General features: G+C 42.0%; 1 protein-coding gene and 2 pseudogenes across 1 annotated transcript; 1 reads left to right on the top strand and 2 right to left on the bottom strand.

Moving 5' to 3' along the window:
* Positions 1–28,096: 28,096 nt before the first annotated feature.
* On the bottom strand, positions 28,097–29,253 carry LOC139835824 (uncharacterized; annotated as a pseudogene).
* Positions 29,254–29,654: 401 nt separating this feature from the next.
* Positions 29,655–45,496, bottom strand: LOC139835825 (uncharacterized; annotated as a pseudogene).
* On the top strand, positions 45,157–48,472 carry LOC127336572 (transcription factor bHLH94). The gene is made up of 3 exons (XM_051363399.2): positions 45,157–45,935; positions 46,386–46,901; positions 48,081–48,472. The coding sequence occupies exons 1-3, from the start codon at positions 45,570–45,572 to the stop codon at positions 48,216–48,218; spliced, it is 1,020 nt and encodes a 339-aa protein (XP_051219359.1). The 5' UTR covers positions 45,157–45,569; the 3' UTR covers positions 48,219–48,472.
* Positions 48,473–72,089: the final 23,617 nt, after the last annotated feature.

A 72,089-nucleotide genomic window follows, 5' to 3' on the forward strand; every position in this document is an offset into this window, starting at 1 on the left:
CTAAAGGCCTATCTCACAAGGTTAGTAGTTATTAAGTTACCGAATTCATTTGGTGAACATGTCTAGCTCTAAATTTCTACCACCGGTAGACTAACGGTTCAACTATTTAGTTTTTATTTATGCTATATCACGTAATATTTGAGTTTTATCGTTAATTGTGCCTCTTGTTTTCTTATCTATTTGACTTCCACAAGACTAAAATTTTAAATCCTTTTCAAGATTTTTAAGAACTATAACTACCGATGAAAGCATATATTCGACTATTTTTTTTGTTTCCGACCCGAGTTTGCCACATTTCAGATTCAAATCCACAGTCTTGTGTATCCGCAACATATCAATATGTGCTCCGATCTAAACAGAAATTTCTTTTATGGTATGAGCAAAATCGGATTCGATGCTTCACACCTCTATGCATGATGCATAGTGGTCATCCCTGAGATCTCTCCCTAGCGTTTTGGGCTGTTCCGTACGTGTCATTTAGCTTCATCATCATGCCGTTCACTGCACGTACGGTTGTATCCAAATAAGACACATTCTTATTAAGTGGTATAAATCGGTCTCGGTACTAGTTAGCTGGCTCTAGGCGCAAAAAATTAACACCTAAACCTTGCACCTAAAAGGTGACGAATAGGGGGGACCCTAGCTGGCGATCGTTCGCTCAAGGCCTGCTCAGCGATCACTTTCCGACAGCTTTTTTAGTTTAATCATGCGCCAGTTCGCTTTCTCTTTCTAGCAAAACAACAAATACTCACTAGTGGAAAACGGGGCTATAGGCCCGGTCCATTTGAGCCTTCAGTCCCGGTTTCCAAACCGGGACCAGTTAGGCGGGACTAAAGGGTCCCCCCTTTAGTCCCGGTTCAAAGTTACACCGGGCCTAAAGGCGGCGCCACGTGGTGCGGCCAGGGAGCTCGCGGTGGATGGCCTTTGGTTCCGGTTCGTGGTACGAACCGGGCTCAGTTCTGCACATGCAGAATTGCTATTTCTCTCGCGGCACGTGTTTAGGTCAGAAAGCGTTTCACGCGGCAGAGAAACAGGGCGTTTCTCTGTCGCGGTAGAGTTTCAGCAATGCATATATATCATTCAAGAAACCACAAAATATCGTCGTGAATATATATAGACATCGTCAACAGTACACGTAATGCATGCATATTTACAATATAAAGTCGGATCTCTTTACTAAATCTATTAGCTTCTACGAAGTTGCTCAACATATAGCTACGACCTTCGCATAGTGCTCTCCACCTGGGGTAATGACCTCGGTAAGAAAGAATCCCGCGATTTCCTCTTGAATTGCTCGTATTTGATCCTCCGTTATGAGAGTGTCCCGCAGGCGTATCATCTATATTTAAAAAGGAGATCAATATATATATATATATATATATATATATATATATATATATATATATATATGAATGGAAATCAATACAATAGATGGTACTAATTAAGATTAATTGTGAAAATTTGTTATCGTACACGAGTTTGGTGTATACGGGCATCCCCACCCTTGGGACAGGACATGTCACGAATGAAGGTGTAGACGTAGTATCCACATAAGTTATTCCCGGGTTCCTGCCTCATACACTTTACGAAAAAATAGTTCGATCAAACTAATAATCAAGCATCGTATTGAAAGTAAATATCATATATAGAGTTTCACGGACATAGCTATATATATAGTACTACTTACAGGGTAATCTTTAAATGTAAGCTCCGGTTTCCATTTACCCGGAACAGTATTGATGAACCGTTTCCAAGCCCTGCCCGGCAAAAAATAATAAGTAAACGAGTTATTGATTAGTTGATGATATCGTCGAATTAGAACAGATGAAGATGCCAATACGAAATTGATATTGAAATTACCTCTGGAGGATGGCAGCCATGTCCGCCCATTCCGCATGTTCTTTACGTTTCGAGTCCATGACATTTACGACTCCTTTGTGAAGATCAATGATTAGGAGAATAAAGTGGAATCTGCACAAGCATACCTCAATGATTACGAGAATAAAGTGGAAGCTGCACAAGCATAATTTATGTTATATATAACACTCACTTGAAGTTGTAGGGAAAGAATATATCCTCTTTGTTTGCTTGCTTCACTAAAAACATTACCATGTTGTCCTCTGTGTCCTTGGGGTACTCTCGAACCGTAACTTCATGAACTGTGTCTGGGTCAATGAACCCCAGCTCGAGGAGCTTGCCTCTTTTGCATTCGAGCTTCTTCATTCTGCATAATTAAATGTATAGCGTACACAAAGAATATAGTGAGGATAATTGTTAGTGCAAATGAATGAGCTGAGCTACAGACTTAATTACATAAATAAATCACTTACGTGCAAGAGTAACTGATGACAGCTTTATCGAGGGCGTCTTTATTGAATAACTGAAACAGTTCTTCTAACTCAAGGTTTATCTCCTCGTCCCCCCGGAAGTAATGCTCATCTCTAAGATACACCGTGAGGTAGCGATCACCTCTTCGACAAGCTTTCAGGTACCATTCATGCAACCTTCGCATCTGAGTCCCTAGACGCGCGAGCTCGCCAGGTTTGACGAGATCAGATCAGGTTATATATACAAAGAGTCACAGGCCAGGTGCTATGGCTGCAGCTCTGCTCTCCAAAAGGATTCATGCCATCTGTACTTAGACCAAACCTTAAGTTCCTTGCATCCTGTGCGAAGTTTGGGAACTCTCTATCGATTTTTCTCCATTGGGAGCCATCAGCAGGGTGCCTCAACATCACGTCTTTCTTACGGTCTTCTTTGTGCCATCGCAACAACCTAGCATGCTCTTTATTTCTGAACAAGCGTTTCAGCCGTGGTATTATAGGAGCATACCACATAACCTTGGCAGGAACCCTCTTCCTGGGGCGCTCGCCCTCAACATCACCAGGGTCATCTCGTCTGATCTTATACCGCAATGCAGTGCACACCGGACATGCATCCAAATTCTCGTACTCACCGCGGTAGAGGATGCAGTCATTAATGCATACATGTATCTTTTGCACATCTAATCCTAGAGGGCAGACAATCTTCTTCGCTTCGTATGTACTGGCGAGCAATTCGTTACCCCTTGGAAGCTTCCTTTTAATTATTGTCAGCAACTTTCCAAATCCTGAGTCAGTGACTGATACGTCTCCGACGTATCGATAATTTCTTATGTTCCATGCCACATTATTGATGATATCTACATGTTTTATGCATACTTTATGTCATATTTATGCGTTTTCCGGAACTAACCTATTGACGAGATGCCGAAGTGCCAGTTCATGTTTTCTGCTGTTTTTGGTTTCAGAAATCCTAGTAAGGAAATATTCTCGGAATTGGACGAAATCAACGCCCAGGGTCCTATTTTTGCACGAAGCTTCCAGAAGTCCGAAGGAGAGACGAAGTGGGGCCACGAGGTGGCCAGACACTAGGGCGGCGCGGCCTGGGCCTTGGCCGCGCCAGCCTGTTGTGTGGGGCCCTCGTGTGGCCCCCTGACCTGCCCTTCCGCCTACTTAAAGTCTCCGTCGCGAAAACCCTACCACGTTCGACGAAACCAGAGAAAACCTTCCAGAGCCACCGCCATCGCGAAGCCAAGATCTGGGGGACAGGAGTCTCTGTTCCGGCACGCCGCCGGGACGGGGAAGTGCCCCCGGAAGGCTTCTCCATCAACACCACCGCCATCTTCATCAACGCTGCTGTCTCCCATGAGGAGGGAGTAGTTCTCCATCGAGGCTCGGGGCTGTACCGGTAGCTATGTGGTTCATCTCTCTCCTATGTGCTTCAATACAATAATCTCATGAGCTGCCTTACATGATTGAGATTCATATGATGATGCTTGTAATCTAGATGTCATTATGCTAGTCAAGTGGATTTTACTTATGTGATCTCCGGAGACTCCTTGTCCCACGTGTGTAAAGGTGACAGTGTGTGCACCGTGTGGGTCTCTTAGGCTATATTTCACAGAATACTTATTCACTGTTATGAATGGCATAGTGAAGTGCTTATTTATATCCCTTTATGATTGCAATGTGTTTTGTATCACAATTTATCTGTGTGCTACTCTAGTGATGTTATTAAAGTAGTTTATTCCTCCTGCACGGTGTAATGGTGACAGTGTGTGCATCGTGTAGTACTTGGCGTAGTCTATGATTGTGATCTATTGTAGATTATGAAGTTAAATATTTCTATGATAGTATTGATTTGATCTATGCCTCCTTTCGTAGTGTGAAGGTGACAGGTGCATGCTATGTTAGTACTTGGTTTGGTTATGTTGATCTGTTATGCACTCTAAGGTTATTTAAATATGAACATTGAATATTGTGGAGCTTGTTAACTCCGGCATTGAGGGTTCGTGTAATCCTACACAGTTAGTGGTGTTCATCATCCAACAAGAGGGTGTAGAGTCTAGCATCTATTTATTTATTCTGTTATGTGATCAATGTTGAGAGTGTCCACTAGTGAAAGTATGATCCCTAGGCCTTGTTCCTAAATACTGCTATCGCTGCTTGTTTATCGTTTTTATCGCATCTTTACTTCCTGCAATATTACTACCATCAATCGCACGCCAGCAAGCACTTTTCTCGCGCCGCATTACGCTGCTCATATTCATTCATACCACTTGTATTTCACTATCTCTTCGCCGAACTAGTGCACCTATTAGGTGTGTTGGGGACACAAGAGACTTCTTGCTTTGTGGTTGCAGGGTTGCATGAGAGGGATATCTTTGACCTCTTCCTCCCTGAGTTCGATAAACCTTGGGTGATCCACTTAAGGGAAACTTGCTGCTGTTCTACAAACCTCTGCTCTTGGAGGCCCAACACTGTCTACAAGAATAGAAGCACCCGTAGATATCAAGCTATTTTCTGGCGCCGTTGCCGGGGAGGAAAGGTAAAAGGCACTCATACTCCGGTCCCAGGTAAAGTACTTTTCTGTTGCCATTGTGTGTGTGCTCGAAGCTATTTCTTTTAGATCCTGCAATTGCATCTTTTTGTTTCTTGTTTACACTAGTTTGGCATAATGGACAACAGTGAGCTTCTTATTCTATTTCCTGATTTAAGACATGGATGGTTTGATGCGAAAATTAAAAAACCCATGGAACATATTAGTATGAACACTTTGAATACCATTGTTGCTAATGATATAGAAAGTTCTAAGCTTGGGGAAGCTGGTTCTGATGAGCATGATCTTTTTAGTCCCCCAAGCATTGAGAAGAAAATTTACTTTGATGATACTTTGCCTCCTATTTATGATGATTATAATGATAGTAGTCTTTTAGTACCGCCTGTTATGGAGGATAAATTTGATTATGATTACAATATGCCTCCTATATTTGATGGTGAGAATAATAATGATAGCTACTTTGTTGAATTTGCTCCCACTACAACTAATAAAATTGATTCTGCTTATGTGGAGAGTAATGATTCTTTTATGCATGTGAATAAGAATGCTTTATGTGATACTTATATTGTTGAGTTTGTTCATGATGCCTCTGAAAGTTATTATGAGAGAGGGAAACATGGTTATATGCATCTTAATAATATTAAGTTTCCCCTCTTTATGTTGAGAATCTTGAAGTTACTCGTGTTTTATCCTCTTATGCTTGTCACTTTGTTCTTCATGAATTCATTTGTGTACAAGATTCCTTTTCATAGGAAGCATGTTAGGCTTAAATTTGTTTTGAATTTGCCTCTTGATGCTCTCTTTTGCTTCAAATACTATTTCTTGCGAGTGCATCATTAAAACTGCTGAGCCCATCTTAATGGCTATAAAGAAAGAACTTCTTGGGAGATAACCCATGTGTTTTTTTTACTACAGTACTTTGTTTTATATTTGAGTCTTGGAAGTTGTTACTACTGTAGCAACCTCTCCTTATCTTATTTTATTGCATTGTTGTGCCAAGTAAAGTCTTTGATAGTAAAGTCAATACTAGATTTGGATTACTGAGCAGAAACAGATTTCTGTCTGTCACGAATCTGGGCAGAATTCTCTATAGGTAACTCAGAAAAATCTGCCAATTTACGTGCGTGATCCTCAGATATGTACGCAACTTTCATTCAATTTGAGCATTTTCATCTGAGCAAGTCTGGTGCCACTTTAAAATTCGTCTTTACGGACTGTTCTGTTTTGACAGATTCTGCCTTTTATTTCGCATTGCCTCTTTTGCTATGTTTGATGGATTTCTTTGTTCCATTAACTTTCAGAATCTTTGTGCAATGTCCAGAAGTGTTAAGAATGATTGTGTCACCTCTGAACATGTGAATTTTTGATTATGCACTAACCCTCTAATGAGTTTGTTTCGAGTTTGGTGTGGAGGAAGTTTTCAAGGGTCAAGAGAGGAGGATGATATACTATGATCAAGAAGAGTGAAGAGTCTAAGCTTGGGGATGCCCCCGTGGTTCATCCCTGCATATTACAAGAAGACCCAAGCATCTAAGCTTGGGGATGCCCAAGGCATCCCCTTCTTCATCGACAACATTATCAGGTTCCTCCCTTGAAACTATATTTTTATTCGGTCACATCTTATGTACTTTACTTGGAGCGTCTGTTTGCTTTTGTTTTTGTTTATGTTTGAATAAGTTCATCCTTGTGTGGGAGAGAGACACGCTCCGCTGTTGCGTATGAACACATGTGTTCTTAGCTTTACTCTTAATGTTCATGGCGAAGGTTGAAACTGCTTTGTTAATTGTTATATGGTTGGAAACGGGAAATTCTACATGTAGTAATTGGTAAAATGTCTTGGATAATGTGATACTTGGCAATTGTTGTGCTCATTTTTAAGCTCTTGCATCATATACTTTGCACCTATTAATGAAGAAATACATAGAGCTTGCTAAAATTTGGTTTGCATATTTGGTCTCTCTAAAGTCTAGATAATTTCTAGTATTGAGTTTTGAACAACAAGGAAGACGGTGTAGAGTCTTATAATGTTTACAATATGTCTTTTATGTAAGTTTTGCTGCACCGGTTCATCCTTGTGTTTGTTTCAAATAACCTTGCTAGCCTAAACCTTGTATCGAGAGGGATTACTTCTCATGCATCCAAAATCCTTAAGCCAACCACTATGCCATTTGTGTCCATCATACCTACCTACTACATGGTATTTCTCCGCCATTCCAAAGTAAATTGCTTGAGTGCTACCTTTAAATTTACATCATTCGCCTTTGCCATATATAGCTCATGGGACAAAATAGCCTTAAAAACTATTGTGGTATTGAATATGTACTTATGCACTTTATCTCTTATTAAGTTGCTTGTTGTGCGATAACCATGTTCCTGGGGACGCCATCAACTACTCTTTGTTGAATATCATGTGAGTTGCTATGCATGTTCGTCTTGTCTGAAGTAAGGGCGGTTTTCACAATCAAATGGTTTGAGTATGCATACTGTTAGAGAAGAACATTGGGCCGCTAACTAAAGCCATGAATCATGGTGGAAGTTTCAGTTTGGACATAAAACCTCAATCTCTTATGAGAATATTATCTGTTGTTGAATGCTTAAGCATTAAAAGAGGAGTCCATTATCTGTTGTCTATGTTGTCCCGGTATGGGTGTCTAAGTTGAAGAATGATCAAAAGCGAGAAATCCAATGCGAACTTTCTCCTTAGACCCTTGTACAGGCGGCATAGAGGTACCCCTTTGTGACACTTGGTTGAAACATATGTTATGCAATGATGATCAGTGTTAACCCAAGCTAATTAGGACAAGGTGCGGGCACTACTAGTATACTATGCATGAGGCTTGCAACTTGTAAGATATAATTTACATGGTACATATGCTTTATTACTACCGTTGACAAAATTGTTTCATGTTTTCAAAATAAAAGCTCTAGCACAAATATAGCAATCGATGCTTTCCTCTTTGAAGGACCTTTCTTTTACTTTTATGTTGAGTCAGTTCACCTATCTCTCTCCACCTCAAGAAGCAAACACTTGTGTGAACTGTGCATTGATTCCTACATACTTGCATATTGCATTTGTTATATTACTCTATGTTGACAATTATCCATGAGATATACATTTTATAAGTTGAAAGCAACCGCTGAAACTTAATCTTCCTTTATGTTGCTTCAATACCCTTTACTTTGATTTATTGCTTTATGAGTTAACTCTTATGCAAGACTTATTGATGCTTGTCTTGAAGTACTATTCATGAAAAGTCTTTGCTTTATGATTCAGTTGTTTACTCATGTCATTACCATTGTTTTGATCGCTGCATTCATTACATATGCTTACAATAGTATGATCAAGGTTATGATGGCATGTCACTCCAGAAATTATCTTTGTTATCGTTTACCTGCTCGGGACGAGCAGGAACTAAGCTTGGGGATGCTGATACGTGATGGCGTGTATTTCACACGTTCGTTGGGCAACCCCAAGAGGAAGGTATGATGCGCACAGCAGCAAGTTTTCCCTCAGAAAGAAACCAAGGTTTATCGAACCAGGAGGAGCCAAGAAGCACGTTGAAGGTTGATGGCGGCGGGATGTAGTGCGGCGCAACACCAGAGATTCCGGCGCCAACGTGGAACCTGCACAACACAACCAAAGTACTTTGCCCCAACGAAACAGTGAGGTTGTCAATCTCACCGGCTTGCTGTAACAAAGGATTAACCGTATTGTGTGGAAGATGATTGTTTGCGTAAAACAAGAGAACAAAGATTGCAAGAGATTGTATTTCAAGAAAGAGAATTGGACCGGGGTCCACAGTTCACTAGAGGTGTCTCTCCCATAAGACGAACAGCATGTTGGGTGAACAAATTACAGTTGGGCAATTGACAAATAAAGAGAGCATGACCATGCACATACATATCATGATGAGTATAGTGAGATTTAATTGGGCATTACGACAAAGTACATAGACCGTCATCCAACTGCATCTATGCCTAAAAAGTCCACCTTCAGGTTATCATCCGAACCCCCTCCGGTATTAAGTTGCTAACAACAGACAATTGCATTAAGTATTGCGCGTAATGTAACTAGTGACTACATCCTTGAACATAGCACTAATGTTTTATCCCTAGTGGCAACAAAGACATCCATAACCTTAGTGGTTCTTGTCACTCCTCCAGCATTCACAGAGGCATGAACCCACTATCGAGCATAAATACTCCCTCTTGGAGTTACTAGCATCAACTTGGCCAGAGCATCTACTAATAACGGAGAGCATGCAAGATCATAAACAACACATAAGCATAGCTTTGATAATCAACATAACAAGTATTCTCTATTCATCGGATCCCAACAAACGCAACATATAGAATTACAGATAGATGATCTTGATCATGTTAGGCAGCTCACAAGATCCGACAATGATAGCACAATGGGGAGAAGACAACCATCTAGCTACTGCTATGGACCCATAGTCCAGGGGTAGACTACTCACACATCACACCGGAGGCGACCATGGCGGCGTAGAGTCCTCCGGGAGATGATTCCCCTCTCCGGCAGGGTGCCGGAGGCGATCTCCTGGATCCCCCGAGATGGGATCGGCGGCGGCGGCGTCTCTGGAAGGTTTTCCGTATCGTGGTTCTCGATCGGGGTTTTCGTCACGGAGACTTTTTATAGGCGAAAGGGCAGGTCAAGAGGCGGCACGGGGGCCCCACACCACAGGGCCGCGCGGCCAAGGGGGGGGGCCGCGCCGCCCTAGGGTGTGGCCCCTCCGTGGCCCCTCTTCGTCTCTCCTTCGGACTTCTGGAAGCTTCGTGAGAAAATAGGCCCCGGGGCTTTGATTTTGTCCAATTCCGAGAATATTTCCTTACTAGGATTTCTGAAACCAAAAACAGCAGAAAAACAAAGAATCGGCACTTCGGCATCTTGTTAATAGGTTAGTTCCGTAAAATGCACGAATATGACATAAAGTGTGCATAAAACATGTAGATAACATCAATAATGTGGCATGGAACATAAGAAATTATCGATACGTCAGAGACGTATCAGCATCCCCAAGCTTAGTTCTGCTCGTCCCGAGCAGGTAAAACGATAACACAGATAATTTTCTGGAGTGACATGCCATCATAATCTTGATCATACTATTTGTAAAGCATATGTAGTGAATGCAGCGATCAAAACAATGTATATGACATGAGTAAACAAGCGAATCATAAAGCAAAGACTTTTCATGAATAGCACTTCAAGACAAGCATCAATAAGTCTTGCATAAGAGTTAACTCATAAAGCAATACTTCAAAGTAAAGGTATTGAAGCAACACAAAAGAAGATTAAGTTTCAGCGGTTGCTTTCAACTTGTAACATGTATATCTCATGGATATTGTCAACATAGAGTAATATAATAAGTGCAATAAGCAAATATGTAGGAATCAATGCATAGTTCACACAAGTGTTTGCTTCTTGAGGTGGAGAGACATAGGTGAACTGACTCAACATTGAAAGTAAAAGAATGGTCCTCCATAGAGGAAAAGCATCGATTGCTATATTTGTGCTAGAGCTTTGATTTTGAAAACATGAAACAATTTTGTCAACGGTAGTAATAAAGCATATGTATCATGTAAATTATATCTTACAAGTTGCAAGCCTCATGCATAGTATACTAATAGTGCCCGCACCTTGTCCTAATTAGCTTGGACTACCGGATCATCACAATGCATTGTTTTTACCAAGTGTCACAAAGGGGTACCTCTATGCCGCCTGTACAAAGGTCTAAGGAGAAAGCTCGCATTGGATTTCTCGCTATTGATTATTCTTCAACTTAGACATCCATACCGGGACAACATAGACAACAGATAATGGACTCCTCTTTTATGCATAAGCATATAACAACAATTAATAATTTTCTCATTTGAGATTTGAGGATTGTTGTCCAAAACTGAAACTTCCACCATGGAGCATGGCTTTAGTTAGCGGCCCAATGTTCTTCTCTAACATATGCATGCTTAACCCTATGGTGGTAGATCTCTCTTACTTCAGACAAGACGAACATGCATAGCAACTCACATGATATTCAACAAAGAGTAGTTGATGGCGTCCCCAAGAAACATGGTTATCGCACAACAAGCAACTTAATAAGAGATAAAGTGCATAATTACATATTCAATACCACAATAGTTTAAAGCTATTTGTCCCATGAGCTATATATTGCAAAGGTGAATGATGGAATTTTAAAGGTAGCACTCAAGCAATTTACTTTGGAATGGCGGAAAATACCATGTAGTAGGTAGGTATGGTGGACACAAATGGCATAGTGGTTGGCTCAAGTATTTTGGATGCATGAGAAGTATTCCCTCTCGATACAAGGTTTAGGCTAGCAAGGCTTATTTGAAACAAACACAAGGATGAACAGGTGCAGCAAAACTCACATAAAAGACATATTGAAAACATTATAAGACTCTACACCGTCTTCCTTGTTGTTCAAACTCAATACTAGAAATTATCTAGACCTTAGAGAAACCAAATATGCAAACCAAATTTTAGCATGCTCTATGTATTTCTTCATTAATGGGTGCAAAGCATATGATGCAAGAGCTTAATCATGAGCACAACAATTGCCAAGTATCACATTACCCAAGACATTTATAGCAATTACTACATGTATCATTTTCCAATTCCAACCATATAACAATTTAACGAAGGAGAAACTTCGCCATGAATACTATGAGTAGAAACCAAGGACATACTTGTCCATATGCTACAGCGGAGCGTGTATCTCTCCCATAAAGTGAATGCTAGGATCCATTTTATTCAAACAAAACAAAAAACAAAAACAAACCGACGCTCCAAGAAAAAGCACATAAGATGTGATGGAATAAAAATATAGTTTCAGGGGAGGAACCTGATAATGTTGTCGATGAAGAAGGGGATGCCTTGGGCATCCCCAAGCTTAGACGCTTGAGTCTTCTTGATATATGCAGGGGTGAACCACCGGGTGCATCCCCAAGCTTAGAGCTTTCACTCTCCTTGATCATGTTGCATCATACTCCTCTCTTGATCCTTGAAAACTTCCTCCACACCAAACTCGAAACAACTCATTAGAGGGTTAGTGCACATTATAAATTGACATATTCAGAGGTGACACAATCATTCTTAACACTTCTGGACATTGCATAATGCTACTGGACATTAATGGATCAAAGAAATTCATCCAACATAGCGAAAGAGGCAATGCGAAATAAAAGGCAGAATCTGTCAAAACAGAACAGTTCGTATTGACGAATTTTAAAATGGCACCAGACTTGCTCAAATGAAAATGCTCAAATTGAATGAAAGTTGCGTACATATCTGAGGATCATGCACGTAAATTGGCTTAATTTTCTGAGTTACCTACAGGGAGGTGGACCCAGATTCGTGACAGCAAAGAAATCTGGAACTGTGCAGTAATCCAAATCTAGTACTTACTTTTCTATCAACGGCTTAACTTGGCACAACAAAACACAAAACTAAGATAAGGAGAGGTTGCTACAGTAGTAAACAACTTCCAAGACACAAAATAAAAACAAAGTACTGTAGGTAAAAACATGGGTTGTCTCCCATAAGCGCTTTTCTTTAACGCCTTTCAGCTAGGCGCAGAAAGTGTGTATCAAGTATTATCGAAGGGTGGTGCATCGGCATTCTTACCAGGGGTGTTGCTCTTACCCTTCTTACTCTTATTCCTACTCTTTGGTCTAGGGAATACATGACCGCATCCGGGTGTAGAGGTAAAATTTAGAGTGCCTTTCCCAACATCTATGACTGCTCCCATGAGTTTCATCAGGGATCTTCCAAGTGTGATTTGTCCTGTCCCTACACATTCAATAACAAGATAATCAGTGGATACCGTCCTTCCAAGAAAGGTTGTAAAAACACCTTCAGCTATACCCATAGGAATTACAACAGAGTTATCCGCAAGAGTTATTTCTTCTCCCCCTTCAGTAAGTCCCCAAAGTGTCAATGATTTATAAATTTTTTCAGGCATGAGGCAAAACTCGGACATAATATCACAACGAGCAGGAAAAGTTTCACCACCAATAGTAATTTTAACAGTAGGCACCCACATTGAAGGTTCAAAGCTTATTGGGACATAATCATAATATTCGCGAATTCGATTATACACTTCTTTTAAACAGGATATATTTGTTTCAATAGTGTCCAATCTACTATTCATACTAGCATGAGATGGATCAAAATTATTATCGGAGCTAAATGATGTAATCAATTTTCTTATAGCATTAAAAGCTTGATCCCCATCGCAATGAAGGAAATCTCCTCCCACTACAGCATCTAGGGCATATCTATAGCGAAGAATAAGCCCGAAATAGAAATTACTAAGAAGCAAACTTAAGGTCATTTGAGGTTCAGTTTTACTATAAGCATCAAAAATTCTAGACCATGCTTCTTTAAAATTCTCTTCTCCTCCTTGTTTAAAGGTGAAGATTGATTCCTCAGGTGATAGAGTAACAACTACGGGACTAGACATTATAATAAGGTAAATGCAAGTAAACTAATTTTTGTGATGTTGATATAGCAAACAAGATAGCAAGTAAAGTAAAACTAGCAACTAATTTTTTTGTATTTTGATTTAGTGCAGCAAACAAAGTAGTAAATAAAACTAAGCAAGACAAAAACAAAGTAAAGAGATTGAGAAGTGGAGACTCCCCTTGCAGCGTGTCTTGATCTCCCAAGAACGGCGCCTTAAAAATATGCTTGATGGCGTGTATTTCACACGTTCGTTGGGCAACCCCAAGAGGAAGGTATGATGCGCACAGCAGCAAGTTTTCCTCGAAAGAAACCAAGGTTTATCGAACCAGGAGGAGCCAAGAAGCACGTTGAAGGTTGATGGCGGCGGGATGTAGTGCGGCGCAACACCAGAGATTCCGGCGCCAACGTGGAACCTGCACAACACAACCAAAGTACTTTGCCCCAAGGAAACAGTGAGGTTGTCAATCTCACCGGCTTGCTGTAACAAAGGATTAACCGTATTGTGTGGAAGATGATTGTTTGCGTAAAAACAAGAGAGAACAAGATACAAGAGATTGTATTTCAAGAAAGAGAATTGGACCGGGGTCCACAGCTCACTAGAGGTGTCTCTCCCATAAGACGAACGCATGTTGGGTGAACAAATTACGCTTGGGCAATTGACAAATAAAGAGAGCATGACCATGCACATACATATCATGATGAGTATAGTGAGATTTAATTGGGCATTACGACAAAGTACATAGACCGTCATCCAACCGCATCTATGCCTAAAAAGTCCACCTTCAGGTTATCATCCGAACCCCTCCGGTATTAAGTTGCTAACAACAGACAATTGCATTAAGTATTGCGCGTAATGTAACTAGTGACTACATCCTTGAACATAGCACTAATGTTTTATCCCTAGTGGCAACAGCACATCCATAACCTTAGTGGTTCTTGTCACTCCTCCGCATTCACAGAGGCATGAACCCACTATCGAGCATAAATACTCCCTCTTGGAGTTACTAGCATCAACTTGGCCAGAGCATCTACTAATAACGGAGAGCATGCAAGATCATAAACAACACATAAGCATAGCTTTGATAATCAACATAACAAGTATTCTCTATTCATCGGATCCCAACAAACGCAACATATAGAATTACAGATAGATGATCTTGATCATGTTAGGCAGCTCACAAGATCCGACAATGATAGCACAATGGGGAGAAGACAACCATCTAGCTACTGCTATGGACCCATAGTCCAGGGGTAGACTACTCACACATCACACCGGAGGCGACCATGGCGGCGTAGAGTCCTCCGGAGATGATTCCCCTCTGGCAGGGTGCCGGAGGCGATCTCCGGATCCCCCGAGATGGGATCGGCGGCGGCGGCGTCTCTCGGAAGGTTTTCCGTATCGTGGTTCTCGATCGGGGTTTTCGTCACGGAGACTTTTTATAGGCGAAAGGGCAGGTCAAGAGGCGGCACGGGGCCCCACACCACAGGGCCGCGCGGCCAGGGGGCCGCGCCGCCTAGGGTGTGGCCTCCGTGGCCTCTTCGTCTCTCCTTCGGACTCGGAAGCTTCGTGAGAAAATAGGCCTGGCTTTGATTTCGTCCAATTCCGAGAATATTTCCTTGCTAGGATTTCTGAAACCAAAAACAGCAAAAACAAGAATCGGCACTTCGGCATCTTGTTAATAGGTTAGTTCCAGAAAATGCACAAATATGACATAAAGTGTGCATAAAACATGTAGATAACATCAATAATGTGGCATGGAACATAAGAAATTATCGATACGTCGGAGACGTATCAATACGTCTCCGACGTATCGATAATTTCTTATGTTCCATGCCACATTATTGATGATATCTACATGTTTTATGCATACTTTATGTCATATTTATGCGTTTTCCGGAACTAACCTATTGACGAGATGCCGAAGTGCCGCTCTCGTTTTCTGCTGTTTTTGGTTTCAGAAATCCTAGTAAGGAAATATTCTCGGAATTGGACGAAATCAACGCCCAGGGTCCTATTTTTGCACGAAGCTTCCAGAAGTCCGAAGGAGAGACGAAGTGGGGCCACGAGGTGGCCAGACACTAGGGCGGCGCGGCCTGGGCCTTGGCCACGCCGGCCTGTTGTGTGGGGCCCTCGTGTGGCCCCCTGACCTGCCTTTCCGCCTACTTAAAGTCTCCGTCGCGAAAACCCTACCACGTTCGACGAAACCAGAGAAAACCTTCCAGAGCCGCCGCCATCGCGAAGCCAAGATCTGGGGGACAGGAGTCTCTGTTCCGGCACGCCGCCGGGACGGGGAAGTGCCCCCGGAAGGCTTCTCCATCAACACCACCGCCATGTTCATCAATGCTGCTGTCTCCCATGAGGAGGGAGTAGTTCTCCATCGAGGCTCGGGGCTGTACCGGTAGCTATGTGGTTCATCTCTCTCCTATGTGCTTCAATACAATAATCTCATGAGCTGCCTTACATGATTGAGATTCATATGATGATGCTTGTAATCTAGATGTCATTATGCTAGTCAAGTGGATTTTACTTATGTGATCTCCGGAGACTCCTTGTCCCACGTGTGTAAAGGTGACAGTGTGTGCACCGTGTGGGTCTCTTAGGCTATATTTCACAGAATACTTATTCACTGTTATGAATGGCATAGTGAAGTGCTTATTTATATCCCTTTATGATTGCAATGTGTTTTGCATCACAATTTATCTGTGTGCTACTCTAGTGATGTTATTAAAGTAGTTTATTCCTCCTGCACGGTGTAATGGTGACAGTGTGTGCATCGTGTAGTACTTGGCGTAGGCTATGATTGTGATCTCTTGTAGATTATGAAGTTAACTATTGCTATGATAATATTGATGTGATCTATTCCTCCTTTCGTAGTGTGAAGGTGACAGTGTGCATGCTATGTTAGTACTTGGTTTGGTTATGTTGATCTGTTATGCACTCTAAGGTTATTTAAATATGAACATTGAATATTGTGGAGCTTGTTAACTCCGGCATTGAGGGTTCGTGTAATCCTACACAGTTAGTGGTGTTCATCATCCAACAAGAGGGTGTAGAGTCTAGCATCTATTTATTTATTCTGTTATGTGATCAATGTTGAGAGTGTCCACTAGTGAAAGTATGATCCCTAGGCCTTGTTCCTAAATACTGCTATCGCTGCTTGTTTACTGTTTTACTGCATCTTTACTTCCTGCAATATTACTACCATCAACTGCACGCCAGCAAGTACTTTTCTGGCGCCGTTACTACTGCTCATATTCATTCATACCACTTGTATTTCACTATCTCTTCGCCGAACTAGTGCACCTATTAGGTGTGTTGGGGACACAAGAGACTTCTTGCTTTGTGGTTGCAGGGTTGCATGAGAGGGATATCTTTGACCTCTTCCTCCCTGAGTTCGATAAACCTTGGGTGATCCACTTAAGGGAAACTTGCTGTTGTTCTACAAACCTCTGCTCTTGGAGGCCCAACACTGTCTACAAGAATAGAAGCACCCGTAGACATCAGTGACACCGTTCTCTGCCTTCCATTGCAACAATTCCAGTGTGCTGCCTAGCTTTTTATGGCCATCTTCGCAAGTTGGGTACAAGAATTTGTTGTGATCTTCTATCATCTTGTCGAAGGCCAACCTTTCCTTTTCAGTTTCACATTCTCTCCTTGCATCAGCAATGGCCCGACCAAGATCATCATCAGCAGGCTCATCTGGTGCCTCTTGATCTTCTACTTCATTGTCTTCATTGCCTTCTGCAGTATCATCGTATTCAGGGAAATTGGGATAACCGCCATCATCCTCTTTCTCTTCTTCATTGTCTTCCATCATAACCCCTCTTTCTCCGTGCTTGGTCCAACAATAGTAACTGGGCATGAAACCGGATCGCAGAATGTGGCTGTGAATGAGACTCGAGTGAGCGTAATTTACGGTATTCTTGCAGTTGACAAATGGACAATACATGAAGCCACCATGTTTGTTTGCCTCCGGCACGGCCATAAAATTATCCAGGCCCGATGTGAACTCGTCAAACCGTCGGTCAATGTATATCCATTGCCGATTCATCTGCATGATATAATTAAGCTGATCAAAATCATTACAGAACATCACGATGTATATATACACATGCATTTTATCAATTACAGATGAAAAGGATAAAGTTGTTAACCTCGATGAAGAAGAAAAAAGTAAGTTAAGTGTGGCTTGATTTGTGTAAACTCAAGTGGCAAATCCTCTTAAGAATTTCATCGAACACCTCTTGTGCATGTGAAGAAGAGAGGAGAGCAATACACCCCTCTTGTGAAGAAAGTGAAAAAATGGCCAAGTGTGGCTCACACTTGGGCAGGGGCAAGGTTATATAGCCAGATTGGGGACTTTGTCCCGGTTTGTAATACAAACCGGGTCCAGATGGGGGGCCTTTGGACCCGGTTTGTATTACAAACCGGGACTAAAGGTTTCCCACGCCTGACACAGCCTGCCGCGCCCTGCCGCCGACCCTTTAGTCCCGGTTTTTAGTACAAACCGGGACCAAAGGCCACTACCGGACATGCTCCAGCTAGTGGGGTCGCCCTGGGCAAAACGAACCGGGACCAATGCCCCCCATTGGTCCCGGTTTGGTTCTGCACTGGGACATTTGCTTGGGACCAAAGGCCTCTTCTCCACTAGTGACTGGATGACCCGTACGTGAGCAAACCTCTTTCTTCTCCTTCCTTTGACTCACGTCCACGTTAAAACTTTTCAAATTCAAAATTTTAAAATGTTTTATCTCTCAAACAGCAACTCCAATTTAAGATCCGTTTTCACAATCGAATCCGTCTCGACGAGATCTTCAAAACTAGCACCCATGTTAATATGTTTCGACAAATTTTTTTTTGGCTATAAGTTATCAACCCACTCTATTTGAATAATCAACCCCTCCGTACTTGACTGATCAACGGTAAATGTATAAAATTATCAATGTGGTGCAGTCTATTGAGAAAAAGTTCTGCATTCATGCACAAATAGACGAATTTGCTAATGTCAGCGGAATCTTTTTCAAATTTGAAAATTCAAAACGTTTTACCTTTCCAACGACAACTCCAAATTAAGATCCGCTTTCACCAATAAATTCGTCTCGACGAGATCTTCAAAACAAGCACCCATGTTAATATGTTTCGACAAACTTTTTTTTTTGTTAAAAGTTATCAACCCTTTCTATTTGAATAATCAACCCTCCGTACTTGAGTGATCAACGCTAAATATATAAAATTATCAACCTGATGCAGGTTATTGGGGAAAAGTTCTGCATGCATGCACAAATAGACGAATTTGCTGATGTTAGCAGAATCTTTTCCAAATTTGAAAATTCAAAACGTTTTAACTTTCAAACGACACCTCCAAATTCAGGTCTGCGTTCACCAATAAATTCGTCTCGACGAGATCTTCAAAACTAGCACCCATGTTAATATGTTTCGACAAACTTTTTTTGGCTAAAAGTTATCAACCCTTTCTATTTGAATAATCAACCCTCCGTATTTAAGTGATCAACGGTAAATGTATAAAATTATCAACCTGGTGCAGGTTATTGAGGAAAAGTTCTGCATGTATGCACAAATAGACGAATTTGATGATGTCAGCGGAATCTTTTCCAAGTTTGAAAATTCAAAACGTTTCAACTTTCAAACGACACCTCCAAATTAAGATTCTCTTTAACCAAATAAATTCGTCTCGACGAGATCTTCAAAACTAGCACCAATGTTGATATGTTTGGAGAAACTTTTTTTCGGGCTAAAAGTTATCAACCATCTCGGTTTGAAAAATCAACTCTCCGTACTTGAGTGATCAGTGGTAAAATGAATAAAATTATCAACCCCGAAGTTAATTTTATTTTAAACATTTTCGCGAATCTTTTTTGGTTTAGAAGCTATCAACCCGGTGTCCTGTTATTTATCAACAGTAAATATCAATAACTACCAACCCTAAAAAGTATTTCATTTAGAATATTTTAGCAAACATTTTTTTATTTTACAAGCTATCAACATGGTGTCTCGTTATTTATCAACGGTAAAATATAAATAAATAATAAACCTAAAAAGTATTTCATTTAGAATATTTTAGCGACTCTCTTTTAATTTACAAGCTATCAACCCGGTGACCCGCTATTTATCAATGGAAAATATAAATAAATATCAACCCTAAAAATTTAATTTAATTTAAAATATGTAGCGACTTTTTTTTATAAGTTATCAACCCGGTGTCCCCTTATTTATCAACGGTAAATATAAATACCTAGCAACCCTAAAAAGTAAATTTCATTTAGAATATTTTAGCAACTTTTGTTAGCTTACAACTTAAAAATACTTAATTTGAGTAGCAAGTGGTAGTTCATTTGAGTTGCAAGTGGATCTTCCCACCCGTTATTTTCCCCCTTAAAAACCACTGGCCCGAAAAAGGGAATTGCAAAAGGACCCCATTAAACATGAATTACCGTACGAAAATAAAACCCAAAAGGGAATTGCAAAAAGAGAATTGAGAGCATGCCTCGTGCTGAAGAAAAAGAGTGAGATATTATGTGTATGCATGCAACAACTTATGAAAGCATGCTCAAAAATTGGCTCATTAAATGCAAATCCATGAGATGCTCTGTGCGTGTGCATGCATTTGCAAAGTAGTAATACAAGTTGTTTGTGTGAACACGTGTGACGCAATTAAAACACTACGTGATAAAAAGGGAATTGACTCGCTCCGCGAGCGCTTTCGCGCCACGAAAAGTGATTGCTCGAGCGATCGATTGCCAGGGAGGGGATTCGACGAATAGGGCATATGGGCATGCAATAGTGAAAAAAAGGTGGTACAGCCAGTACATGTAGCTACTGTCTCTACGACCACAAGAATATTCAAGGCTGAAGTCTAGCTTCATGGAGTTGGAACCAGCACAAAGAATTTCTCCTTTTCTGAACCCTAGTTTACGTACAAAGCATCCTTCTTCCAAACTTCGAATTTCGGTAGCATACTCGTCGGACGCATCTGCAAAATTACAAATGCATATTACTCAGTCAGTTCAATACATGTCATTTCTTTGTGGAAATTCATAATCCTCCGATGAAGATCTTCTTGTCTCTTGATACTTGAGTGAACGTATGCCGAACTAATTGAAAATAGCAAAATAAAAAAATTGTGTAACACTATATCTGAAAATTAATGCAACCATTCAAGTATCTAATAATTAATAAGAAAATTACGTGTTATCGATCTGTCATGTCAAGTTAAGTTTACCATCCTGGTGGAATATACCTGATGTCTAGTATGTATATCCTGTTCCTAAAGAAGCTTTTTAAACAAGATATACATACTAGACAAACCATTATATTAGACAATATCGTTATGAATATAGAGATCGAAGTGACCTCTTTCATTGTGCTTAGTCGGACATATATTACATAATAGTACATGTTCATGCATATATACAATATAATTTCTATTACAATATTAATCCCTATTGTCCAAAATCGTAGTGCCGATGGAATTCTTCGGTTGGTTCTATGACCTAATCAAGTAAGAATCCCGTCAGTTTCTCTTGAATTGCTCGTACACGTTCGGTTGCTAGAAGACTGCCTCGCAACCGTTCAATCTAATTTAAAGAAGGGGGTCAATTTATATGAATGAAACTCAACACAATTGATGGTAATAAAATAAAAGTGTGAATATTGTTTACATACACGAGGTTGTTCTAAATTTTTGCCCGTCTCACAGGTCGTCTTGCGAATGAAATCACAAACGTAGAATGCACATAAATTATTCTCATCTTTTTACGTCAAGCACTTTACGAGAGCATAGTCCAGTCAAAATAATAATCAAAGATGGTAATTAATGGTACTGAAACTAGAATCAAAGAGATGCGCAGACCTAACTAGTAGTACTTACCGGTAGTTGCTTAAATTGAAGCTCCTTTTTCCACTCAGCCGGAGCCTTCCTCATGAACCGTTTCCAAGCCCTGCCTGGTAAAGAAAATGAATAAAAGAGTTATGAATTACTTGATATCAGGAAATAAAGAAAGTTGCCGATATAGTGCCATAATGATTGAAATTACCTCTGAATCGTATCAACCATGTCCCCCCACGTCTGAAGGGATTTACATTTCGAGTTCATGACTTCTACTGGTCCTTGGTCAGGTTGAATGATTAGAAGAATAAAGTGAAACCTGCACATACGATAATTAATCAATTACACTTAACATCGAGTAAGCGAAATAGATTTAATGTGTACAAGACTATAACACTCACTTCAAATAGTATTTCCCTTTTGGTTTCTTGTTTTCTTAACACCCATACAAGTTATCCTCCGTGTCTCTGGCATGGTGCCGGAGACTATACTCATTCACGGTATCAATGTCATATATTCGTCCTTTTTAGCATTCGAGAATCTTCTTTCTGCATAATATAGTGAGTATAATTATGCATGCAATGAATGAGCTGAGCTAGAGACTTAATTACATAAATAATACTTACAAAAAATAGGCACTGATGATAGATTCGACGAGGGCATCTTGATTGTATAACTGAAATGATTCAGAAAATTTGATGCTTATCACGTCATTTCCACGCCCGTAATGCTCATCTTTATTTCCCACCATGATCTTGTTCTTCCCTTCCTTACAGGCATCCATGTCCCATTTATGCAATCTTCGCATGTTTGTTGGTAAATGTGGCATCTCCTTAGATCTGACGAGAGGGTGATGACGGCTACTAGCAATGCCAAAAAGATCTTGATATGTTGGGACTTCAAGTGCAGAGTGTTATATCAGCAGAGTATGTTCCCCACAAGGGTGGCTCGAGGGTTTATTTCGATTGGACAAAGAGTATTCTATTCTTCCTTTTTCTAGCAATCCTGCAGGTACAATAAAAGCCTTGTGTCCCCAACTCCACCGTTTGGTTGTCAAACACAAGGTTTCGCGTAAATTGATAGAACACAGGTAAAAATAAAGCGAGTAAAGCTAGACTAAATAAATAACTAAGTAGAAACTGTAAAGAGGTTGATTTTTTTTGATGTTTTGGATGCAAATAAGAATGTAAATATTTTTGTATTTTCAGATTAAAATAGTGCAGCAAATAGAAAACAAGATAAAAGCAATATAAATGTGTTTCTTATGATAAAAAGTGGACTGTTGATCATGGATTCACTTGACTATTCTCTCTTTTAAGTTGTAGTGGACAAATAGTAATTCATCAGTGAGATATGAGGATGCAAAATAATAATATGAGTATGATAAGCATTCATATGGGCATCACGTCATAACATAGAGATGATGCAACACATCTCTCTTATACTCCACAAGAAAGAGAAAACTCCATGCAATCTTGTATTGAGAATTAACAGAGCATAGCAATAAGTACTTTGAGATGATGTTTGAATATAAAATATGCTACCTTGAACCAACAAGATCATCACTACTGCACGTGACGAACATAGCGCATGCATTCACTTTATCCCTAGTGAGGTAGCAAAATAAAAGACAAAGCTATAATAGATCATGAATTTATTGTCACTATCCAATCACTAAAACCATGCTACTCCATCTAATACACATATCACCCCACACACGCTCTTGCATAGATGTTGGATCTGAGCAAATACTTAAGAACAGGGTACTTAATATGCATCTATCAATACATCTTACACATAATATGATCATATCTCATAGCACAATATCATAGAATAAGCATCCACCACATAGGTATTACAAATATGGCCATAATCATGTGAGGCAGCTCATATGACACTAAAAACTATGAACAACATGAGAGAAATAGATCAAGCTACTACCGCAAACCCATAGTCAAGAGGTGGACTACTCTCCCTTGATCATGGTGATGATGATGAAGATGTTGGAGAAGGTGGAGATCCCTCCAATAGTGATCTCGATGGAGTTTACCCCCTCAATCTTCCCTCCTGCAGCCTCCGTTTTCGTGTTCCTGACTTTCTGCGGTGCTCTCTCCCGTGAACTCTTCGAGGCCATATATACAGTAATATTTAGGTCAAATACATCGATGGGCGAAAAGATCACGCGGTTTCGACGATCGACAGTGGAAAGAGGCTTGGTGGCATGCCCTACCTTGCTGGGCGTGCCACCTATGCTCTTTTGGGCCTCAGGCCTCTCCAGGTATGGTTCCAGGGCCCAGGGTGCTTCTCCCAATGAAAAAAATAACGCTCCAAAAATCTCAGGTCAATTTGACTCTGTATAGGTCTATGAAAAATACACAAAACAGGGTTTTCCTGTTCTGCAGAGTTATAAACCGAATAAAGGGGATAATTGGTAAATCCCCATAAATCAATGTAAAACATGGTATTATCATCATATATGTTGCAAATATATGAGAAATCAATATGATAAAGGATAAAATTCATGTATGCATTTTACATGCATCAGAGCGTTCCGGTGCCGGTATTTGTATGCTATTTCACCCATGGGGAACTCGCAGCAGCTTAAGTACTCAGAAATACTCATACCATTAGCATTGGCCTCTTCTTTGTATGGTGCTACCATCTCCAGATCATAGCACTGGATATCGGGAAACACATGGAGTGGGGGGGAGGGGGCACAAATTTTCTGTTCTCCGAGCTAGCAAACTGATTTCCATCTTGCACTACTACTTCTCCACCGCATGTTTGTTTCCTCATTTGACTTGAGAATAGAGCGGTCATAGTTTGATAAAGCCTTAGCTCGGGTTGATGAAGGGTATTTAGCATTTTTATCATTTTTCCTTATCTAGAGGCGACTCCGGCTTTTTCTTTGCAAAGTGCTTTTTCATTTGTTCCTTAATATGACACCACGCGAATGTTTCATATTGTTTGAATCATTTTTGAATTTGTTATGCCCATTTCAAACTATATTCAAAACGGCGGGCATGAAGATTCTTACCCCGGGGCTAAGCCTCGCTAAACTTGCACTGGATCTCTGATGGAATAGCATGTTGTGAACCTACAAATGAGTTTTACAAAAAAACTTGAGCATTATATCATGTATATGTAGTTCAAATCTGACCGGCCTCCTACTCACTTTTGAATTTTTTGCAACCTCATGATTTTTGGCAAAATTAGTTTCAGCATCCCAAGGTGTTGCTATATCATAGATATTTCTTTTATGAACATTTTTATATGCTATACGTATTTTTATGATTTCTATTTATTTTACTATGTATTATGCAATGTTGATCATACCTTCAATATGTAATAAGGCGAGAACCACGTGGCATGCGCAAAAGTTTAAAAATAATTTGAAAATACCTTTAGCACAAGATTGGCCCATAATGTGCGCGCCTATGCCAGGCTGAATCGACCTTTTGCACCGGTTGATGGCTCTAGCCGGTGCTAAAGCTAAAGGGTTTTTAGCACCAGTTGGAGCCACCAACCGGTGCAAAAGGCGTCTATTTTAAATACCTGCGCCCTTCGTCCCCCCCCCCCCAAACTCATAAACTGCTAAGAACCCGCACGAGCAAATCGACGTCGTTAGGCTTCCCGACACACCACCGCTTGCACTCACCTCTCCTCCGTTGACGCACTGCCGGCCCGCCCACACTCGCCTCTGCCTTCGTCGACGCGCCGCCTCCGCCCGCGTCGCCGGCCCGCACACCGCGCCCCCACCAGTACACCGCGACGACCCCGGTAAGTTTTTTATTATGCTTTTTTAGAGATTTTTATTATGATTTAGTTTTTTTAAGGATTTTTATTATTAATTTAGTTGTTAGAAATAAGGATAGGAAAAATATAAATATAAAATAGTATTATTTCTTAGAAATAGGAATATGAAAAATAGAAATAGAAAATAGGAAAAAAAACAGTATTTAGAAAAAGGGGTAGGGATTTTTATTATGATTTAGTTTTTAGGGATTTCTATTATTAATTTAGTTCTTGGATATAGGGATAGGAAAAATACAAATAGAAAATAGGATTATTGCTTAGAAATAGGAATAGGAAAAATAGAAATATAAAATAGGAAAAATAGTATTTATAAATAGGGATAGGGATTTTTATTATGATTTAGTTTTTTAGGGATTTTATTATTAATTTCGTTCTTTGAAATAGGGATAGGAAAAATGGAAATATATAATATGATTATTGCTTAGAAATAGGAATAGGAAAAATAGAAATAGAAAATAGGAAAAATAGTATTTAGAAATAGAAATAGGAAAATATGATTTATTTGTAGAATCTTATATTTATGAACATATTTGTGGAAAAGATAGTTGTATGTTTAAGTTTAGATGTGATGTAATTTGTATAATATTTCTTTGTTGTCAGCGACGACGCCGCCCAACCCATGTCGTCGACGTTGAGAGTTTCATGCATGTGAGTTCTTGTGATGTATTAGGGTTAAATGGAACCTTAAATATTACAAAATTCGGCGAGGTTTATATATAATCGGTGAAGATAGCGAACTGATTGCTCCCGCGGCTGACGCAAAAAAGTTTGTAAGTTAATGCAGAGTTGTTGTTAGGGACAACATCCCGATAACCATTCAAGAATGGAAAAAGACAAAGATGAAAGGAGTTAGTTATGTCGACAAGAGATCCAAAGATATGCTTTGGAGGAAGCTCATGGTAAATTTCACCCTACTGGCGCCAAATGAGGGGATACTAATGACGGGCCAAATGAGGAGGATCCTGATCTGAATATCATAGGGCGAAATGTCAAGTGGTGGACTGTCTCGAAGATGGCAACACAGTTCAACAACTAAAAGAAAATATTGAACAAAGATTTTGTCTAGAAAGAAAAGACTCTGGTGTTCACTGGAGCCTTTGAGAATGATAAGAGACCAGTGGGATGCATTTATGACGTACAAGACATCAGAGCAAGCTATAAAAATGTCTGCAATAAATAAGAAGACTGCTGCTAATAAGAAGTATCACCATACTATGGGGCAAGGAGGCTACAAGGCTGGAAAGCCTAAGTGGAAGAAAATGGAGGGCAACCTAATTGCTAAAGGGATCGTTCTAGAGATACTGAAATGGAACGATCGGGCAAGGGATTGGTTTTACGGGCATGGGGCACGTTGGACTCATAAGGGAAGTGTATATATACAATAAAACATAAGGAAAACCTTCTTCCCATCGATGTCTTTTGAAGAGCAGCAACGGATGTTGAAGAGGGGAGGTTCCATCCCGACAGAGAGAAGGACGAGATCACACGTGCCCTTGCGAATCCTCAACACCCAGGATGAACACGAACCACACGAGGCTCGAAACCGTGCAAAATTGGGTTTCCTTCTCAAAAGAAGAAATATCCCGATAGAAGCCAGAGGAAAAAAGTAAATGGAGGTAGACCTCTTAATTTGCTAAGATAAGAAGAACTAAAGCATCAACAAGATTTATTAACCAGTTTAGCCAGCAAGGTACATGCCCATCTCAGCCGTAGATAGAAACTTCATTCGATGCTATCGACCCACCATCTCAGCGGAAAAGCTGCGTGGCTTTCATGAAGCTGCCGAGTGATGATGATGAACCGGCGATGGCTCCTCGCTACCATGTGGATGATATCACGGAGTCGACACCTTGTGAGCTACATGTCAAAGTTGTGAAAATAACAATGAAGGTGGAGGTCGACTATGCCTTATCCATTGGACCTAATCAAAGATACCATTGCAGATTGGTTGCACACGGCTACGATGTTGCCGAGGTGGATCAAGTTACGAGCGGGTTTGAGCAGCTGACGCTTGACTACCCTGTCGGTGAAGGGGATTAGTATGAGCTAGGAGAAGCCAAAAACACCACCGTTCTATGGCCAAAGGAATACATTGTGCTTCCAAATAGGATGCCAAGGTTGCGTCTCCGCCGCGTCAGCCATCTCCATCGCCTCACCCGTCTCCAACGCATTAGCCAACTCCGTCGCCTCACCCGTTTCCAGCCCGTCATCCTTCTCCGCCGCCGCGTTAGCCTTCTCTACCACCTCGCCCACTAAGGCTGAGAGCCAAAAGCGGAAGCATACCATCACCGCTTCGTCGATGAGTCGTAACCGATCACCCAAACATCGACATGAGCCCGTCCCAAAATTACCTAAGGTTCCTCCCACCAGACTTAGCTTACGACTATAAGTAGAGGAAAATGCGGTGACTTGGAAAATTGCAAACGTCACAACATATCCTTCACAAAATGAGCTATCACGTTCAAGGTTTCATGGCATTTAGGCCAAACGACCAATGTTATGGCTAGAATCGCGGCATAGTTTGTGATTATGTGCTCATATTGTGCACACATGTGCATCTTGGGATGGCTTACGATGTTGCAGGAGGAAGTTTACTTTTCATTGCACGAAAAAGCCATTTTCTATTTTTGAGGTGGCGAAAATGGGGTGTTTTATGAAGCAACCACCAAATTAAAGTTTCACATTGGTACCAACCCATTTTTTTAAAATACTAGACCACCTTAGATGAACAATTTCTCAACCAGTATATCTGAAATCTTTTCGTCCACCCCTCATGAAAAAAACAAATTTCAACCAAATCGGTAGGAGGCTGGCCAGATTTGAACTGCAGGTACAATGATATAATGCTCAAGAATTTTTGTAATAATAATTTTTAGGTTCACAACATGTTATTTCATCAGAGATCTAATGCAAGTTCAGCGAGGCCCATCCCCGGGCAAAGTTTTAATACATTATTACACATCACCAACATCCCCATCTAGTACAGATGGTGACTTATTTTCTAAAATGCCTTGGAGGCCATGAATCGTTCTTCGCGTATGTCCATTGCTTATGATCGCTTTGGCCGTAACCATGAAGCATCTTCATCATTTAACACGATGCTTGGTTCAATATTCAGTGTGAAGGGCGGAATTGCATCAAACTTATTATAATCTTCTGACATGTCTGTCTTGTCCTCAACTCCCACGATGTTTCTTTTCCCTAAAAGAACTATGTGACACGTACTTTGGCTCATCGTATGATGTATTTGTTTTCTTATGTTTTATTTTTTTCAGTTTGGAGGACATGTCTTTCACATAGATTACCTGAGCCACATCATGGCTAGGACGAATGGTTCGTCTCTGTAACCAAGACTATTGAGATCCACTGTTGTCATTCCGTATAACTGGTCTACCTTTACCCCTACTTCATCCAACTTGACCAATTTTCACCGAAACAAAGATACCTTAAAAGAATGTTCATAGTCAAGTTCCCATATCTTCTCATTGTAACCATAATATGTGTCCTTTTTCCCATTGTTGTTTGTTGCATCAATGCGGACACCACTATTTTGGTTTGTGCTCTTTTTTCTTGGGCGATCGTGTAGAAGGTATTCTCATTTATCTCGTACCCTTGGAAAGTCAATACAGTCGAAGGTGGTGACATGGCCAACAAGTACAGCTGATCTTCAACACTGTTGTTATTCATGAGATGCGTTCGCAACCAACCGCCGAAAGTCTCCATCTGTTCATGTGTAATCCAGGAGTCAGACTGTCCCAGGTGTTGGGAGCGTACAATATTCTTATGTTCAGTGATATACGGGGTCACCAATGTGGAATTTTGTAGAACTGTGTAGTGTGCTTGAGAGAAAGAAATCCTGTCCATATATATCATTGATTTCTTTTCTAGCGTGCCTTTTCCACTTAGTCTCCTCTCATGTCGCGATTCAGGAACACCAATCGACTTAAGATCAGGAATAAATTCAACACAGAACTTAATGACATATTCGGTTACATAGCCCTTGGATATGCTTCCTTCTGGCCTAGCAAATTTATGAACATATTTCTTTAAGAATCTCATGAACCTATCGAAGGAGAACATATTGTGTAGAAATACTGGAGCGAGAATGGCAATCTCTTCGACAAGGTGAACTAGGAGATGCGTCATAATATTGAAGAAGGATGGCGGGAACACCAACTCAAAAGTACAAGACATTTTGTTCCACATCCTTCTGTAACCTTGGCAGAATACCTGGATTGATTACCTTCTGTGATATTGCATTGAGGAATGCACATAGCTTCACAATGGGTACTCGAACATTTTCCGGTAGAAGCCCCCTCAATGCAACCGGAAGAAACTGCGTCATAATCACGTGGCAGTCATGTGACTTCAGGTTTTGGATTCTTTTATCTACCATTTTTATTATCCCCTTTGTATTCGACGAGAAGCTAGACGGCACCTTGATACTGTGAAGGACTTCAAAAAAGAATTCCTTCTCTGATTTGGTAAGAGTGTAGCTGGCAGTACTTAAGTGACGCCCTTTATCCGTCTTGTTCTGTGGATGCATGTTGTCTAGGTCTTTCATACGTTCCTGGTCCTCCCGTGCTTCTGGTGTATCTTTTGTCTTCCTACACGCCTAGGAAGCCTAGCAGGTTCATGCAAAGATTTTTCGTCATGTGCATCACGTCGATTGAAGAGCGGAACTCTAGGTCTTTCCAATAGGGTAGCTCTCAAAATATAGATTTCTTCTTCCACATGGGCGCGTGTCCGACAGCGACGTCATTCGGAACAGATTGACCGCCAAAACCCTTTCCAAAGATTACTTGTAGGTCCTTGACCATATCAAGTAGAGCATCACCAGTACGGAGCTCAGGCTTCTTCCGGTGATCTGCCTCACCTCTGAAATACTTGCCTTTTTTCTCACAGAATGCCTAGTCAGAAGAAATCGACGATACCCCAGGTACATAACCTTCTTACATTTTTTCAAATATATACCTCCAGTCTCATGTAAAAAGTGCATCCATGCATTGTATCCCTTGTTTTGTCTGTCCTAAAAGGTTACTAAGAGCAGGGAAATCATTGATGGTCACGAAAAGCAACGATCGTAGGTCAAATGGCTCATGTTTGTGATCATCCCATGCACGTACACCTAGTTTGGCCTACAATTGTAATAGTTCTTCAACTAATGGCCTTAGGTACACATCAGTGTCGTTACCGGGTTGCTTTGGGCCTTGGATGAGCACTGGTATCATAATGTACTTCCACTTCATGCACAACCAAGGAGGAAGGTTATAGATACATAGAGTTACAGGCTAGGTTCTATGACTGCAGCTCTGCTACCCAAAACGATTCATGCCATCTGTACTTAGATCAAACATTAAGTTCCTCGCGTCACATGCAAAGTGCGGGTAGTCTCTCTCGATTTTTCTCCACTGCGACCCATCAGCGGGGTGTCTCAACATCGCGTCTTTCTTATGGTCTTCTTTGTGCCATCGCAACAACCTAACATGCTCTTTGTATCACATAACCTTTGCAGGAACCCTCTTCCTGGGGGGATCGCCCTCAACATTACCGGGGTCATCTTGTCTGATCTTATAACGCAGTGAAGTGCATGATACATCTCCAACGTATCGATAATTTCTTATGTTCCATGCCACATTATTGATGTTATCTACATGTTTTATGCACACTTTATGTCATATTCGTGCATTTTCTGGAACTAACCTATTAACAAGATGCCGAAGTGCCAGTTGCTGTTTTCTGCTGTTTTTGGTTTCAGAAATCCTAGTAAGGAAATATTCTCGGAATTGGACGAAATCAACGCCCAGGGGCCTATTTTGCCACGAAGCTTCCAGAAGTCCGAAGACGAAACGAAGTGGGGCCACGGGGTGCCCAAACCCTAGGGCGGCGCGGCCCCCCCTTGGCCGCGCCGGCCTGTGGTGTGGGGCCCTCGTGCCCCCTCCTGACTTGCCCTTCCGCCTACTTAAAGCCTCCGTGACGAAACCCCCAGTACCGAGAGCCACGATACGGAAAACCTTCCAGAGACGCCGCCAACGCCGATCCCATCTCGGGGGATCCAGGAGATCGCCTCCGCACCTCGCCGGAGAGGGGAATCATCTCCCGGAGGACTCTACGCCGCCATGGTCGCCTCCGGTGTGATGTGTGAGTAGTCTACCCCTGGACTATGGGTCCATAGCAGTAGCTAGATGGTTGTCTTCTCCCCATTGTGCTATCATTGTCGGATCTTGTGAGCTGCCTAACATGATCAAGATCATCTATCTGTAATTCTATATGTTGCGTTTGTTGGGATCCGATGAATAGAGAATACTTGTTATGTTGATTATCAAAGTTATATCTATGTGTTGTTTATGATCTTGCATGCTCTCCGTTACTAGTAGATGCTCTGGCCAAGTAGATGCTTGTAACTCCAAGAGGGAGTATTTATGCTCGATAGCGGGTTCATGCCTGCATTGACACCGGGACGGATGTAAAGTTCTAAGGTTGTGTTGTGCTGTTGCTACTAGGGATAAAACATTGATGCTATGTCTAAGGATGTAGTTGTTGATTACATTACGCACCATACTTAATGCAATTGTCTGTTGCTTTGCAACTTAATACTGGAGGGGATTCGGATGATAACCTGAAGGTGGACTTTTTAGGCATAGATGCAGTTGGATGGCGGTCTATGTACTTTGTCGTAATGCCCAATTAAATCTCACTATACTCATCATGATATGTATGTGCATGGTCATGCTCTCTTTATTTGTCAATTGCCCAACTGTAATTTGTTCACCCAACATGCTGTTTGTCTTATGGGAGAGACACCTCTAGTGAACTCGTGGACCCCGGTCCAATTCTCTTTATCGAAATACAATCATCTGCAATACTTGTTCTACTGTTTTCTGCAAACAATCATCTTCCACACAATACGGTTAATCCTTTGTTACAGCAAGCCGGTGAGATTGACAACCTCACTGTTTCGTTGGGGCAAAGTACTTTGGTTGTGTTGTGCAGGTTCCACGTTGGCGCCGGAATCCCTGGTGTTGCGCCGCACTACATCCCACCGCCATCAACCTTCAACGTGCTTCTTGGCTCCTCCTGGTTCGATAAACCTTGGTTTCTTTACGAGGGAAAACTTGTGCCGTGCGCATCATACCTTCCTCTTGGGGTTCCCAATGAACGTGTGAGTTACACGCCATCAAGCTCTTTTTCTGGCGCCGTTGCCGGGGAGATCAAGACACGCTGCAAGGGGAGTCTCCACTTCTCAATCTCTTTACTTTGTTTTTGTCTTGCTTAGTTTTATTTACTACTTTGTTTGCTGCACTAAATCAAAATACAAAAAAATTAGTTACTTGTTTTACTTTACTTAATATCATGCATGTTTTTATTTCACTAGTTTGGCATAATGGACAAGAATGAGCTTCTATTTCTATTTCCTGATTTAAAACATGGATTGTTTTATGCGAAAATTAAAAAACCTATGGAATCTTATTTGCATGATGGTAGTAATATTAGTATGAACGCTTTGAACACCATTGTTGATAATAATATAGAAAGTTCTAAGCTTGGGGAAGCTGGTTTTCATGATCTTTTTATTCCCCCAAGCATTGAGGAGAAAATTTACTTTGATGATACTTTGCCTCCTATTTATGATAATGATATTGGACTTTTAGTACCGTCTGTTATGGAGGATAAATTTGATTATGATTACAATATGCCTCCTATATTTGATGATGAGAATAATAATGATAGCTACTTTGTTGAATTTGCTCCCACCACAACTAATAAAATTGATTATGCCTATGTGGAGAGTAATAATTTTATGCATGAGACTCATGATAAGAATGCTTTATGTGATAGTTATATTGCTGAGTTTGCTCATGCTGCTACTGAAAGTTATTATGAGAGAGGAAAATATGGTTGTAGAAATTTTCATGTTACTAAAACACCTCTCTATGTGCTGAAATTTTTGAAACTACACTTGTTTTATCTTCCTGATCTTGTCACTTTGCTTTTCATGAATTTATTTGTGTACAAGATTCCTTTTCATAGGAAGCATGTTAGGCTTAAATTTGTTTTGAATTTGCCTCTTGATGCTCTCTTTTGCTTCAAATACTATTTCTTGCGAGTGCATCATTAAAACTGTTGAGCCCATCTTAATGGCTATAAAGAAAGAACTTCTTGGGAGACAACCCATGTTTTTACCTACAGTACTTTGTTTTTATTTTGTGTCTTGGAAGTTGTTTACTACTGTAGCAACCTCTCCTTATCTTAGTTTAGTGTTTTGTTGTGCCAAGTTAAGCCGTTGATAGAAAAGTTCATACTAGATTTGGATTACTGCGCAGAAACAGATTTCTTTGCTGTCACGAATCTGGCTGTTTTCCCCTGTAGGTAACTCAGAAAATTATGCCAATTTACGTGAGTGATCCTCAGATATGTACGCAACTTTCATTCAATATGGGAATTTTCATTTGAGCAAGTCTGGTGCCATTTTAAAATTCGTCAATACGAACTGTTCTGTTTTGACAGATTCTGCCTTTTATTTCGCATTGCCTCTTTTGCTATGTTGGATGAATTTCTTTGATCCATTAATGTCCAGTAGCATTATGCAATGTCCAGAAGTGTTAAGAATGATTGTGTCACCTCTGAATATGTTAATTTTTATTGTGCACTAACCCTCTAATGAGTTGTTCTAAGTTTGGTGTGGAGGAAGTTTTCAAGGATCAAGAGAGGAGTATGATGCAACATGATCAAGGAGAGTGAAAGCTCTAAGCTTGGGGATGCCCCGGTGGTTCACCCCTGCATATTCTAAGAAGACTCAAGCGTCTAAGCTTGGGGATGCCCAAGGCATCCCCTTCTTCATCGACAACATTATCAGGTTCCTCCCCTGAAACTATATTTTTATTCCATCACATCTTATGTGCTTTGCTTGGAGCGTCGGTTTGTTTTTGTTTTTTGTTTTGTTTGAATAAAATGGATCCTAGCATTCACTTTATGGGAGAGAGACACGCTCCGCTGTAGCATATGGACAAGTATGTCCTTAGTTTCTACTCATAGTATTCATGGCGAAGTTTCTTCTTCGTTAAATTGTTATATGGTTGGAATTGGAAAATGATACATGTAGTAATTGCTATTAATGTCTTGGGTAATGTGATACTTTGCAATTGTTGTGCTCATGATTAAGCTCTTGCATCATATGCTTTGCACCCATTAATGAAGAAATACATGGAGCATGCTAAAATTTGGTTTGCATATTTGGTTTCTCTAAGGTCTAGATAATTTCTAGTATTGAGTTTGAACAACAAGGAAGATGGTGTAGAGTCTTATAATGTTTTCAATATGTCTTTTATGTGAGTTTTGTTGCACCGGTTCATCCTTGTGTCTGTTTCAAATAAGCCTTGCTAGCCTAAACCTTGTATCGAGAGGGAATACTTCTCATGCATCCAAAATACTTGAGCCAACCACTATGCCATTTGTGTCCACTATACCTACCTACTACATGGTATTTTCCGCCATTCCAAAGTAAATTGCTTGAGTGCTACCTTTAAAATTCCATCATTCACTTTTGCAATATATAGCTCATGGGATAAATAGCTTAAAAACTATTGTGGTATTGAATATGTAATTATGCACTTTATCTCTTAATAAGTTGCTTGTTGTGCGATAACCATGTTCACTGGGGACGCCATCAACTATTCATTGTTGAATTTCATGTGAGTTGCTATGCATGTCCGTCTTGTCTGAAGTAAGAGCGATCTACCACCTTATGGTTAAGCATGCATATTGTTAGAGAAGAACATTGGGCCGCTAACTAAAGCCATGATCCATGGTGGAAGTTTCAGTTTTGGATATATATCCTCAATCTCAAATGAGAAAATTATTAATTGTTGTTACATGCTTATGCATAAAAGAGGAGTCCATTATCTGTTGTCTATGTTGTCCCGGTATGGATGTCTAAGTTGAAGAATAATCAATAGCGAGAAATCCAATGCGAGCTTTCTCCTTAGACCTTTGTACAGGCGGCATAGAGGTACCCCTTTGTGACACTTGGTCAAAACATGTGCATTGTGATGATCCGGTAGTCCAAGCTAATTAGGACAAGGTGCGGGCACTATTAGTACACTATGCATGAGGCTTGCAACTTGTAAGATATAATTTACATGATACATATGCTTTATTACTACCGTTGACAAAATTGTTTCATGTTTTCAAAATCAAAGCTCTAGCACAAATATAGCAATCGATGCTTTTCCTCTATGGAGGACCATTCTTTTACTTTCAATGTTGAGTCAGTTCACCTATTTCTCTCCACCTCAAGAAGCAAACACTTGTGTGAACTGTGCATTGATTCCTACATATTTGCTTATTGCACTTATTATATTATTCTATGTTGACAATATCCATGAGATATACATGTTACAAGTTGAAAGCAACCGCTGAAACTTAATCTTCTTTTGTGTTGCTTCAATGCCTTTACTTTGAATTATTGCTTTATGAGTTAACTCTTATGCAAGACTCATTGATGCTTGTCTTGAAGAGCTATTCATGAAAAGTCTTTGCTATATGATTCACTTGTTTACTCATGTCATATACATTGTTTTGATCGCTGCATTCACTACATATGCTTTACAAATAGTATGATCAAGATTATGATGGCATGTCACTCCAGAAATTATCTGTGTTATCGTTTTACCTGCTCGGGACGAGCAGAACTAAGCTTGGGGATGCTGATACGTCTCCAACGTATCGATAATTTCTTATGTTCCATACCACATTATTGATGTTATCTACATGTTTTATGCACACTTTATGTCATATTCGTGCATTTTCTGGAACTAACCTATTAACAAGATGCCGAAGTGCCGATTCTTTGTTCTGCTGTTTTTGGTTTCAGAAATCCTAGTAAGGAAATATTCTCGGAATTGGACGAAATCAACGCCCAGGGGCCTATTTTGCCACGAAGCTTCCAGAAGTCCGAAGACGAAACGAAGTGGGGCCACGGGGTGCCCAAACCCTAGGGCGGCGCGTCCCCCCCTTGGCCGCGCCGGCCTGTGGTGTGGGGCCCTCGTGCCCCCTCCTGACTTGCCCTTCCGCCTACTTAAAGCCTCCGTGACGAAACCCCCAGTACCGAGAGCCACGATACGGAAAACCTTCCAGAGACGCCGCCAACGCCGATCCCATCTCGGGGGATCCAGGAGATCGCCTCCGGCACCCTGCCGGAGAGGGGAATCATCTCCCGGAGGACTCTACGCCGCCATGGTCGCCTCCGGTGTGATGTGTGAGTAGTCTACCCCTGGACTATGGGTCCATAGCAGTAGCTAGATGGTTGTCTTCTCCCCATTGTGCTATCATTGTCGGATCTTGTGAGCTGCCTAACATGATCAAGATCATCTATATGTAATTCTATATGTTGCGTTTGTTGGGATCCAATGAATAGAGAATACTTGTTATGTTGATTATCAAAGTTATATCTATGTGTTGTTTATGATCTTGCATGCTCTCCATTACTAGTAGATGCTCTGGCCAAGTAGATGCTTGTAACTCCAAGAGGGAGTATTTATGCTCGATAGTGGGTTCATGCCTGCATTGACACCTGGGACAGTGACAGAAAGTTCTAAGGTTGTGTTCTGCTGTTGCCACTAGGGATAAAACATTGATGCTATGTCTAAGGATGTAGTTGTTGATTACATTACGCACCATACTTAATGCAATTGTCTGTTGCTTTGCAACTTAATACTGGAGGGGGTTCGGATGATAACCTGAAGGTGGACTTTTTAGGCATAGATGCAGTTGGATGGCGGTCTATGTACTTTGTCGTAATGCCCAATTAAATCTCACTATACTCATCATGATATGTATGTGCATGGTCATGCTCTCTTTATTTGTCAATTGCCCAACTGTAATTTGTTCACCCAACATGCTGTTTGTCTTATGGGAGAGACACCTCTAGTGAACTGTGGACCCCGGTCCAATTCTCTTTACTGAAATACAATCTACTGCAATACTTGTTCTACTGTTTTCTGCAAACAATCATCTTCCACACAATACGGTTAATCCTTTGTTACAGCAAGCCGGTGAGATTGACAACCTCACTGTTTCGTTGGGGCAAAGTACTTTGGTTGTGTTGTGCAGGTTCCACGTTGGCGCCGGAATCCCTGGTGTTGCGCCGCACTACATCCCGCCGCCATCAACCTTCAACGTGCTTCTTGGCTCCTCCTGGTTCGATAAACCTTGGTTTCTTTCTGAGGGAAAACTTGCTGCTGTGCGCATCATACCTTTCTCTTGGGGTTTCCAACGAACGTGTGAGTTACACGCCATCAGTGCACACCGGGCATGCTTCAAAAATTTGTGTAATCGTTACCGCGGTAGAGGATGCAATCATTAATGCATACATGTATCTTATGCATCTCTAATTCTAGAGGGTAGAGAACCTTCTTTGCTTCGTACGCACTATCAGACAATTTGTTATCCTTTAAAAGCTTCTTCTTCATTATTTTCAGTAACTTCTCAAATCCTTTGTCACATAGACCACTCTCTGCCTTCCATTGCAGCGACTCCAGTGTGGTACCGAGATTTGTGTTACCATCTTCGCAATTTGAGTACAACTTTTTTTTGTGATCCTCTAACATGCCCTTTAACTTTTGCTTCTCGTTTACATTTTCTGCTTCTCTGTGTGCATAAGCGATGGCCCGACGGAGATCATTAGAGGGCTCATGTGATGACTCTTCATCTCCCTGCCTCTTCATGTTTAGCTTCTCCTGTTGCAGTGTCACCGTATTCAAGGTGCATATCATCTTCAAGGTGCATATCATCATCATCATCATCATCATCATCATCAGCATCATCATCATCTTCTTCTTCTTCTTCTTCTTCTTCTTCATCATCATCATCATCATCATCATCATCTTCTTCTTCTTCATCATCATCATCATCATCATCATCATCTTCTTCTTCTTCTTCTTCTGTGTGCTTGGTCCAACAATTATAGCTGGGCATGAAACCTTTCGGAACAGGTGGGAGGAAGTGTAATCCTTTAAGTTCCGACAGTCAATACATGGACAATACATAAAACCATCCGCCCGTTGGTTTTCCTCGGCCACACGGATAAAATATTTCAGTCCCGCAGTTAACTCGTTATGACGTCGGTCACCGTACATCCATTGCCGCCGGTTCATCTGCATCATATAACTAAGTTTATCAAAAGCCATTACAGAACATCATGAATAGTGAAATGACCACTATACAAATGAAAGGATAAAGTTGCTAACCTCGATCGAGGAGGAAAGAAAGTGGAGAAAGCTTAAGTGTGGCTCGGACACCTCATATCATTATTGTTTTGTGAGAAATCAAGTTGCATCATTCTCTCAACATTTCATCGAGCACCTCTTGTGAATAGGAAAGAAAAAATAAACTTGCACACAACTCTCATACCTTTCACCAAGAAAAAACAGAGGAGATGGCTGGCTGGGTGAGGGGTATTTATAGGCAAAGGGACCTTTTACACCGGTTCGTGCCACGAACCGGTGCTAAAGGGTTCGCGCCTGCTACGCGACTGACACGAACCCTTTAGCACCGGTCTGTGGCACGAACCGGTGCTAAAGGTCCCACACGAACTGGTGCAAATGCCTACCTGTTACCGTGCGTGGTCCTAGCCGCTCGAACTGGTGCTAATGCACTCTTTAGTCTAGGTTCGTAGCTGAACCGGTGCTAAAGCTCCCGACAACTCCAACTATAAGGCCTGGTTTCTACTAGTGTCGTCCAGCATCGTCTAGTTAGCACCCTCCAACGCCGCATACTTATCGACATTCGAAAAAAGCGTGAGCTGAGTTACCATTTATTTTTTCCTTTGATCCATATAAAGAAAGTATTAGTGAATTTCAAAGAAAAATATATGTAGATATGGGTCTACGCTATAACATGCATGACTCACTGAAAAACAATGATACCGCGACATGGTGTGAAATGTGATCATATAAAAGGTGAAATTTCCTCATAGTGAATACTCCATTCCACACGTCACTACAGGAAAACGTCAAGGTGCCGACAGCCAGGATCTGTGCCAACAGCTTTTTGTCGAGGCCGTCGGACATGGTGCCGACGACCACAGTCGGCACAGGGGTTTCCGCCGTGATGTTGAGAAAAGGGCGCAAGCCGTCGGCACATGTTTTTCTCTTTTTTATTCTCTTGCCCTATGCCGTTGGCACAAGATTGTTTTTCTCCAGGCACCTTCCAAGGAATTGCCATTTCTGTTTTCAAAAAATATATAAAAAAAATATTAGAAATTTTAAAAAGTAAAATCCTTTGAGATGACCATGTATTATGTGGTATAGTTGTTAAGAAAATTAACAAAATGAATTTCGATATATTATACAAAATAGCGTCATATTTCGGTAAAACGGTTTTTCTGGTTGCATACGATCTCCGATAAAAATGTTTTTATATGAAAATGTATCTATGCAAAAAAAAAAATCTTCCGATTTCAACCACCTAAGGTCGTTTAGCCAATTTTTTGATTCCCCAAAATTAAAAAGGAAACAATATTTTTTTCAGGTTTTAGATTTTGATAAAAATTAAAATTTATTTTATTGTTTCAAGATCTATTATTAAAAACAATAATGTATTCATGGTTCTTTAGTCAAATAATTGTTTGAAACTCAAATAATAAAGAGTGTGATGTCATGGCCCAAGGGTTAATAGGATTCATAGAATAATATTATCAACAAAGAATAACTCCTCTGCGAGAAGGTCACCTGGAAGGAAAGAAAAAGTTAAGCGTGATGGGATAAGAGCAGTTTGAGGATAGATAACCGAGTGTGAGGTTTAACCATTAATAAGTAATTCAACCTAATATAAGCATGTTTAAAGATTAAACTGTCAAACAATTAGAAAAATGGAAAGAAAAAATTGAAAATTGATGCACGTCTGCATCGGCACATGATCTTCCACGGGCAAACAGCCGTTAGGCCCCATCGGGCCCACCTGAGAGCTATGCCGAGGACAATGGTTGTGCCGGCGGTTAAATGTGTTGTGCCCAGAGACTATTTTGCTGTCGGGGTTGTGCCGACGGCGGCCGACGGACAAAAATGGCATGTGCCAGCGGCAGCACCTTGACTGGTTCCCATAGTGCGTATTGCTCAGGCTGCATAAATTAGTTTTTTCATGTATACTACCGTCAAAATAAATTAGATTTCTGGTATGCGTTTTAGCTAGCTGACTGGTTGGGTGAATATGCCGACCAACCGGTGTACCAAAAGTTGAAGCCTGTTGGATCTGGGTGGCTTGGATTCATTGCTCTGGAGCTTATGCGAATAACTGAACGTCCTTCAAAGCCACGATTGAAAGTGCGGTGACACATGACATCGATCGGTCGATTTGCCTTCCCTTGTCCTCGTGCCGTCCCGACCACTGTTGGTCCATGTGGACAGGCATATCTTTGTACCACCCTGGCTATTTGCACTCATGCACGCATGTGAGATGCCTACTTTCACTGTTCAGTCTAAGGAAACGGGGACTAATTTTGTTATCAAGAAAAGTTTGCTCCTGTTTCTTGAGTGAATGTTAAGGAGCCGTAACTATTTGGACATTTGTTACATAAATTCACAATTTTTAGAAAACACACCTAATTAACCACAACTATCAGAAACACCTGCCTGGAGATGCAAATGGGTCATCACTAGATTACCCTACACTTATCAGAGTTAATCAAATTAACTAAAATTCTGAAGTCACATCACTCTTTTGGAAAACTAACAAACCTAATCTCACATGGCAAGACGCCGAACAGAGGATAAAAGTATCTCAACTTTTTGAAAGTTGTCCTTCAAAGTGGCGCAAGATCACATAAACACTTCAAAGTTGTCTCTTGCTTCCAACGACCGCATTAAACATTGACAGTTCCATTGGAATGTGTCATCAAAACCATGGCAATTACCCCCTTAAACCATCTTGAATTCATTAATTAAGTCAAGATAAAGACACCGGTTGGATGATCAAGTGGGTTCCTATCAAACCTATCCAGCACTATTAAAATTTTGTCAATTTTTTTTTACCAATTTGCCCATTAGACGGATATGTAATGACGCTATCTATTGAGGGTTCCACTGTCTGGGATGAAGACATTTTGGTGGAGTAGCAAAGGAAAAGATCAAGGATTCAGAAGTTCAGATCAAAGATAGAGAGCCCATGTCTCCTCACTTGAAGCTAAACGATCACCCCACTCCCCCCACATCCCCTTTCCATTTAATCACTTGCAAAACCCGCATTTATGGACTTAACGAAACGAATTTGACACTGGAACAATCAATTATAGTAGCTTTTTCACCGATGGAGAATCTAGAATGACTTCAAACCAACATAGATTTAGGGAAGGGAAAGATCTATAATCATCTTCCCCAAACATGATCTATCTTGTAATATGTTCTCTCCGTCGACCAACCCTAAACCGAAATAATCCTGGGTGAGGAGTCCCTTGATTCTTGGCTATGGATGCTAAAATACCACTACCGACCATGTCCTCCCTTGCAACCTAGTGTGTTTACTTGGGTGGTTGTAATGAGGAGCAACGAGAGCAAAAAAGATACTAAAAGGAGAAGAAGTGAGCTTATTTTACTTGGTTAGAGAAGTGGATGTACAACCTAGCCACCTGCGTTCAAGACGCGGAGATTCTTATAATTTCAGAAAATAATCGTTTCAAGGACTCCGCCCACCGTATTCCTTTCAAAAGAAAGATAAGAGGTGGCGTTGGAATTGGGGAGGGGGAAGTGGATACGTGTGTTAAATAGTGACTTAGTTGGATCGGGCGTGACTATGCTCAACCCATTTCAAGTCAGCATGTGACGGAGCAGCGGCAGCTCGCTCTTGTTGTCGCGTCAGATCAATGAGTAGGCTCGGAGAGTTGTACTTTCGATTGGTTGTAAGTTTATAACCATCCGGCCAAAAGATATGGTTTAAAGTTAAAAGAAATCCAAAATTCATGGTTCGTAAAACTTCCAACCTACTAATTACAATTCCTTGATATTTACTCAAGTTTTTTTTTTATTTTTCTATGGAAGGAAATGCCATGATATAATGTACTACCTCTGTCTATAAATAGATGTCTTGAATTTATCAAATTTTGGATGTATGTAGACACTATTTAGTGTATAGATACATTCAAATTTAGACAAATATAAGACATCTATTTATGGACGGAGGGAGTATCTCTACAGTATATGATATCATGTAGTAGTAATATGTATGAGATTTATTTAAAATTACTTTTTTAGTTCTACATGTTATGATAGGACATCTACATTTTATACCGTATCAATACCACGTACTACTACATTTCCCATCATCAATTATAGTGACTTTTTGCATGCACGTGAGAATGAAGGGTGTAAAAACCCTACCGCCGTACCGATTCCCCATGGGGCCTTCAGAAAAGATGCCGCCGTACGCGGGGCCCTCCTGCCTCAGCTAAGCCAGCATCCGTAGTGTGTCATTTGGCATACCAAGAAGGGACATCACCACGGCGATTTGCACAAAAATAACCCAAAACTGAAAGAAAAGCACAGACTAACCCTCCGGCGAAACTATTTCACCAATCTAACCCTTTTGTGTGGCGCCCCTTCCACGGGCGCCACACATGCCCATGTGGCTCCCCACCTGCCGGCGCCACTGACCCAGCCGACGTGGCCCCCTCGCCGCTGAGCTGGTGCGCCCATCCGACGTGGCAGCATGTGTGGCGCCCCTCCCAACGGCGCCACACATGCACTTGTAATCCCCCCGAGCATACTGTGAGACAATTCCTCTGGGACTTAGCCATTTTGCGAGGCTCGATGTGTGGCGCCGACTCCACTGGCGCCACACTAGCATATGTGGCGCCGATGCCACGGGCGCCACACATAGAGGCTCGCGAAAACGGCTAAGGACTTATCGTCCGGAGCCCCCTGGATGTTTTCGACCCAATGTTGATATAAGTTGGCATGTGTGGCGCCGATGCCACGGGCGCCACACAAGCACTTGTGGCGCCGATTGAAGGGCGCCACACATTGACTTTTGTTAAAAACATGAAAAATCCTATCAAACTCCAACGCTTACTGAGTACAACATTGGACACAACAAGTAGCAATTTCATGACATACACATATAACACTTCATAGGTCACATTGGAGCACGTAGATTCAAACAACAAGTAGCATTACAGACCATGGTTCGACATGACATAGGGTTCACAAATCGATACTTATGAATATAGAGTTCACAACAACTCGTGGGCACATCCTAGTAGCGTCCTCGACGTGCCGTCCTCGCGGGCTGCTTCCGGACGGCCATCCTCTTCGTCCGCTGCCGTGGCTGCTCCTGCGTCGCTTGCTCTTTGCTGCTCGCTGCTTCCTGCTTTGCTCCTGCTCTGCTCCTCCTCCTCCTCCTCCTCATCCTCCTCCTCCTCCGAAGAGAACGGCTCGTCGTTCCTCATCCTCGACATATCCGATCTCCGCCGCGCCCCTCATCCTCCTCGGTGACAACCTTCTTTCCTCGGTGACATAATCTTCCTGAGTGTACCGGTTTGGACCCTTGCCCCTTGGCTTCAACCGGTAAGCTGACCGTGCGGCTTGCTTGGAGGTACGCTTTGGAAGTATGGCTTGACTCGTAATTAGCTCGTCCTCGGGAATCTTCACAGACACGAACACATGAGATTACAAAGTTGAAATTAGTAAGAACATGTTTGACAAAGAACAAAATAGTCCATACCTCCCGCTCTTCGAAGAGGAAGATGTAGCGATTTCGGCTTCCCGGCAACCTAGCAAGCTGGCTAACCGCCGCATCTTTCGTGCAGTGTTCTGCGTCATCCCGTTCATGGTTACAAATCCACCACATCATAGTATCGTACATTCAAAGTTGGTGATCATACCTTAATGAAATACCGCCACATCATAGTATCACACATACATTCCTAACAAATATGAGTTATTCCATCAAGAATACATGAGAATATATCTAACTTTCGAATCACCTATACATCACACATACATGAGAGTTCATATCCAAATACATGCTCCAATTTTGCCTTTCACCACATACATACATAAGGTTCCATACATACACACATACAAATATTTGGATCAAGAATACATGAGTTATTCCATCACAAATAATAGGCATATGTAACAAATTTGAATGCATTTGCTAGGCAAATATTAGACATTTCAACACATGCATACATAGGATTTCAACACATACATGTAAAATTTCATTCAACACATCTAGGGTTCCTACATATCTAGGGTTCCTACATATCTAGGGTTCCTACACATACACATTCAACACATACATAGCCATTTCAAATCTAGTTTCCATGTCTAGGGTTCATGTGCAAATCTAGCAAGATCTATGAAATTAGTGGATGAATGTGAGGGATTCGAAGGGGATTACCTTGAGGAATGGATGGGGAAGAGATTGGCCGGTCAGATCTGACGAATTTGTGGCCGATTTGTTGGGGGAGAGAGGGAGGGAGGAGGAGGAACCGCCGGCCGCCTTGGGGGAGAGAGGGAGGTCGTCCAAGAAACAGAGAAGAAGATGGTCGGGCTGGGCGCGGGCGCGGGCGCCACACTTAAGTGGATGTGTGGCGCCCGTGGCATCGGCGCCACACATGCTAGTGTGGCGCCCGTGGCATCGGCGCCACACATCGAGCCTCGCAAAACGGCTAAGTCCCGGACGTTCGGAGCCCCCTGGATGTTTTGGACCGAAAACATGATATAAGTTGGCACGTGTGGCGCCGTTGGGAGGGGCGCCACACATGCTGCCACGTCGGATGGGCGCACCAGCTCAGCGGCGAGGGGGCCACGTCGGCTGGGTCAGTGGCGCCGGCAGGAGGGGAGCCACATGGGCATGTGTGGCGCCCGTGGAAGGGGCGCCACACAAAAGGGTTAGATTGGTGAAATAGTTTCGCCGGAGGGTCAGTCTGTGCTTTTCTTTCAGTTTTGGGTTATTTTTGTGCAAATCGCCCATCACCACACTCCTACATACCGTATCGAGCTAAAATCTGAGCGAAAATATAAAATAAAAACACTCTGTCGGATGGAGAGAGAGGCCGCATCCCCTCCATTTCTTCTCACTCACTTCACCTTTTTTTGTGAGAGGAGAGAAAGCTAGCAAGGCCATCTCTTCTCCCATCACGTGTAGATCGATCAGGCTTCCCCACCACAAAGATTTCACCGCAGTGTCAAGATAAAGGGAGCTTTTGGTGCCGATCCCTTGGAGCTAGCTAGTGGTGACGGAGATCGATCCATCCATCTATCTATCCTTCCACCTATACACCTGCCACATCCACAGCCCACAATCTGCTGATCTGCGCCGCTGTTGTCTGCTGCGACTCATCGAGCCCATCGCCCGGCACACACACGGAGCTAGCTTCTTCCTCGCCCCACTCCGCGCGCTGCCCGCAACGATTACTTTTACACCGTCCCGTGCTTGCCATAGCTTCCCCCATGTCTCCCTAGAAACGCCCACACATTTCTCCAACGTACGCGGGAGCAGAGCACAAGCTCCGTCGGTCGATCGACATGACGTTGGACGCCATGTGCGCGGCCACCGACGTCCTCGTCTACAACACCTTCAACGCTGCCGCCGCCAGCAGCTTCCACTTCGGCAATGCCGGCGGCGCGAGCACGGAGGGCGCCGCCAGCTGGATGGCTGGGTCTGCGATGGTGGCGCCGCCGGTGTCCGTGGCAATGCCGGCGCAAGAAGAGGGGGAGAAGGTGCAGGCGGGGAGGAGGAAGCGCCGGCGGCGGGCGATGGTCTGCAGGAACCGCGAGGACGCCGAGAGCCAGCGGATGACGCACATCGCCGTCGAGCGCAACCGCCGCCGCCAGATGAACGACTACCTCGCCGAGCTCCGGTCCCTCATGCCGGAGTCCTACGCCCACCGGGTACGTACATTCCAAAGGATTGTAATCCTGCGCATTCCTGATATGCTCTGCATTCTTGTGTCGATGTTCCACGGTGAAAATCCTCACCTTCAGCCTCGTTTCAGTTGCTGCACTCTGCTTGGGTGAATGGTGATGCTAAAGTGGATCTTGTGGAATTCTTGTCTCTACCTTTCCCGTCTCTGTCACTAACCACCAATAGTTCATGTGTTCCAATAATGGATGAAGCCCCTGCTCCACGCGCGAGACATACATTCCTCGGTCACGTTGCGCCATTAATGCGCCATATTACTAGTTCACTCATGGTTGTAGTAAATACTCTCTCTACCCTGTTTTTATTTTCGTCTGAAACAGAGTTTTACCACTACTTGTTCGATCACATGCAACAACCTTTTGCAAGGCTGATTGTACCTGTCCTTGACTGTTCTTCTCTTTATTCCAATCGATGTGTAGGGCGACCAGGCATCCATTGTCGGCGGCGCCATCGATTTCGTCAAGGAGCTCGAGCAGCTGCTGCAATCCCTCGAGGCGCAGAAGTGCACTCTGCTAGCGCAGAAACAACAGCAGCAGCAGCAGCAGCAGCTGCTCGTTCCTGACCCAATGCCAGCACCGAGCAACGCCGTCATGGCAGCCGCGGCGACGACGAGCAGCGGCAGCGGCGCGGGCGAGGAGACACCGGCGCCGGCGGCAACGCACGACACGACAGGCACGCCGTTCGCGGGGTTCTTCACGTACCCGCAGTACGTGTGGCGCCTTCCGGCGCGGGACGGCGCGGACGACAACCGCGCCGGGTTGGCGGACGTCGAGGTGACCCTGGTGGAGACGCACGCCAGCGTGCGGGTGATGGCGCCGCGGCTGCCGGGGCAGCTGCTCACGATGGTCGCCGGGATGGAGCGGCTGAGGCTCGCCGTCTTGCACCTCAACGTCACCACGCTCGGCTCACTCGCGCTCTACTCCCTCAGTGTCAAGGTACCATCAAGCGATCGATCCTTGCCGGACACGGCCAGGATTCCTTACATTTTCTATTTTTCTATCTTATACTGCAAGAAAGTGAGTGCCCGAGAATGACAATACCACTGGTGCATTTTCTTTTCCCAAACAGAAAAAAACTGAAAACTGCACGTGGCTTTTCAGAAGGAGCGAAAAATATTTTGGTTCCACTTCCACCACTACGTCCAAAATACTAGTTGAAACTGTAGCAAATTCCCTACAAGCTCTTTGTTCCTTTTTATTATCCCGGCCATGCAGAAAAGCTATCTGCCCACAGGCCATAACACCCCTACCCCAAACTGTTTGCCATTTTGGCGTCCAAAGCAGAGTCCATGCACTGATGCACAAACCCATACAACTGCGTCGCCCAGGAAACAGATCGAATCCTTTGCCATCTCTTGTTGCACTGAAGCCACTGATGAAATGGTGAACAAAATCTTGGTGCCATTGCATCTGTTCCGCCTCAGAGGTTCGTCTTTGTTAGGCATTGCTAGCTAGAACTAGCAGCGAGTGCTCCTTCACCATACCGGTCATGGCCAGGAAGAAGATCGTGCAGGCTAAAAGCTGACGGAGAGCTTCAGACGCTTTTGCTCAGGTTCATCCACTCTGCTCTGCCCTGCTCACCTAAACTGTAGCAGCTCTGAACTTGACCGGCCTCCATACACCGCTGCTGCCTGGCCTGCTGCACTATATCAATCCATGATGCTTCGAGCGCGAAAGCAGAAGTAAAAATTGCGAGCACGTTTTATCTGTCCTGCCCAACAGGCTAAAGCAAAAGTTCGAGATCGTGGCATGGGGAATCTTTGAGCAGCCCTGGGCCGTAGATCGATAGATTGACATGGCGAGATCGGCAGTGAAAAGAAAAAGAAGGCTACAGAGTCGAGTCGGTTCTTGACCTGTTTGCAGCAGCGCCGATCAATCGTCCAGGCCCCCACCGGAGAATGTAGCTTCACAAGAGCTTTACGCTCCGGCCCCGGCTATGCAGTGAGATGTGTACTTTGCAGTAGTATCAGTCACCCTGTTCACCTGGCCGCTCGCGTGCGTTCTAGAAACGACCCTTTGCCTCGCTTGCATAGGCCAGATGCCATTAACTTTGTGCGGTGTAAAAGCAATGCAGAAGTTCAGGGTTTACTGATGTTCTGTGTGTGTGCCTTGCAGGTGGAGGAAGGGTGCGGCCTGGCGACGGCAGATGACATCGCGGCGGCAGTGCACCAGTTGCTCTGCTTCATCGATGCCGAGACGACGTCGCGGCGGCTGCTCGAGCTCCACGGTGGCCGGCCGGACCTTCAAAGTTAGCTAGGTACTACTAAGGTGCATGCCGGCGAGCTTGCCCGTGTTACCGTGTAGCATTTGTAAAGCGTAATGCAAACTATGTCTGTGAGGCTGTAGAGACGGAGTCGGTGGGTTGTGGTCCGTGATGCAGAGCAAAGAGCCGTGCTTATGGTAGTGTTATCTTTGATATCCGTTCGCAGGATGGCAATGGGTACCCATGACCCGCGTATCCATCGGGTAAAAACCTAATAGGAATACGAGTATGGGATAAAATATTACCCATGAGTTTGTAAACGGGAAAATATCATATCTATCGGGTAGAGAGGGTATGGGTATAGGATTGTACAACCCATACCCGCGTATCCATTTACCCATATAAATTTGACAAGTAGGCAGCCGTAATGTTTTGAACTACTTACTTTTCCCCTAACCACGCCTTCACATTGCTTGGTTGAACCTCACGCTTTCTGATCTGACAATCGCTGGTAGGTTAGTGAGGATTAGACCACTATTTAGGATCGTTTTACCTCATTTCATATTTTCTTGAACAACTTGATATGTTATAAGCGCGGGTATTTTTTTACCCGCGGGTACCCATTTACCCTGCCGGATAACGAGTATGGGAAAACTTGTACCCGTTCGCGGGTATGGGTACGGGTGATGGGTAATATTGAAAGCGGCGGTACGGGTATGGGATGGCTCTACCCGTACCCAAACCCTGCGGGTGCCATCCCTACCCGTTCCTTGTTATGCCGTGTTGCATGGACATCACCCGGTCCGGCCCAAATCAGCTTTCCGGAGACTCTCCGAGCCCAAAGAAAATGGAACGGCACCGTGTAGCATTTTTTTTTCTTGGTACTAAAAAATATCTATTTTTTCCTGTAAAGGGCACTATATATGTCCAGCCGCTCCGCTACACTCCTTTTCCAACCATTAATGAGTTGCAATACCGATACTCGAAAAAATGTTGGGATGCATGAGCGTTATCGTCCTAGGATCCAACCAGTTAGAACATGAGTTTTCACCTGAGAGCTAGTCTGTGCAAAATCCTAGCAATGCCTTCAAGATGGAATGCCAACCACTATTATTATGAGGTGCAATCATAAAAGGGCAGACCTAGAGTTTTCAACAAGGAACAAAAGACCATCTACTCGAAGAGTACCACCTAACCAAAGTCATCATGTGTTGCCATACCTACAAGCCGAGCCACCATTATCGCAATAACTCATGATCTAGACAATGGTAGAAAGAAACCAAAGATCTATACACCTTATGTGCCTTATCATGGCTATTTGGACACCAAATACACGAAGTGTCTTCAAGAAGCAACGAGGTTCGAATATTCACACGCCATGTGAAGGGTAAGGAACAAACGCCCATCGTAGTACCTAATCAAACGATCTATGGAAGAAGTCAATATTGTAATGCTTTGATTGTGATTGCGATTGCGAGGACATGGTGAGAACAAAGTCACCATGGAGGCAATCTAGCACAAGCATGCTGGGCGTCATGGGTCGTGCAAAAATGCATGGATTGTAGCCGCCGACACAACGAGAGCACACCAACATATTTGGACAAGAAGCGTGAGAGAAGACCAGCTGAGAGCCTCCAAAGGAAGGCCAAATAAACCTCAAAAAAGGGAGGAAAAAGCACAGTGCACCAGCTTGCAATGACGGCCTGCAGTCCTGGGTTGCACCGCTAAGAGCATTTAAAGTGAGTATGAACACAACGCACAAGTTCTACGAAACTAAGTCTTGTTGCCATAACGCTGCACACAGACGCACATCGAACTTTTCGGTGCCCATTTCCACTATATAGCTAGTGGAGATGAGACAAAGAGGATGATGGACTCCGGCAGGCCAAAGAATTCACTATTGAGGAGGACCGCCATCCGACCACAGAGGGAAAACGATAATGGCAACACTACGGAGATCGGCGATGTGGTCACCTAAGTGGCTCTACATGATCAACCTGGGGAGGATCCGGATCCTGTTTCCTAAGATTTTAGGAGAGAATATCACTTCTCTGGCATCTGCACCAACTACGAATGTGTATAGAATTTTATGGCTTGTTCGATTCGTAGGATAGTAAAAATGAAAGAATAGGGAAAATCTAAGATTTACTCCTACAATTATCCTACGCAAATTCTGTGAATCAACCATGCCCTTAATATGGATGTCAGGATTTATATCTTTGTGACGCACCAGGCATGGTCATCAAAGATGAATAGTTTTGATTGCCAGTATTTTAATCTTGGTTATGCACCAAGCATGGTCATCACTGACAAGGTATCGACTTGTCAATGCCTACAAGTTGTAGACTAGGGTTTTGTTGGAAGTAGAGGGCAAGTAGATCTCGAGGGTTTCAGCCGGAAAAGTACTCGACTGCTTATGAAAACTAGGGTTGCGTGAACAATGACTTGATCCTCTCTTTGTCCCTCGACTCCCCCTTATATAGGAGGCGGACCCGAGGGTTTCGTATTACACAAGTTTACAGATTCCGGGAGACTCTTTGAGTCCAACCCTCAAAGTTACAAATCTCTTTATTCCTAATACAACTCTATCTTTCCTTATCAACTAATTGGGCTTTGCTGACCCACAAGTATAGGGGGTGTATCGTAGTACTTTCGATAAATAAGAGTGTCGAACCCAACGAGGAGCAGAAGGTGTTGACAAGCAGTTTCGATGAAGGATTCACTGTAAATGCTCACAGACAAGTGTTCAGGGGGTTTTGATATAGCAAGTAAATAAAGTACGAGTAAGTAAAATGCGAGAGTAATAAATGCAGCGAGTGGCCCAATCCTTTTTAGCACAAAGGACAAGCCGGTTTGTTTACTTATAATGACCAAACGTTCTTGAGGACACACGGGAATTTAGTCTAGTGCTTTCGCTTCATATAGCTGATTAATCTTCATTGTTTTGATAAGTGTTGTGTGGGTGAACGTATGCTAATGCACCGCCCTTCCTAGGACTAATACATACTTGTGATTATACCCCTTGCAAGCATCCGCAAATACAAGAAAGTAATTAAGATAAATCCTACCACAGCCTTAAACTCTGAGATCCTGCTATCCCTCCTGCATCGATATACCAACGGGGGTTCAGGTTGATGTCACTCCGGCAACCCCGCAATTAGCAAACGAATACAAGATGTATTCCCCTAGGCCCATAAAGGTGAAGTATCATGTAGTCGACGTTCACATGACACCACTAGAAGAATAACACCACAACTTAAATATCATAACATTGAATATCAATCAACAAAGTTCACTACTAACATTTAGACTTCACCCATGTCCTCAAGAACTAAACGAACTACTCACGAGACATCATATGGAACATGATCAGAGGTGATATGATGATGAATAACAATCTGAACATAAACCTTGGTTCAATGGTTTCACTCAATAGCATCAATAACAAGTGGAAATCAATACCGGGAGAGTTTCCCCTATCAAACAATCAAGATCCAACCCTAATTGTTACAGCGGTGATGAGGTGCAGTGGTGGAGATGGCGGTGATGATGATGGAGATGATGGTGATGATGATGGAGATGATGTCCAGCTCGATGACGGTGACGATGGCGTCGATTTCCCCCTCCGGGAGGGAATTTCCCCGGCGGATTTCAGCCTGCCGGAGAGCTCTTTTCTCTCTGGTGTTTTCCGCCCCGCAGAGGCGGCTGTGACTCTTCGCGACTATCCTCTGGAGCTTAGGTTTTCGGGACGAAGAAGTACGCGAAGGAGAGGCGGCCAGAGGGGGTTGTAGGCCCCCTCCCCACATGGCAGCGCGGCCAGGGCAGGGCCCGCGCCGGCCTATGAGGGGGGCCCATCGCGGCCCTCCTCGGCTCCTCCTTTTGGCTCTCTTCGTCTTCTGGAAAAATAGGATTTTTCATATAATTTCCGTCAATTGTTGATCTTCCGAAATATTGCATTCTGACGGCGCTTTTTCCAGCAGAATCCTGACTCCGGTGCGCGATCCTCCAATAATCATGAAACATGCAAAATAGATGAAATAACATAAGTATCATCTCCAAATACGAAATATATCAATGAATAACAGTAAATTATGATATAAAATAGTGATGCAAAATGGACGTATCAACTCCCCCCAAGCTTAGACTTCGCTTGTCCCCAAGCGAAACTGAACTCAGTAAACAAGACCACATGTTTATGGAGTGAAAAGTCGATAAATAAAATACAGACAAGAAGCATCATATTAATTTACACCAGACATTCTAGTAGACAACTTCCGCATATAATTCAACTTGAAACAAGTAGAAGGAAATCACAAATAAAGGTGCATAGGAAATCATAATTGGTGATGGCAAACTTCGTTCTTGGTCAGAGAACATTTAACAGATTATACTTATTTATCGAGCAGCGCTCTTATATCAAAGCTTATAGAAAAACTTGCATATTCAATCATAATAATCTCCTCATAATCATCGATAATCTTCAAAGCTATATTCATTCAGATAAAACTTGTACTAAACAAGGAAGAAATAAAAGCATGATTAAATAAATCACAATATAGATGGTTGGATCACAACAACTCAATTGCTTGCTTAAGATGGAGGGAAATAGGTTTACTGACTCAACATGAAAATAAAAGATAGGCCCTTCGCAGAGGGAAGCAGGGATTAAATCATGTGCTAGAGCTTTTCAAGTTTTGAAATCATATAGAGAGCATAAAAGTAAAGTTTTGAGAGGTGTTTGTTGTTGTCAACGAATGGTAGCGGGTACTCTAACTCCCTTGCCAAACAGACTCCCAAAGAGCGGCTCCCATGAAGGACGTTATCTCTACCAGCAAGGTAGATCATCCCTCTTCTCTTTTGTTTACACATGTACTTTAGTTTATTTAAGGATGACACTCCTCCCAACCTTTGCTTTCTCAAGCCATGGCTAACCGAATCCTCGGTTGCCTTCCAACATTTCACATACCATGGAGGAGTGTCTATTGCAAAATTAAGTTGCTTACTGATGAATCAGAGCAAACCATGTGAAGAGGATTATTAATGAGAGTTAGTTAATTGGGGCTGGGAACCCCGTTGCCAGCTCTTTTTGCAAAATTATAGGATAAGTGGATGAAGCCACTAGTCCATTAGTGAAAGCTGCCCAACAAGATTGAAAGATAAAACACCACATACTTCCTCATGAGCTATAAAACAGTGACACAAATAAGGGATGATAACTTTTGAATTGTTTAAAGGTAGCACATGAAGTATTTACTTGAAATGGCGCAAAATACCACATAATAGGTAGTTATGGTGGACACTAATGGCATAGGTTTGGTCTAAGGGTTTTGATGCACGAGAAGCATTCCCTCTCAGTACAGGTCTTCGGCTAGCAAGGTTGATTAGCAAGCATAAGGATTGAGGGAAGCAAACAAATATACATGTAATAGAAACAATCATGCATCTTCCTTGTAAGCACAAACAATTTTAACTTCAGAATACTAACTCATGGCTAACAAGAAAGAAAGATAATGAAACAACATATCTACATGTATTTCTTCTTCTCTACTTAAACTCAGAGTGTTGTTGCTATTGACCAATGCTAAGTTTGCCAAAACCAAATAGATTTAATCAATGCTCCCAAAGTGATACCAATACTAACAACAAGATCAATCACATAATAGAGATTGCAAACTAAAATAAGATGTGCAATATGTAAATGATAAGACTTCTCATTAATATTCCATAACGATAACTCACACCAAGGGATATATAGATAACCAACTAAAGCGAGATACTTCCATACCGCAACACATCTTATATGATAACTTCCCTACTCATGATATGACACTACTTGATAATAAAAAGGTAAAAGGTAGTGATGATGTGATACCGCGGCACTCCCCCAAGCTTGGAACAAACCAAGGGGATGCCAATACCGATGATGAATTACTCCTTCGGTGATGATGAATTCTTCCCATCATCAGACTTCCAAGGAAGAGGCTCTCCATCAACAAACGACATCTTGGTCTCCGGAATCCTGAAACTAGCAGCATAACTTATGTGTTTAAACCTTTTTTCATACTCACAGTTTTGATTCTGAACATCATAGAGTTGAGCTTGGAGTTTGTTGGTAGTGTCGTGAAGCGAGAAGATATCGTCCCACAACTTTGCAGTCTCCTTCTTGTGTCCATCAATAAGTTCACACACAATCTTGTGGAAGATGTCCACTTCACGCTCAGCCATCTTCTTGTAGTTGAAGACCTCTTGTTCTAGTTTCTCCACCCTGTCTTCCAAGCTTCCTCCTCCTTTAGGACCCTGGACATCTTTGATCTGCAACTCTCCATCTACGAGCAGCAATTCCTTGGGGTGCATCTTCAGCTCGTTCATGTACGGGTTGACGACGTCCTCAAAGAAGCTGTCCTTCGGAGTTCCCGACGAAGACATGGTGGCTCTAGATCCGAAGCAGATCCTGGCAGAAAACAGCTCGAAACAAAACACGACGAGAAAACGATATACGGACCTCCAGGGGTGCTGGGGATTATATAGAAAAAAAATTCACGACAAAAGGAAAGTACCAGGTCGAACCAGAGTCGGAGAGGGACAACGAGGCGCCGTCCTCATAGGGCGGCGCGGCCAGGTTGGGGCCCGCGCCGGCCTATGGGGCACGCCCTCGTGCGTCTCCTCCACTCCGTTTCGATCTCGTAATTTTTCATATTTTCCAAAAATAGCAAAAACATAGTTCGGAAAGTTAAACGCGGACTTTTTATTACCAGTACTGTTACCTATTCAAAGTCGAACTCTGCAGAACTGTCAATTTGCCCTTTGATGAAAGCTTCCGGAGTCACCACTTGGATAATATCAACATCTTCATTATAAGAATCACCAGAGATATAATGCTTGAGTCTTTGCCCATTCACCACTTGTGTGGCATCTCCTTGCAGAGAACTAATTTTAATTGCTCCTGAACGATACACTTCCACAATGACATATGGTCCTTCCCATTTTGAGAGCAATTTCCCTACAAAAAATCTGAGACGAGACCGATACAATAGGACTTTATCTCCCACATTAAATTCTCTTTTGATAATTCTTCTATCATGCCATTTCTTAACTTTCTCTTTAAAGAGTTTAGCATTTTCATATGCTTCATTTCTCCATTCATCTAGAGAACTCAATTGTAGCAATCTCTTCTTACCGGCAAGTTTAGGATCTTTATTTAGTTCTCTGACAGCCCAATAAGCTTTGTGCTCTAGTTCTAAAGGTAAATGACAAGCTTTCCCATAAACCATTTTATACGGTGACATACCCATAGGATTTTTATAAGCAGTTCTATAGGCCCATAATGCTTCCTTCAATTTAATAGCCCAGTTCTTTCTAGATTTATTAACAGTCTTTCCCAAGATAGATTTAATCTCTCTATTTGATAATTCTACTTGCCCGCTAGAAGGGGATGATAAGCAGAAGCGATTCTATGATTAATACCATACTTAGCAAGGGTCTTTCTAAAACCACCATGAATAAAATGAGAACCTCCATCAGTCATAATATATCTAGGTACTCCAAATCTAGGAAAAATAATATCTAAAAGCATTTTCAATGAAGTCTCACCATCAGCACTTTTTGTGGGTATAGCTTCCACCCATTTAGTAATATAATCAACAGCGACAAGTATATGAGTGTTACCTTCTGAAGAAGGGAAAGGACCCATGAAATCAAATCCCCAACAATCGAATGGTTCAATAACAAGAGTATAATTCATAGGCATTTCATTGCGTCTAGAGATATTACCAACCCTTTGACATTCATCACAAGATAAAATAAACTTTCTTGCATCTTTGAAGAGAGTTGGCCAATAGAAACCTGATTGTAGAACTTTTTGCGCGGTTCTATCTCCGGCGTGATGTCCTCCATAAGCACTACCATGACACTTACTCAATATCTCTTGTTGTTCATATTCGGGAACACATCTTCGCATAATACCATCCACTCCTTCTTTATATAAGTGTGGGTCATCCCAAAAATAATGCCTCAAATCATAAAAGAATTTCCTCCTTTGCTGAGCTGAAAAGGTTGGAGGCAAGTACTTGGAAACAATAAAGTTAGCATAATCAGCATACCAAGGACTATCTCGTGAGTTCACCTTTATTACAGCCAATTGTTCATTTGGAAAACTATCATTAACAGGAACAGGATCATAAGCAATATTTTCCAATCTAGATAAATTATCAGCAACAGGATTATCAGCACCTTTCCTATCTATAATATGTAAATCAAATTCTTGCAAAAGAAGCACCCATCTAATAAGCCTTGGCTTAGCATCTTTCTTCGTCATAAGGTATCTAATTGCAGCATGATCAGTATGAATTGTAACTTTTGAATCAATGATATAAGATCTAAACTTGTCACAAGCAAATACTACAGCTAATAATTCTTTTTCAGCTATAGCATAATTTCTTTGAGCAGCATCAAGAGTTTTGCTAGCATAATGAATAACATTCAATTTTTTATCTACTCGCTGTCCAAGAACAGTGCCTACAGCAAAATCACTAGCATCACACATAATTTCAAAAGGTAAATTCCAATCAGGAGGTTCAACTACAGGAGTAGTTGTTAAGGCTTTCTTTAGAGTTTCAAAAGCTTCCTTACAATCATCATCAAAAACAAAAGGTACATCTTTTTGAAGGAGATTAGTAAGAGGCTTTGAAATCTTGGAGAAATCTTTAATAAATCTCCTATAAAACCCAGCATGACCAAGAACACTACGAATACCTTTAACATCCCTAGGATAGGGCATCTTCTCAATTGCTTCAACTTTAGCTCTATCAACTTCAATACCTCTCTCAGAAATTTTATATCCCAATACAATTCCTTCATTAACCATAAAGTGCCATTTCTCCCAATTAAGAACAAGGTTAGTTTCTTCACATCTCTGCAAAACTTTATCAAGGTTTCGCAAGGAATTATCAAAAGAATTCCCATAGACAGAAAAATCATCCATGAATACCTCTACAATATTCTCACAAAAGCCATGAAAAATAGCAGACATGCATCTTTGAAAAGTAGCAGGAGCATTACATAAACCAAAAGTCTATAAGCATAAGTTCCATAGGGACAAGTGAAAGTGGTTTTCTCTTGATCTTTAGTTTTAACAGCAATTTGTGAAAACCCTGAATAACCATCTAGAAAGCAAAAATGAGTATTTTTAGACAACCTCTCTAACATTTGATCAATAAAGGGTAAAGGGTAATGATCTTTCTTAGTAACCTTATTAACTTTTCGATAATCAATGCACATTCTATACCCTACAACTACTCTTTGAGGGATGAGCTCATCATTATCATTAGGCACAATAGTCATTCCTCCTTTCTTAGGAACACAATGCACAGGACTAACCCATCTACTATCAGCAATAGGATATATAATACCAGCTTCAAGAAGTTTTAATACCTCATTCCTTACCACATCCTTCATCTTCGGAATTAGACGATGCTGATGTTCAACAACAGGCTTTGCATCATCTTCCATATTGATAGCATGTTGGCAAATAGAGGGAGAAATCCCCTTCAAATCATCAAGAGTATAGCCAATAGCTCCTCGGTGTTTCTTCAATATTTCCAATAACCTTTCTTCCTCAAATTCTGAAAGCTTAGAACTAATAATAATAGGATATATTTTCTTATCAGCAATATGAGCATACTTAAGATTATCAGGTAATGGTTTTAAATCAAAAACAGGATCTTCCTTTGGTGGTGGTGTTGTACCTAAATCTTCAACCGGCAAGTCATGTTTAAGAATAGGTTGACGAAGGAAAATTTCATCAAGCTCATTCCTTTCTTCCCTAAAGACTTCACTTTCACTATCCTCCAAATGTTGCTGCAAAGGATTATTAGGAGCAAGAGCAATAGACGCACATTGTTCAACTCTAAAATCATTATTAGGCAATTCAGCTTTATAAGGAGTTTTGGCAAATTTAGAGAAATTAAACTCATAAGATTCACCAGCAAATTTAGTCACAATTTTTTCCTTCTTGCAATCTATAACAGCTCCACAAGTATTTAGAAAAGGTCTACCAAAAATAATAGGACAAGACTTACTAGCAGCAGAACCAAGTACCAAAAAGTCAGCAGGATATTTAATCTTACCACATAGAACTTCCACATCTCGAACAATACCAATAGGAGAGATAGTTTCTCTATTAGCTAGCCGAATAACCACATCAATATCTTCAAGTTCACAAGAACCAATTTCATGCATAATCTCCGTATAAAGCTCATAAGGAATGGCACTAATACTTGCACCAATGTCGCATAAACCATAATAACAATGATCACCAATTCTAACAGAGAGCATAGGAACACTGGCTTTCCTAGACTTATTAGGATGCGAAACAATATTAGAAGCATCTTCACAGAAAATAATATGACCATCTTCTACATTTTCAGTCACAAGATCTTTAACTATTGCAATAGCAGGTTCAACCTTTATTTGTTCTTCAGGTTCTATAGGTTTCTTTGCACTTTTTTTAACCGCACTAGTTATAACAGAATACTCCTTCATTTTAGCAGGAAAAGGAGTTTTTTCAATATATGCTTCAGGAAGAATATGATCAACAGTTTCAATTATAGCACATTTATTTATAGATGAATCAGTTTTATCTTTGTATGGTTCATGATACTTATCAAAATTCTTCCTAGGCAATTCAAAGTGAGAGGCAAAAGCTTTATAAAAGTTTGCAACGACTTGAGAATCAAGACCATAAGCAGCACTCATATTACGAAATGTATCAGTCTCCATAAAAACTTCAATGCATTTATAATCATAGTTTATACCTGACTCTCTATCCTTGTCGTTCTCCCATCCTTCAGTATTCTCCTGGATCCGATCAAGAAGGTCCCTTTTAAACTCTTCTTTGTTGCATGTAAATGATCCAGAACAAGAAGTATCCAGCAAAGTCTTATCTTGAAAAGACAGTCTTGCATAAAAATTATCAATAATAATATTACCAGGAAGCTCATGAATGGGGCATTTGAGCATTAAAGACTTCAATCTCCCCCATGCTTGGGCAATACTCTCTCCATCATGAGGCCAGAAATTATATATGTGGTTCCGATCTTTGTGAATTTCACTTGAAGGATAGAATTTAGAATAAAATAAAGGCACAATGTCCTCCCAATCAAGAGAATCACCATTCTTCAGCAATTTATACCAATGCGCCGCTTTACTGCAAATGATATAGAGAATAGTTTCTTTCTAACTTCATCCATAGCAATACCTGCACATTTGAATAACCCGCATAATTCATGTAAAAACAGTAAATGATCACCAGGATGGACAGTTCCATCCCCTTCATAGCGGTTATCCACAACACGTTCAATAATTTTCATAGGTATTTTGTATGGAACCTCTTTCTCGCCTGGCGCCTCATCCACTACCTTTGCAGTAGTAGTAGATTTTCCAAATAGGAATTCAAGAGAAGATCTCTCCATAATGAATTATAGCAGCAGGCAGAAATAAAATCAGCACGTACAGTAAAAGTTTCCCTTACCAATTCCACTTACCAATAGCGCTTCACTCCCCGGCAACAGCGCCAGAAAATAGTCTTGATGACCCACAAGTATAGGGGGTGTATCGTAGTACTTTCGATAAATAAGAGTGTCGAACCCAACGAGGAGCAGAAGGTGTTGACAAGCAGTTTCGATGAAGGATTCACTGTAAATGCTCACAGACAAGTATTCAGGGGGTTTTGATATAGCAGGTAAATAAAGTACGAGTAAGTAAAATGCAAGAGTAATAAATGCAGCGAGTGGCCCAATCCTTTTTAGCACAAAGGACAAGCCGGTTTGTTTACTTATAATGACCAAACGTTCTTGAGGACACATGGGAATTTAGTCTAGTGCTTTCGCTTCATATAGCTGATTAATCTTCATTGTTTTGATAAGTGTTGTGTGGGTGAACCTATGCTAATGCACCGCCCTTCCTAGGACTAATACATACTTGTGATTATACCCCTTGCAAGCATCCGCAAATACAAGAAAGTAATTAAGATAAATCTAACCACAGCCTTAAACTCTGAGATCCTGCTATCCCTCCTGCATCGATATACTGATACGTCTCCGACGTATCGATAATTTCTTATGTTCCATGCCACATTATTGATGATATCTACATGTTTTATACACATTATATGTCGTATTTATGCATTTTCCGGCACTAACCTATTAACGAGATGCCGAAGAGCCGATTCTTGTTTTTCTGCTGTTTTTGGTTTCAGAAATCCTAGTAAAGAAATATTCTCGGAATTGGACGAAATCAACGCCTAGGGTCCTATTTTTGCACGAAGCTTCCAGAAGACCGAGGGGGAAAGGAAGTGGGGCCACGAGGCGCCGCCACAACAGGGCGGCGCGGCCTAGGTCTTGGCCGCGCGGCCCTGGCGTGTGGGGCCCTCGTGTGGCCCCCCGCGTTGCCCTTCCGCCTACTTAAAGCCTCCGTCGCAAAACCCCCAGTACCGAGAGCCACGATACGGAAAACCTTACTGAGACGCCACCGCCGCCAATCCCATCTCGGGGGATTCTGGAGATCACCTCCGGCACCCTGCCGGAGAGGGGAATCATCTCCCGGAGGACTCTTCATCGCCATGATCGCCTCCGGAGTGATGAGTGAGTAGTTCACCCCTGGACTATGGGTCCATAGCAGTAGCTAGATGGTCGTCTTCTCCTTATGTGCTTCATTGTTGGATCTTGTGAGCTGCCTAACATGATCAAGATCATCTATCTGTAATGCTATATGTTGTGTTTGTCGGGATCCAATGGATAGAGAATACTATGTTATGTTAATTATCAATCTATTACCTATGTGTTGTTTATGATCTTGCATGCTCTCCGTTATTAGTAGAGGCTCTGGCCAAGTTTTTACTCTTAACTCCAAGAGGGAGTATTTATGCTCGATAGTGGGTTCATGCCTCCATTAAATCTGGGACAAAGGATGTAAAGTTCTAAGGTTGTGGATGTGCTGTTGCCACTAGGGATAAAACATTGATGCTATGTCCGAGGATGTAGTTATTGATTACATTACGCACCATACTTAATGCAATTGTCTGTTGTTTTGCAACTTAATACTGGAAGGGGTTCGGATGATACCCTGAAGGTGGACTTTTTAGGCATAGATGCATGCTGGATAGCGGTCTATGTACTTTGTCGTAATGCCCAATTAAATCTCACAATACTTATCATATCATGTATGTGCATTGTTATGCCCTCTCTATTTGTCAATTGCCTGACTGTAATTTGTTCACCCAACATGCTATTTATCTTATGGGAGAGACACCTCTAGTGAACTGTGGACCCCGGTCCATTCTTTTACATTAAATACAATCTGCTGCAATACTTGTTTTATTGTTCTTCGCAAACAATCATCTTCCACACAATACGGTTAATCCTTTGTTCACAGCAAGCCGGTGAGATTGACAACCTCACTGTTTCGTTGGGGCAAAGTACTTTGGTTGTGTTGTGCAGGTTCCACGTTGGCGCCGGAATCCCTGGTGTTGCGCCGCACTACATCCCGCCGCCATCAACCTTCAACGTGCTTCTTGGCTCCTCCTGGTTCGATAAACCTTGGTTTCTTTCTGAGGGAAAACTTGCTGCTGTGCGCATCATACCTTCCTCTTGGGGTTCCCAACGAACGTGTGAGTTACACGCCATCAAGCATATTTTCTGGCACCGTTGCCGGGGAGATCAAGACACGCTGCAAGGGGAGTCTCCACAATCCAATCTCTTTACTTTGTTTTTGTCTTGCTTTATTTTATTTACTTTCTTGTTTGCTGCATTATATCAAAACACAAAAAAATTAGTTGCTAGTTTTACTTTATTTACTGCCTTGTTCTCTATATCAAAAACACAAAAAAATTAGTTACTTGCATTTACTTTATCTAGTTTGCTTTATTTACTACTGCTAAAATGAGTAATCCTGAAGTTGAAGTTCGTTCGTTTAAGCAACAAGGGGGAGAATGTTTAAAAGATGCTTGGTATAGAATTTGTGATGCCCATAATAGGTGCACTAAGAAACACTCCACCACTATCCTACTCAGGAATTTTATGTTGGTATCTCTAGCTGGAATAGGTATGTTCTTGATTGTCTCGCAGGAGGTAACTTCCTAGGCGCTCCTGCTTTAGAAGCTAGTTGCATTATTGAGAGTTTATTTGGAATACCACCTGTTAATGAAGTTAAAATTGAAACCTCTCTTGAAGATGTTATGAAAAAATTGGAAACCATAGAGAAAAATTTTCCAAGTGTTGAAACTAAATTGGAAATGTTACTTGATAAAACTGATGAACTTGATAAATCCTTAGGAGGAATTGATGAAAGAATTAGTGTCTTAGGAACTTGTGTTGACAATGATAATCAAATCAATAGGATTGGCGAACTTGAAAAAGCTATGGGAACCTTGGGTTCAACTTTTTCTTCTCTTAAATATAAGGAGAAAGCTTATGTGGGTAAGGAGCAAAGATTCATGCATGTTTCTAAAGTGCCTAAACCAAAGAAGTATTATAGGCCTAAAATTGATAAAACTCCCAATACCCCTGGTAAGAATGAAGATGCATCATCTTTCGACAATACTTGATATACACTTTCTGCGCCTAGCTGAAAGGCGTTAAAGAAAAGCGCTTATGGGAGACAACCCATATTTTTACTACAGTACTTTGTTTTATATTTGAGTCTTGGAAGTTGTTTACTACTGTAGCAACCTCTTCTTATCTTAGTTTTGTATTTTGTTGTGCCAAGTAAAGTCTTTGATAGTAAGGTTCATACTAGATTTGGATTACTGCGCAGTTACAGATTTCTTTGTTGTCACGAATTTCGACCTGCCTCTCTGTAGGTAGTTCAGAAAAAAATGCCAATTTACGTACGTGATCCTCAGATATGTACGCAACTTTCATTCAATTTGGGCATTTTCATTTGAGCAAGTCTGGTGCCATTTTAAAATTCGTCTTTACGAACTGTTCTGTTTTGACAGATTCTGCCTTTTATTTTGCATTGCCTCTTTTGCTATGTTGGATGAATTTCTTTGATCCATTAATGTCCAGTGGCTTTATGCAATGTCCAGAAGTGTTAAGAATGATTATGTCACCTCTGAACATGTTAATTTTTATTGTGCACTAACCCTCTAATGAGTTGTTTCGAGTTTGGTGTGGAGGAAGTTTTCAAGGATCAAGAGAGGGAAATGATGCAATATGATCAAGAGGAGTGAAAGCTCTAAGCTTGGGGATGCCCCGGTGGTTCACCCCTGCATATTCTAAGAAGACTCAAGCGTCTAAGCTTGGGGATGCCCAAGGCATCCCCTTCTTCATCGACAACATCATCAGGTTCCTCCCCTGAAACTATATTTTTATTCAGTCACATCTTATGTGCTTTGCTTGGAGCGTCTGTTTGTTTTTGTTTTTGTTTGAATAAAATGGATCCGAGCATTCATTGTGTGGGAGAGAGACACGCTCCGCTATTGCATATGGACAAATATGTCCTTAGGCTTTACTCATAGTATTCATGGCGAAGGTTGAATCTTCTTCGTTAAATTGTTATATGGTTGGAATCGGGAAATGCTACATGTAGTAATTCTAAAATGTCTTGAATAATTTGATACGTGGCAATTGTTGTGCTCATGTTTAAGCTCTTGCATCATATACTTTGCACCCATTAATGAAGAAATACATAGAGCTTGCTAAAATTTGGTTTGCATATTTGGTCTCTCTAAAGTCTAGATAATTTCTAGTATTGAGTTTTGAACAACAAGGAAGACGGTGTAGAGTCTTATAATGTTTACAATATGTCTTTTATGTAAGTTTTGCTGCACCGGTTCATCCTTGTGTTTGTTTCAAATAACTTTGCTAGCCTAAACCTTGTATCGAGAGGGAATACTTCTCATGCATCCAAAATCCTTGAGCCAACCACTAAGCCATTTGTGTCCACCATACCTACCTACTACATGGTATTTCTCCGCCATTCCAAAGTAAATTGCTTGAGTGCTACCTTTAAATTTCCATCATTCACCTTTGCAATATATAGCTCATGGGACAAAATAGCCTTAAAAACTATTGTGGTATTGAATATGTACTTATGCACTTTATCTCTTATTAAGTTGCTTGTTGTGCGATAACCATGTTCCTGGGGATGCCATCAACTCTTTGTTGAATATCATGTGAGTTGCTATGCATGTCCGTCTTGTCTGAAGTAAGAGAGATCTACCACTTTAATGGTTAGAGCATGCATATTGTTAGAGAAGAACATTGGGCCGCTAACTAAAGCCATGAATCATGGTGGAAGTTTCAGTTTTGGACATATATCCTCAATCTCATATGAGAACACTAATTGTTGCTACATGCTTAAGCATTAAAAGAGGAGTCCATTATCTGTTGTCTATGTTGTCCCGGTATGGGTGTCTAAGTTGAAGAATGATCAAAAGCGAGAAATCCAATGTGAACTTTCTCCTTAGACCCTTGTACAGGCGGCATAGAGGTACCCCTTTGTGACACTTGGTTGAAACATATGTCATGCAATGATAATCCGTGTTACTCCAAGCTAATTAGGACAAGGTGCGGGCACTATTAGTATACTATGCATGAGGCTTGCAACTTGTAAGATATAATTTACATGATACATATGCTTTATTACTACCGTTGACAAAATTGTTTCATGTTTTCAAAATAAAAGCTCTAGCACAAATATAGCAATCGATGCTTTCCTCTTTGAAGGACCTTTCTTTTACTTTTATGATTGAGTCAGTTCACCTATTTCTCTCCACCTCAAGAAGCAAACACTTGTGTGAACTGTGCATTGATTTCTACATACTTGCATATTGCACTTGTTATATTACTCTATATTGACACTATCCATGAGATATACATGTTATAAGTTGAAAGCAACCACTGAAACTTAATCTTCCTTTCTGTTGCTTCGATACCTTTACTTTGATTAATTGCTTTATGAGTTAACTCTTATGCAAGACTTATTGATGCTTGTCTTGAAAGTACTATTCATGAAAAGTCTTTGCTTTATGATTCATTTGTTTACTCATGTCATTACCATTGTTTTGATCGCTGCATTCATTACATATGCTTACAATAGTATAATCAAGGTTATGATGGCATGTCACTCCAGAAATTATCTTTGTTATCGTTTACCTGCTCGGGACGAGCAGGAACTAAGCTTGGGGATGCTGATACGTCTCCGACGTATCGATAATTTCTTATGTTCCATGCCACATTATTGATGATATCTACATGTTTTATACACATTATATGTCGTATTTATGCATTTTCCGGCACTAACCTATTAACGAGATGCCGAAGAGCCAGTTGCTGTTTTCTGCTATTTTTGGTTTCAGAAATCCTAGTAAAGAAATATTCTTGGAATTGGACGAAATCAACGCCCAGGGTCCTATTTTTGCACGAAGCTTCCAGAAGACCGAGGGGGAAAGGAAGTGGGGACACGAGGCGCCGCCACAACAGGGCGGCGCGGCCTAGGTCTTGGCCGCGCGGCCCTGGCGTGTGGGGCCCTCGTGTGGCCCCCCGCGTTGCCCTTCCGCCTACTTAAAGCCTCCGTCGCGAAACCCCCAGTACCGAGAGCCACGATACGGAAAACCTTACTGAGACGCCGCCGCCGCCAATCCCATCTCGGGGGATTCTGGAGATCACCTCCGGCACCCTGCCGGAGAGGGGAATCATCTCCCGGAGGACTCTTCATCGCCATGATCGCCTCCGGAGTGATGAGTGAGTAGTTCACCCCTGGACTATGGGTCCATAGCAGTAGCTAGATGGTCGTCTTCTCCTTATGTGCTTCATTGTTGGATCTTGTGAGCTGCCTAACATGATCAAGATCATCTATCTGTAATGCTATATGTTGTGTTTGTCGGGATCCGATGGATAGAGAATACTATGTTATGTTAATTATCAATCTATTACCTATGTGTTGTTTATGATCTTGCATGCTCTCCGTTATTAGTAGAGGCTCTGGCCAAGTTTTTACTATTAACTCCAAGAGGGAGTATTTATGCTCGATAGTGGGTTCATGCCTCCATTAAATCTGGGACAAAGGATGTAAAAGTTCTAAGGTTGTGGATGTGCTGTTGCCACTAGGGATAAAACATTGATGCTATGTCCGAGGATGTAGTTATTGATTACATTACGCACCATACTTAATGCAATTGTCTGTTGTTTTGCAACTTAATACTGGAAGGGGTTCGGATGATAACCTGAAGGTGGACTTTTTAGGCATAGATGCATGCTGGATAGCAGTCTATGTACTTTGTCGTAATGCCCAATTAAATCTCACAATACTTATCATATCATGTATGTGCATTGTTATGCCCTCTCTATTTGTCAATTGCCTGACTGTAATTTGTTCACCCAACATGCTATTTATCTTATGGGAGAGACACCTCTAGTGAACTGTGGACCCCGGTCCATTCTTTTACATTAAATACAATCTGCTGCAATACTTGTTTTACTGTTCTTCGCAAACAATCATCTTCCACACAATACGGTTAATCCTTTGTTCACAGCAAGCCGGTGAGATTGACAACCTCACTGTTTCGTTGGGGCAAAGTACTTTGGTTGTGTTGTGCAGGTTCCACGTTGGCGCCGGAATCCCTGGTGTTGCGCCGCACTACATCCCGCCGCCATCAACCTTCAACGTGCTTCTTGGCTCCTCCTGGTTCGATAAACCTTGGTTTCTTTCTGAGGGAAAACTTGCTGCTGTGCGCATCATACCTTCCTCTTGGGGTTCCCAACGAACGTGTGAGTTACACGCCATCATATACCAACGGGGGTTCAGGTTGCTGTCACTCCGGCAAACCCGCAATTAGCAAACGAATACAAGATGTATTCCCCTAGGCCCATAAAGGTGAAGTATCATGTAGTCGACGCTCACATGACACCACTAGAAGAATAACACCACAACTTAAATATCATAACATTGAATATCAATCAACAAAGTTCACTACTAACATTTAGACTTCACCCATGTCCTCAAGAACTAAACGAACTACTCACGAGACATCATATGGAACATGATCAGAGGTGATATGATGATGAATAACAATCTGAACATAAACCTTGGTTCAATGGTTTCACTCAATAGCATCAATAACAAGTGGAAATCAATACCGGGAGAGTTTCCCCTATCAAACAATCAAGATCCAACCCTAATTGTTACAGCGGTGACGAGGTGCAGCGGTGGAGATGGCGGTGATGATGATGGAGATGATGGTGATGATGATGGAGATGATGTCCAGCTCGATGACGGTGACGATGGCGTCGATTTCCCCCTCCGGGAGGGAATTTCCCCGGTAGATTTCAGCCTGCCAGAGAGCTCTTTTCTCTCTGGTGTTTTCCGCCCCGCAGAGGCGGCTGTGACTCTTCGCGACTATCCTCTGGAGCTTAGATTTTCGGGACGAAGAAGTACGCGAAGGAGAGGAGGCCAGAGGGGGTTGTGGGCCCCCTCCCCACATGGCGGCGCGGCCAGGGCAGGGCCGCGCCGGCCTATGAGGGGGGCCCATGGCGGCCCTCCTTGGCTCCTCCTTTTGGCTCTCTTTGTATTCTGGAAAAATAGGATATTTCATATAATTTCCGTCAATTGTTGATCTTCCGAAATATTGCATTCTGACGGCGCTTTTTCCAGCAGAATCCTGACTCTTGTGCGCGATCCTCCAATAATCATGAAACATGCAAAATAGATGAAATAACATAAGTATCATCTCCAAATACGAAATATATCAATGAATAACAGTAAGTGATGATATAAAATAGTGATGCAAAATGGACGTATCAGGCTTCCGATCTTCATATTCTTCGACTTCATGGGCCTTCAGTAAACCCCGGGTACCATCCTCGGCAGGCCCAGTGGGGATGCCTTTGTCAGTAGCCCCCGAGATTTTGCTTGAATTGGAGAATCAGGGAAAATCTCCCACTTAACAATTACCATATAACTTCTTCATATCTTTAATAAAACAAACATATATTGTACAGGGATAACGGTAATTGGGGCTAGTTCATCTGACGGATCAGGTACTAGTTAACTGCTCTTGTGGCAATCCGCAAAAATCTACTTCAAGATCATGTCCCCGGACATGATCTCGGGATACTGGCGTAACTCGACATGTGCCGCTTAAGGTCTTACCAGATGCCGAGTTCTAATCATGTTTTTATCGAGTACCTAACGCGTCCGTTAGGATTTTTCTTCGTATCTGTTGATACGGAAAAAAGTAGCAAACCGCCGTCAGAGATGGTGCCACGCCGCACAGGACGGATCCGGGGACTTACCTTCGCAAAGTTTTGCGGCATTCAGAGATTATTTGCGACTGAGGCACTCTGAGAATATATTGTCGAGTATCTTTTTCGGCTGATGGAATAGCCCATTTATTCGAGTCAATCGGATGACTTGTATATTTTTTATCTTGTCTTCCCGATGGGAGTATATGAAGAGTTATTTGTATAACTCGAAATATACCAGTCATGTTGTTTTCTAAATTCATCGGGCACGCTAACAGCGTTCCCGATGGGAGTAGCCCCCGAGGCTACAACCAAGTGCTTGTACTTGGTTGTAGGCTCACCGTTGTAACATCTTTGTCACTATATTGTCTTCTTCTCGAATTCTTCCATCTTTATCGGGTGCGCGACCAGCGCTCCCGATGGGAGTAGGCCCCGAGGCTACAGTCGAGTATTTATACTTGGTTGTAGGCTCCAATTTGTCTCTGTCGCAATATTTTGAAACATCCCCTTCTGAATTATCTCCATCAAATTTCCCGAAATTTCTATATAAAGTAGCCCCCGAGCATTTGAACAAAAACTTGTATTTGGTCAAATGCTCCCAAGGTTATCAGTGTTCCTTCACTGTCGCCAATTTTCATAACACCACAACCGAGATTTTTCCACTGGTAGTGTGACATCAGTGCTGACGATAGCCACGACCACTGTATCGGAAGACGCAAGTTCTGTCCTTTCACTGACCCGTGGGCCCAAAATCTGCGACATATTGACACGTTACGCAAGTGGGGGACACACGTCCTCCGCTTTTTCTGACACGCGCGCTGTAGCGCCTGTCCAGTTCCATCATGGTAAAAATACCGTTTTACCCCTTGAACCACGTGTAGATCATCAAGCCCATTCTTATACCATCCAACGGTGCGACGTTTTGGATGATCCTGCTATAAATACTCGTCGTCTTCCTCGTCAATCCCCTTCGCCGCACCATTGCTCATATCTCCTCTGCTTCAATCCTCATTGCAACCACAAAAAGCTCCAGCGCTCACACCGTGCCCTTCTTCCTCAACGTCATTCGTCGATGCCACCGCGGCCAAGACTCACGAGGCACAGCACTCCCGAAGCAACGATGGCGGCGCAAGATCTAGGAACCACGGAGTGGGAGAGATCCAAGATCTGCGCGCAGGACATCAACCTACTGAAGAAGCTTGGCCTGAGCAAGAAGAAGGACGCGCTGCGCTTCCCCAGCGAGGAGAGCTACCCGACGCCTCCCATTGAATATCAGGTTAGCTTCGTTGACCACCTCATCCGCGGCCTTTCTGCCCCCATCCATGATTTTCTTCGTAGATTGCTGTTCGTGTATGGGCTGCAACTTCATCATCTTACCCCCAATTCCATCCTTCATGTCTCTATTTTCATTACTCTTTGCGAGTGCTTCCTTGGAGTCCATCCCAATTGGGCTCTGTGGAAGCGCATCTTCTTCCTCCGCCGCAATGGCTCCCACAACATTACCTGAACACAACATTCCCCCTTTTAACGGCAGCGACAAAATCCTCCACCGCCGCTCCTGGGATGCAGAAGCTACCGACGAGGAAAAATCGGCGACAGAAGCACTGATGAAACGCATCCACGAGCTCCAGAACACCCGTGGCCAGGAGCTATCGGGTATCCAGATAACGGCGTATTTCCTTAGGATTAGGGTGCAGCCTCTACAGGCCCGCAAGAACCCTCTTTGGATGTATGCTGGCGACGAAGATGTGGATCGCATCTCGAAGGATCTCTCAGTGGAGGATCTGGAAAGTGTTGGAGATATGCCCAAGAGGCAATAATAAAAGTAGTTATTATATATATCTTTATGTTTATGATAAATGTTTATATATCATGCTATAATTGTATTAACCGAAACATTAGTACATGTGTGATATGTAGACAAACAAGAAGTCCCTAGTATGCCTCTTAAGCTAGCTTGTTGATTAATGGATGATTAGTTTCATAATCATGAACATTGGATGTTATTAATAACAAGGTTATATCATTATATGAATGATGTAATGGACACACCCAATTAAGCGTAGCATAAGATCTCATCATTAAGTTATTTGCTATAAGCTTTCGATACATAGTTACCTAGTCCTTATGACCATGAGATCATGTAAATCACTTATACCGGAAAGGTACTTTGATTACACCAAACACCACTGTGTAAATGGGTGGCTATAAAGGTGGGATTAAGTATCCGGAAAGTATGAGTTGAGGCATATGGATCAACAGTGGGATTTGTCCATCCCGATGACGGATAGATATACTCTGGGCCCTCTCGGTGGAATGTCGTCTAATGTCTTGCAAGCATATGAATGAGTTCATAAGAGACCACATACCACGGTACGAGTAAAGAGTACTTGTCAGGAGACGAGGTTGAACAAGGTATAGAGTGATACCGAAGATCAAACCTCGGACCAGTAAAATATCGCGTGACAAAGGGAATTGGTATTGTATGTGAATGGTTCATTCGATCACTAAAGTCATCGTTGAATATGTGGGAGCCATTATGGATCTCCAGATCCCGCTATTGGTTATTGGTCGGAGTGAGTACTCAACCATGTCCGCATAGTTCACGAACCGTAGGGTGACACACTTAAAGTTGGATGTTGAAATGGTAGAACTTGAATATGGAATGGAGTTCGAATATTTGTTCGGAGTCCCGGATGAGATCCCGGACATCACGAGGAGTTCCGGAATGGTCCGGAGAATAAGATTCATATATAGATGTCATTTTATGTGAATTAAAATGTCGCGGAAGGTTCTATGGAAGGTTCTAGAAGGTTCTAGAAAAGTCCGGAAGAAACCACCAAGGAAGGTGGAGTCCACATGGGACTCCACCTCCATGGCCGGCCAACCCTAGTGGGGGAGGAGTCCCAAGTGGACTCCCCCTTAGGGGGCCGGCCACCCTGATGTCTACTTCCCCCTCCTTTTCCTGTAGACAGTGTTGGGCCTCCAAGAGCAGAGGTTTGTAGAACAGCAGCAAGTTTTCCCTTAAGTGGATACCCAAGGTTTATCGAACTCAGGGAGGAAGAGGTCAAAGATATCCCTCTCATGCAACCCTGCAACCACAAAGCAAGAAGTCTCTTGTGTCCCCAACACACCTAATAGGTGCACTAGTTCGGCGAAGAGATAGTGAAATACAGGTGGTATGAATATATATGAGCAGTAGCAACGGTGCTTAAAAGTGCTTGGCGTGTAGTTGATGGTGGTGGTATTGCAGCAGTAGTAACGCAAAGAAACAAGAAACAAGCAGTAGTAACTCAGCAGTATTTAGGAACAAGGCCTAGGGATTACACTTTCACTAGTGGACACTCTCAACATTGATCACATAACAGAATAGATAAATGCATACTCTACACTTTTGTTGGATGATGAACGCATTGCGTAGGATTACACGAACCCTCAATGCCGGAGTTAACAAGCTCCACAATAATGCTCATGTTTAAGTAACCTTTAGTGTAAGATAGATCAACGCTACTAAACCAAGTACTAGCATAGCATGCACACTGTCACCTTCATGCATATGTAGGAGGAATAGATCACATCAATATTATCATAGCAATAGTTAACTCCATAATCTACAAGAGATCATGATCATAGCATAAACCAAGTACTAACACGGTGCACACACTGTCACCTTTACACACG

The sequence above is a fragment of the Lolium perenne genome, chromosome 2 (assembly GCF_019359855.2).
Source record: "Lolium perenne isolate Kyuss_39 chromosome 2, Kyuss_2.0, whole genome shotgun sequence".
Taxonomy (NCBI): Eukaryota; Viridiplantae; Streptophyta; class Magnoliopsida; order Poales; family Poaceae; genus Lolium; species Lolium perenne.

What these genes read in the sequence shown, in the direction of transcription:
- LOC127336572 (XM_051363399.2), top strand. Translation starts at nt 45,570, where the DNA reads ATGACGTTGGACGCCATGTGCGCGGCCACCGACGTCCTCGTCTACAAC. An exon ending in CGGAGTCCTACGCCCACCGG is followed by an intron (nt 45,936 to 46,385) that starts GTACGTACATTC and finishes ATCGATGTGTAG; the next exon opens with GGCGACCAGGCATCCATTGT. An exon ending in TCTACTCCCTCAGTGTCAAG is followed by an intron (nt 46,902 to 48,080) that starts GTACCATCAAGC and finishes TGTGCCTTGCAG; the next exon opens with GTGGAGGAAGGGTGCGGCCT.